The 72,089-nt window shown below is 37.8% G+C and overlaps 1 pseudogene; it reads right to left on the bottom strand.

The window, feature by feature from the left end:
• Positions 1-12,245: 12,245 nt before the first annotated feature.
• Positions 12,246-61,722, bottom strand: LOC149178996 (alkaline/neutral invertase E, chloroplastic pseudogene; annotated as a pseudogene).
• Between the last annotated feature and the right edge of the window lie 10,367 nt (positions 61,723-72,089).

Below are 72,089 nucleotides of genomic sequence, written 5' to 3'. Positions count from 1 at the left end.
AACTATTCAACAAATGGCTCGACCTATGCCAGATGAATCTGGAACTCCTGCAACCTTCTGGGGTGAAGCTTCATTTTCTACCATCACTATTCTCAACCAAGAAAATGTTCGAGTAAACAACACTGAAACTCCACATGAACTTTGGTATGGTAAGACTCCTACTGTAAAATACTTCAACGTTTTTGGAAGCAAATGTTACATCAAAAGGACTGATGAAAAACTTGGTAAGTTTGAACCTAGAGCAGATCAAGGTATTCTTCTTGGCTAGTCTTCCCGAAGTAAAGGATATAAATATTATAATAAAAGACTTGGGAAAATTATTGAAAGTATTGATGTTGTGGTTGATGAAGCATGCAAAAATCCAAAACAGATAAAAACCAAAGATTATGACAATGAAGAAGATGAGGATCATTTTCCCACATCAAATCACACTAATTCTGAAGAAGAAACCAATGAAGCACCAAAAGAAGAGATAACAGTAGAAGAAAAGACTCCATCCAGGTATGTTCAAAAAAATCATCTAGAAACTCAAATTTTAGGGGAAAAAGGGGCAGGTGTGCAGACAAGAAGAACTATTACAGAAGCCTCAAGCTATCTAGCATTACTATCTTCCACCGAACCTCAAAATGTAAATGAAGCATGCAAAGATGAATGTTGGGTCAAGGCCATGAATGAAGAACTTGAGCAAATTGAAAAGAATAATACTTGGGAATTAGTTCCTAGACCTCATGATAAGAATATCATAGGAACTAAATGGATATTCAAAAACAAGCTAAATGAAAATGGAGAAGTTATTAGAAACAAGGCCAGACTTGTTTGTAAAGGATATGCTCAACAAGAAGGTATAGATTTTGAAGAAACTTTTGCACTTGTTGCTAGACTTGAAGCCACAAGGATGTTTCTTGCTCTTTCTAGTTTTCAAAAATTCAAAGTATACCAAATGGATGTAAAATCTATCTTTCTTAGTGGAGACTTAGAAGAAGAAGTATATATTGAACAACCAAAAGGATTCATTCTTGGAAATGATGCAAAACTTGTATGCAGACTCAAAAAGGCTCTCTATGGTCTAAAACAGGCTCCAAGGGCCTGGTATTACCGTCTTGACAAATATCTCCACCAACAGGGTTTTTCAAAGGGGTCAACAGATAGCAATCTATATACAAATATTGACACTGATAAATTGCTAATAATTGTTGTTTATGTTGATGATATCATTTTTGGTAGCAATGAAGAATCCATGAGTTAGAATTTTGCTTCAGTAATGCAGTAAGAATTTGAAATGTCCTTGCTTGGTGAACTTACCTATTTTCTTGGTCTACAAGTTCAACAAATTAAAGATGGTATTTTTCTCTCACAAGACAAATATCTCAAACAGATCTTGAAAAAATACAGCATGGAAGATTCTAAACCAGTATGTACCCCAATGGTAATAGGATGCAATCTCAGCTAAAATGATGAATTAGCAGCAGTACATCAACCAGCTTACAGATCCATGATTGGCAGTCTGCTTTATCTAACAAGTACTCGACCTGACATCATGCATGCAGTAGGAATAGTTGAAAGATTTCAAGCAAATCCAAAGGAATCACACCTTCAGGCAGTCAAAAGGATTTTCAAATATCTTCAAGGAACACAAAAATTTGGTTTATGGTATCCTAGAGATACAGATCTTACACTTCATGCATATACAGATGCAGATTGGGTAGGAAGTGTTGATGATAGAAAAAGCACTAGTGGTGGTGCATTCTATATGGGTTCTAGGTTAGTGTCTTTGTTCAACAAGAAACAAATTTCAATTGCACTATCTACAGCTGAAGCAGAATACGTGGCTGTTGCATCTTGCTGCACACAACTACTTTGGATGATGCAAACCTTGCAATACATTCAGATCACATGTACTCCACCCATCTCCATTCTATGTGATAATACAAGTGCCATCAGTATTTCAAAGAATCCAATCATGCACTCCAAGACCAAGCACATACCCATCAAATATCATTTTCTACGTGAACAAGTGCTTGAACAAAAGGTCAAATTGGAGTATGTTCCCTCCAAAGAATAGGTTGTTGATATATTCACTAAACCACTACCCAGAGAGACATTTGAATATCTTAGACAAAAGCTGGGAGTAGTTGCTACATCATCATACTGTTAAATCCTAATTTTCCAGAGAAAGGTGGTTATACGTGAGTTTCATGAAATGTAGTCACGTACATACACAGGTTTCTATGGGCACAGTCATGTATATGTTGGTTTGAAGAAAAGCAGTGGGCCAAACTCAAGAAAATGGGGTTTTCTATGGTTTTGTCAATTATCTGCTCTGTTTGGTGATGGTTACAATCTGCTAATAACATGTGGAAATATATTGGTCCTCATAAAGTTGTTGATAACTTGATGTATATCTGATTGATGATGATGCTTTGATATCTCTTACTGACATATGCAATAGGTGGAATAGGTTCAGGGAAGAACATGGTATGCTTATAATAAAGCATTGTTGGCATTATGACTAGAAGTCTTTGGTACCTAATGAGTTCTTACTTTATGATGATAGGTTGATACTCACATATGTTGATTATCATGGTTGATGATGTGGGATGTTCCCTAGTGATGATATAATGAAGGTTCTTGTGGAAAGATCATGCAGTTCTTGATAAATATGTCTATGGTGTTTTCACATACATATGATATGATTTTGTGCTACCGCTTGGAGTTGATCTTGATGATATCAAGAGGATGAGTTGATATATGCCGACATACTTTGTCACAGGTTGATGATATTTTGGGAACTAATGATGGACATATACAGGTTGCTAGTCTGGATGTTGTTGACAGATGCTGCTGATGGTGCAGATCATATGATAGTTGTTGATGACTATCATGGTCTTGTTTAAGATATTTGGTCTCTGTTACATATATCATGTATATCATTTAATGTAAAGGTCATGAAAAGACCTAATTTGTAACCCCACTATGCATGGGATGGATGATGTAATGTTTCTTGTTTTTTTCATGTATAAACAATTGGTATATCCCCACTTGGTTGGGTGGATGAGTCAAATTTGGTATATCCCCACTTGGTTGGGAGATGGATGTATGTATGAGTCATTGGTGATGTATGTATAGAGTCATGTTATTCTTTTAGAACATCTTTTTGCAGACTTTGCTTGTGCTCAGGGGGAGCATGGACTCAATCATGGGAGCTCAATCAACACACTTCAACATATCAGAGAATTCAGCATGTACTCAAGGGGAGCATGACCCTTTGCCCTTGATGTCAAAGGGGGAGAGTGACTTGGTGTGGTTGTTGCCATCAAGTCCAAAGGGGGAGATTGTTGGCATTATGATACAGGTATTGTCCTTGATGGAAAATCACTCAGATGAAAGATCATAGTATAGTAGGCAAACAGCAAAGAATTACAGATCAGTCTTCACAGAATGAAGAAAGAGAAGTATACGCAAGTTCACCATCGACCAAGCTACGTATACACGCAGGTTCATTGTATACAAGTCGCATATACATACACATGCACTTTCACAAAAGGAAAAGAGCATATACCTTGGAAAACTAAGTTTCTGGTTTGAGGTATTTGGTCCATGGTATTTTGATCCATGGTATTGGTCCAAGGTATCTGGTCTGAGGTATTGACCCTAGGTATTTGGTCCAAGGTATTGGTCCTAAGTGGTTTTGGTCCATGGTATTGAGAAAGGCCTAAAAACTATAAAAGGAGGAGAAGATCATTAGGCCAAGGTGTGCAAGTATTGAATATCTAATTAATTGTGAGATCTAGTATGCAAGTTATTGGATCTGAACCAAGGATGAACCTTAGCGGATGATGAGGGATTAGATCTAATGATGGATTGAGATCTTAAGGCGTAAAATGAACTATCATTATGTGTTTTTGCTCATGTATATTCTAGATCTGAATACTGACGCATATATTATTCTGTAAATGATATGATCTGGGTATAACTAAAGTCTGAAATAGCTGTAGAACTCTAAATTTATATTTGCAAATGTATATGATGGTTGGCTTTGAGAAAAGCGCGTATACATGCAGGTTCGACAAATGGAAGTAGCGTATACCTTATAAAATGTGTTTTAGTTGCTTCTATTTGTTGTTGTAGAGTTTTGGGTTCTGGCTATTGTATTCTGGTGACAGTATTCTGAATGATTAGATTGATGGGTTTTCAAAGTGATTGATTGATTCAGTTGTGGTTGGTTCAAAAGGTGATAGTTTGATGCATATATATTTAATGATTGAATTACAATTATGATTTTGTTGATAGATCTAGTCTAAAAATTTATGAAACGTGGTCCCTAGAGGAAGAGAGAAGGTCATAGCCTTCTGTAGGTTGGTGCCTACATACTAGCAAACATATTGGCTAGTACAAGAGCTAGGGGGTTGTAGCTCCCTTCCAGTAGTAGCTGGAAAATGAGAGAAGGTTGTAGCCTTCTGCAGGTAGAAGCCTGCATACTAGTATAAGTCTGCACCAGTACAAAATTGTAAACAGAATTTTCTTATTATTAAAAGAAGACAGAGACGACAGCAGCAGGTGGTTTTTACCCACATTGGGTTTCCACCTTATATCTTGGTGTTCATGTGTGATTCTTATGCTTTATTCTGCTTTTACTGCACTGTCTAATTAATATCTGACATACTGGTTAAAGTTCAATACATGATAAATTGGGTAAATCAAAAGTTCTTTGCATATACGTTGGTTGCTTTAATAACAGTCACGTGTACACGTTGGTTCACTTAGCTAAAGTAGTGTATACAAATCTACCTATGGAAATGAAAAAATTGAGTTACTAATATTGATTCACCCCCGCCCTCTCAGTATTATTTCCAACAGAGACATGGTTGGTCTAACAATATACATCTTATTCTGAGCCAGACAAAACCAACCTAAGAAAAGTAGCTTGATAGTAGCAAAGTGTCTAGAAATGTAAATCTACTCATCATAGTGGTGTCTCTAAAAGGGTGAGATGGGTTTCATGATAAGGTTGATGGAAAGGAGAGAGGTAAATCATGGATGTAAGGTTGGTGGGAGAATGAAGGTAGGCAATGTTATGACAACATATAGCAAGACATGTAAGACTGTGAGTGCATAGGTAACCAAAAGGAAACATTAAAAAGAGTGTGGACCCCCCTATAAGGGTGATATATGGCCAAAAATAAATGAAAAAGAGAGGAATGCGACTCAATTTTTATGTGCTATCAGGAACTAAAGAGGATCCCTAAACCTACAAATGAACATAGCATGGGCACTAAAACAACAATTTAGTGTTATTTTAGGGAGCCCATGAAGGGTAGGTTTTAGCACACAAGTTACGACGTGAAAAAATACATGGTTAATGCCACAGACTAATGGTGGTGGACCCTAAATCATAGTGAAATGGTGTGGGAAAGGTCGATAATGTAGTGACAAGATCGATGTGTGTCCTAACCCTATATGCTAGTTTTGATAGTATACCTCAAGTATATAATAAATGTGGTGAATGTTTTCAGTATTTATTTTATGTGTTTATATTGTTTCTGGGTTTTGATGATGTATTATATATAGATATGCATAGAATGACATAGTCTGATAGGTTATGCAGTGTAGTGTCCACTGTTGGACACAAGCCAAGGATTCAAATTGACAGGTATGAACTCATGTGCAAGTTTTGGAAACATATGTCACACCATGATGGGGGCATGCCACATCTAATTGAATTTCCACATTCCTAAAGGTTGATTATTCTAGGGATATCTTAGAAACATAGCATTATCACTGATGAATCAAGTACATAAAGGGTGAATGGTATCACAAGCTAAAATTTCTCCTTGATGAGGAAAATCAAGACAAAAAGAGGGTATAAGACACTCATTGACAAGACAGTTAATAGTGGAGAATACAGTGGAAAGTTTAGTGTTATAAATCCTAAACTTGACTTGGTCCAAGCGTAGTGCTTCATTGGATGACTTAGGAAATGCCCCTTAGTCCAATTCACAAAGAATTTATTGGCAAACTCCATTGTTTCCAGCTTTGGGAGAGTAGAGGCATCATGAGGCATAGTCTCCCATGGCTTATCATGTGAATCCATGACCTCCAATATGGCCTTGTTTGAAGGAAACTCAATATCAAGGGAGTCATGTGAAGTTGATGGAGTGACAACCTGTGTGGGCAGAGTAGCCATATCATATTCCATATTATGATGGATATTTTACTAGTATGATCAGGTGGTGATGGGACCACTAAATAGGTGATCACTTCCACAAGAGGTGGCATTATTCCCCCATGAGATCTATCTTCCATAGGCACTACCTGGGGCTTAAGAAATCCAAGGGATTCACTGGTGAAAAAAAATATCATGTTAATGGTGGAAGCAAAGGGATATAGGTAAGGTGGAGCAAGGGGGAAGGTGCCCATTAATGAAGATTATTTTACTTCCCTACTCCAATGTTTTCAATAGTAGAAGGGGAATATCCTATAAATGGAACTAAATGACTATTGTGGAAATGCAAGTTAGAATTGCAAAATGTTAACTAGTCAATAATGACTATTTTACCCTCATGGGAGAACATCACAATGTGGAAGATGAATGACACAGTAAAAATGATCGCTTAAAACCAGCTTCACTTAAGTAAGAGGTTATATTCTAATAGTGCATTGATGACCAAAACTTTGATTAATATCATTTTTTCCTCAAGCTTGATAGGAAAAGAAAAAAAACCCATTGAGGTTGTAAGGTATGCCCATCAAAGGGCTTTAACATAGACTTAGGTCGTGAAAAAGTCAGTGAACCAAGAGCTTGCCTACACTTCGATGACATGATATGTTAGGTCCCTATAATACTATTTTATCCCCCTTATTGTTATTGTTGTGCCCATGTAACCCCCATATTGTTATTTTTGTGCCCCATAGAAGCCCACTATTGTTATGTTGTGCCCTTACATTATTATTGTTGATGATGATGATGATGGTGGTGGTTAACGTCCACTGAGACCAAATTGGTCTATCGGACCTACAATTTTCTTAATTTTTAATTATCTGGCTCCTCGTCTTTCTTGGCAAGATTGGTGTTGTAGCTTTCTTTTTTTTCTCTATTGTCTTCCAACTTCCTTTATCTTGCATCTCCTTCATCTCTTTTGGTTCTTGGGACATTGGTGTCTTAGCTTTGCGATCTATTGTGTTCGTTCTTTTGAAGATAGTCGGAGAAGAAGTTTGGTCTAGGAGATCTACTTTGTTGTTAAATGAAGATTTATTTTGTGCGGTATTCGAATCCTCATAACTATTGATTTGTTGGGCGGGGCTTTCTCCTTGCTTGTCTTGAGAGTTGTTTCTTTCTTCCCTGATTTCTTGTGATTCAGAGTCTTCTCTAGAATATTCTTCTTTGATGACAGTGTAGTGTTCTTTTTGTGCTCCTTCCCACCATGTAGATCTGTGGTGGTTTTTTCTAGCAAAATTTTTCTCAGAGGCTTTTGGGCAATTTTTGGCTAGATGTCCTGTCTCAAAGCAGGTTCGACATCTGAAGAGGACACTTTCATAATCAAGTTTCTGGTTCCACGCATAGTCTTTACTTGTTAGGTTTATTTCAGCTGGGAATCCAGCGTTGAATTCCATTTCCACACAGATGCGTGCATAGGTGGTTCTCGCATATTCCTCTGTTTCTAGGCACCTGCAGTAAAATTTCACAATTGCATTTCCGATAGCTTTTAGCGAGGAGAGATTCCAGAGATACAAGGGTAGGCTTGGCAATCTCACCCAAACTGGTGCTGAGGTTATCACTGCTATAGAGGGATCGAATGATGGGTTCCATGGTTTCATGAATAGGCCTGATTTTTCCCAAAACCAAGGGTCGGAATCTAGAATACATTGTCTGCTTTCAGGATTTTCAAAATCTACTATAAAGAAACCCCTAGCATAGGGGTAGATATTAATTTCATCAGAAATGACAGGCTTCCATACCTCCGAGATCCAATTGTGGAGCGCTGTCAGCTGCGACCAAAAACCATTGAACCGGCAGATTAGGGCAATTTCGGAAAACTTTAAAGCCTCATCGAGTGAGGCCTGGACCACTTGGATAGTGGGCGATGGGGCTTCACTGACGATATGGGCAGGAGCTTGCCCTCCAGAGGCGGATGAGCCACCAGCTATTTTTGCAAAGCTGGGAGCCATATTTTACTTGCCCGTAGAACCCAGCCGCAGAAAAATAAGGCAGAAGATAAGATTAGATCTAGATCTGGCCGCAGAAGATTAGATCTAGAACCTAGCCACCTAGATCTAGATCTAGCGGCAAAAAATTAGATCTCAAACTTAACTGTGAATGGAAATGGAAATACCTTCAAAAATACAGTGGGACCTACAAAGCATCAGGGAGTGGCCTACGCGTTGGATCAGATCTTGAGGCAAGTAAGATCTAATCAAATTCAATATTAAGTCTCTCCTCTGCCGCAGGTCTCACTGACTTCAGATCTACGGTGTTGTTCTTTCTTAGTCTTTCGAAAGCACGTTCAGTTCTAGCTCCGCAGTCTCGACTACCACAAGGTATTGGTTCTATTTTTGCTTGGCTTGGGTTGTCTTCGATTATAGTTCAAACCTTTCGTCTGCTTTAGTGTGAGGGCTCGGCCTGTTCAGAATTGCTCGATGACTCCCAATTGTTATGTAGGCTATGATTATATTGTGACCCCTTAGACTCATATATATATAGGAGTTCTTGTAATTTGTATCATCCAATAATTTTTCATTTATGTAATGTAATGGAGGTTTCCCCCTCGAAGAGGATAAGTTTTAAGTCATTAATCTATCGTTTTTGTCAGTTGGTTGCATAACATTTGGTATCAGAGCTTTGGATTCAAGGGTTTCACTTCTTCAAATAGGTCATCTTGGAATTTTATCTATAACTGTTTTTCTGTGAGGCTTCAAAAGCTAGCATTTTTACCACGTAGAGTTGAAATCTCGGTGAACTTCGTGTAAAAATTCAAGATCTTTGTTTGCTATATTTTCGAAGATATGATCTGAGGAAGATAGGGTTTTTGTGGGCTCTAGAATTCAATCTCAAACAAGTGACCTAGGGCGAATCATCATAACTTTTGTTTCAAACATTAGATTCAAATTATGTAAAAATTGGATGAAATTGCATGAACTTTAGTTTTTTTTGTATCAATTTCATAGCCGAAGGTTGAAACAGTGACACATGGCATCCCATACAACTTTGATCTTCTGAACCAAACCATAATCAAGTCATCATGGGAGATTTGGCATAACTCTTTCTTGAAGAAACCAATCTCAATCAAACTTATGGGGTTGGAAATATGACTTAGATAGATACCAGAAGATTAAATTTTAGAACTTGGAGATCTAAAATTACAGAGTTACAATGATTTCAAGGTCGAGCTCCCAAAAGAAAGAAAATACTGTATATTGTTTTTTAAATTGTATAACGTTTGTTTGAAAAATCAAATTGAAGTTATTCCAAGTGCATATTTAAGCATAGATATTAGTATTGGGTTCTAGAAATCCTCCTATGAAAAAGAATTATACACCCATTAATAACTCATAAGTCTCTACTATGATGCATGAATAGGAAGAATTGCAGCACAATATATCAAAATTACGGGAGCAAGTGCATAACATTTCGCTCTCACAAAGAGAAACCAAAGATGAACTAAAAGGAAACATGGATGGTTTCAAAGAAGACATGGAAGGTTTTAAGGATGACATGGAAGCTAAGATGGATGGTTTGAAAGTAGACATGGAAGGTTTGAAGGAAGGCTTGACAAAATTGTTGTAAGAAAGGCTTCCCAGTTGTGACAAGGTAATCCATGAAAATCATGATGAGGAAAAAAGGAATATGAATTACAATTTCAAAGACTCCAATGTGGGGTTTAAGAACCACCACATTCCAAAGATAGATATGAGTAAGTTTGATGGCAAGGATTGAGTAAAATGGATACTACATATGGAGAAATATTTTGATCTACAAGATGTGCAACCCTCGTAAAAGGTATGTATTGTATCTTTATCTTTAGAACCCAATCAATTTGTATGTTATAGATGGTTTTTTTCTCGTAAACCACTTGTCACTTGGTCAACTTTTATGGAGGAAATTGTAGCACATTATGAAGATACAAAGAGCAACACCTTCTTTAGCCAATTGATAAATCTCAAACAAAAGGGTTCAATGTCGGAGCACATTGAAGACTTCCAAAAATTGAATATTAGGGTAACCAATATTCTAGAGGAGCATAGGATTGATGTCTTCATAGGGATTTAAAAGATAACATCCAACATGAGGTTTTCCTTTTGGAACCTAATTCATTGGAGATGACATTTAGGGTGGCAAAAAAAATTGAAAGAAAAATTATGGAAACAAGGAAGTCTACCACTCACAACTATAAAGATGGAAGTGTTGTTACTCCTAGTCTTCCACAACCTACAAGGTTGACATCACAACAATTGGAGTAAAAAGGAGAAAACAGGATTTGTTACAGTTGTTATAGAAAATAAACTAAAGGTCTTAAGTGTGCTGAGAAGAAATTATTCTACATAGATTGTGAAGAAAAGGAACAAGAAATGTCAAAAGAGGAGGATATACACCAGGAACCAACCCTAGAGAAAGAAGAAACGAACCTGAATATATCTTATAATTCATTGGAATGAACTATCACTCCTAAAACTCTCAAGATAGAAGGATATATAAAAAAGAAAAAGGTAATACTGTTGGTAGTACACATAATTTTATTCATTGTAAGATAGCCAAGGAATTGAATTTCTTTCTAGAGTGTCAAGTGATGGTTGCAAATGGAGGAACTATAAATTGATTTGAAAACTTCCACAATATCAAACTAACTATGGGAGAATATGTATCAAATAGTCCAATGCTTTCCATTCCAATGGGTGGTGTTGATGTTGTACTAGGAATCCAATTGTTACAATCTTTGGGGATGATAACCTTCAATTTTCAAGAACTTTTATTGAATTTGTTTTGGGAAGGAAAGGAAGTTGAATTAAGGGGTATCAGAGGGAAACTAGGAAAGGTAATAAACTATAATGGCATGAAAAAGCTTCTGAAGAAATTACTATGGGGCATAATTGCACAATTATGCTCTCTAGGGGTTCAAACATCGAAATCATCTATTTCTCTAGATCTCCAAAAAGACTTGGGCAATCATTCCAAGGTGTTCGAGGCTCCCAAATGCCTCCCACCTATTCATGATCATGATCAAGTGATTCACTTGATTCTAGGAACTGTTCCTCCAAACATCAAGCCTTACATATTGTTGGACACCTAATCCTCTATGGGTTGGTGTAGAATGTGAACAGCCATGAGAGTCCAAGAGACCTTGGGATGTGGAACCCAACGGTCACATGAATCTACTATAAATGTATATCATTGTCAAATAATAAATGTACTCTCCCGCTTATCTTTAATATTTTGTTGCTGCCTTATGTGTGTTTGACATGGTATCATAGTGGGAAATATCCTACCCTGCTCATATTTGAGCCACTTGTTTTATGGCCTTTCCATGCATGTCAGTTCTGCCATCAATTCTACATTTCATAAATGTTTTCCCAGCTAAATTCTAACTACAATCTCTGTGGGGTAGTTTCATATTGATTTTGTGGCCATTTCTGTCCTGCCATTCTGAATCTGCTCAGTCGTTTCACTCAGTCATTTCTCTGTAATAATATGCTCAAAAAAATTGGCAACCTTGGTCTACAAATTCAAATGTTTTATATCAGCTTGCATTACCAGACAATTTGAAATTCCTCTTTTAAGAGAGTGGAAGCCCCTCGCATCTAAGCTCTGCAGAAAGTTTTATAAAGTATTGTGTCATTCATTGAATCCAATAGTCCCTTTGAAAGTGTGTGAACCTTTCCTTAGAGATTATGTTAAAGAAGGGCGAAGAAGGGATGTTATACGTATGGTTGTAATGTGCACTGGTCCAACTTGTGCTAGTTCTAAAATTTGTTGAACGCAAGCAAAAATCTGTTGTTAAGATAAAGAGGCTTGATCTTCTGGACATACTTTTGAATAATATCCTTGGTTAGTGATCACCTCAACACACCAATAATTACACCATTTTTACTTGTTCTGCATGTTTGGTTACAATAATTGGTATTAATATGACAACATTGTTGAATGTGTCTCTACTTTCCGAGGAAAAGAATTGAAAGAGATGTGATTGGTATTCATTTCTGTGCAAATATTCCCAAATTACATGTCACTTAGATTTGTGTGACGCATAACTAGGTAAAAAATTCAATGCCTGTTTTATAGAAGCAAACAAACTGGTAATTAGACAATATAACTTTTGGAAGGCTTTTTGCGTGCCCGCTTTCTTTTGGGATTGGCTTCAAGCAGACAATAACAGGCATCGAGTAGTTCCATATCCTCTTCACATGTCAAAATCTTGGCAAATTCAGGATTTCTGAGGAGAATCTTGGACACAAGATACCCAGCAATTGACCATGTTTGATACAGTCGTGCTTGCTTGCCTATGAAGCGTGATTTTTTCGTATCATAATATTCTGGCCACCCATCCCTCAATAGTCATTTCTCAGCAACTGCCACTACTTTCCTTGCTAATTCTGGTCGATTAATTTTTATGCAAGCTACTATAAGCTGCCACAACAAAGTGGGCCAAGATCCTCGATTGTGGTATGACCAGGGCGTATTCTTGGGGTCACTGCCTGTGATGATCTACCATTATTGGGCTTCAAGAGCTGGATAACATATTTTTAAGGGCATGTCTACAACTAAATCATTCCACTTTGCTATGATAAGATCCAATAAAACATCTGACTGTTCTGCAGTGGCAAGATCGCAAACTATAGACCACAAGTTGCCAAGTGAAAAGAAGCAGAAGTCCATATGAGCAGGATATAAATTGCCAATAAAATAGCCTCCCCGGTCAGGCATCTATTCTACCAACCATGTGGAGACTTGATCTGGATAAATTTTGAATTTTTTTACTGCATCATATGATTACTCTTCAGTTTTGTATCGATAAATCTCATTTAATTTTTTCATGTCAACCCAGTAGTATTCTCTGATGTGGAAAGACAAAGCAATCAGCTGGTTATTTAATGCTCATATAAGGTCTAAAGATCCATCTTCTGAATTTAGCATCTCATGCACACACCGCAACGCTGAATAAAATAGTGCTTGTATTTCCAGAGGATGGCCATGGATTCCCATACGATGATCAAGCATGCATGACCCATTGGTTACTAATAATGTGGGGAACATATCAAACCCATCAACAAGACACAACTTCAAAATCATTTTAATTCATGTTTGAACATAAGTCCTCACCTGAAAGTTGGTCCGTTGGTTAATTTAGAACATTGGTAATGAACACTGGCACGTCCGATCCATGTTTGGGGGACTCCTCTGTCGTCGATATCTGCATTTTCTACATGTATATTTCAATGATCTGATAAAAGGGGCCGAAGAAGGTGAAGATTCATCCCTACAGAAGATAATGCCTCAACATGATCAATATGATCAAATCGATATAGATGCTAAAGTCTGGTAGTTAGATTTCTAAAAAAAAGAGCCTCGTGGGAGAAGGCAAGAAACAAAGTTAGAGACACTGCACACATAAATAACATTGTGGAGGAAAGCGAAGGGAGCATTATAGGAGCTTAGCATTGCTGCCTCATGCCTTCGAGCTTGGCCTTACAGTGCATAATATCATAGTTGAGTGCATAATATCATAGTTGATTGCAGTGGAAAATTGTTGGTCCTCAGAGTTGGTGTCATTGGTCGTGCTTCCGAGGTGTGTTGAGAGCGGGATCTATATAAAGTATATGTTGCCTGTGCGTTGATATTTTGCTAGCATGATGTGAACTGTTTACATTGAATTGAAGACAGTATCTATATATATATATATATATATATATATATATATATATATATATATATATATATATATATATATATTATTCGTTGTTTGAGGTTGATATATGTGTTAGAATTGAACCTTGAATTCAATGAATTCATGAACCTTGTTACAAAGTAAATACACAACTATTAAATAACCTATAACTGCGTAGGGTATTGGTGCATTGGCATGAGCATTTTAATGTTGAGCGTTGAGCATTGCATAAGGCAATCCCCTTGGTGTTGTATTATTCAAAATTGAGTGGGGGTGGTTAAAATTCCATAGTGTGGAATTGTTGTATGCTGCTTTGAATACATTGAAGGCTTGCATATTTCATATGTTCAATCATATTCAATTTTGATTTTTAATTGATTATATATCTTTATGACTTGGCTTATTTATATATGGCTTGAGATCAAGAATCTGTATTTGGGAAATTCACTTTATTTTTTCAATGAAAATGGCTAGAATCAATAAAGTATTAGAGTTCTAAAAACTATGATATTGTCTACTACTCATGATACATTAAAAGTTAGCAAAGTTTCTCTCATAGACATTCAGATCTTTCTACAAAATGCACAAGAGAAAATTGACTTTTTGCAGCTTGAATCTCAGCTACAGCAAGCAGAATTACAACAATGGAGTCATCATTCTAAATCTGTTTCTATTCATAACAATGAAACAAACTCCCATAAGCAGCAAGTCAATATTGTTGAAGATGATTCAGATCTAGTTCCCAATAAAGTAGCAAAGTTACATGCAGATGCAAAAGTTCAGTTTGCACTTCCCAAGCCCATCATCAAACCTTGGGAAGAGCTTGTCAGCAACAAGCACAGAACTGGTCTTGGATGTGAAAAGTATGTGTCCTTTCATATTCCAGATTACTCAAAGCCCATCTAGATTCAGAGTGTTGGATTCCTTCATGACAGTTCACCTTTAGCTGTTCAAGACTCTGCCCCTCTTCCACAGCAACAGATTGTGAAATGCCAACACTGTGACTGAGTTGGCCATATGAAAGATCATTGTTTTGATCTTCATCCATGTAATAAATATCATAAAACCACCCATTCTTCAAACATATGCTTCAGAAACAAACCTCCTGCAAGAACAAAGATTCATTTTGGATGGATTGCTTCCTGGAAATGGGCATCAACAGCCAAGAAGATATTCTAGTCATATGTCAGAACTTGTTCTAGAGTATTGAACAGTCTTGCAGTTGATTTTTCTCCATCATCTCACCTTGTATCTAACAGGGGGGAAATGATGGTCATCTACAAGCTTCAAAGCCACATCAAGCAAGCCTAAGCCACAACCTGTCACACCAGATTCAAAGTTTTAGCTAGAGACAAATATGCCCCTCAGCATGCCTTCAGTCGGTGATACCTCTTCAAAGAATTGGGGATACTTCCTCTAGTAGAAGACTTCAATGCCTTTCCAGTTTCAAAAGAGTTCCAGGAATTGCATTAAGCTTTCCAGAGTTGTTGGTCATCCTTAAACCATCATAGGTTGAGACCTCCCTTTTCAAGTTGATGTTCTCTATTTTATGCGGGACCTCCCTTTCATGGTTGAAGGTTTCCCTCTTCAAAACATTAGGAGCATTTCCTCTAGCAGAAGACCTCAGCTTCATTCTAGAATTGGAAGAGTTCCGGGAACTGCACTAAGCGTTCTAGTGTTGGTGGTCATCCTTAAACCATCGCCCTTTATACCAACATTTCAAAGAGCACATTCAGCCTAGGCTACCATGTTTTTTGCACATTTTGTATTACAACTCTCTTCTTGGACTCATACATACCCCTTCAGATTAAGGGGGGGAACATTGGACACCTAATCCTTTATGGGTTGGTGTAGAATGTGAACAGCCATGAGAGTCCAAGAGACCTGGGGATGTGGAACTCAATGATCACACGAATGTACTATAAATGTCTATCATTGTCAAATAATAGATGTACTCTCCTACTTATCTTTAATATTATTTTGCTTCCATGTGTGTGTTTGACACATATATCCTTATGCCCAAAAGAGCGAATTGAACGTATGGTTGTAGAAAAGCTAGAGGCTCGTATAATTCAACCTAGTCAAAGTTCCTTCTCTACTCTAGTAGTATTGGTGCACAAGAAGGATGGATCATGGTGTATGTTTCCAGATTGTAGGGAGCTCAAAAAGCTCACTATTAAAGGTAAATTTCCCATTCTTGTCATTGATGAAATATTGGATGAATTAAATGAAGCAGTTTACTTCACCAAGTTGGATCTTCATTCAAGATATCATCAAATTAGAATAAAGTCTAAAAACATTCCAAAAACAACATTCAAAACCTATGAGGGTCATTATGAAATTTTGGTCATGCCTTTTGGCCTTACTAATGCACCTTCCACATTTCAAGGTTTGATGCATTCCATTTTCAAACCCTTCCTTAGAAAATTTGTGTTAGTATTTTTTGACAATATACTAATCTACAACAAGTCTTGGAAGGATCATGTTCAACATGTTGACAAGGTGCTCAAACTATTGGAGGAGAAATAATTAAATGAAAAAATCATCAAATGTTTGTTTGGAGTTACACATGAGGTTGAATATTTGGGTCATATTGTATCTCATGAGGGTGTTAAGGTAGACCATAACAAAATTAAAGCCATTAAGGAATGGAAAATCCCCAAAACCATAAAGCATCTTCGAGGATTTCTTAGGTTGACAGGGTATTATTGCAAGTTTGTTAATAATTATAGGAGAATAGAAGCATCTCTAACAATATTATTGAAGAAAGATGCATTTTCTTGGACTCCATAAGCAATGAATACCTTTGAACATCTTAAAGAGGAAGTGTGCCAAGTACCAATCTTAGCTACACCAGACTTCACAAAAACGTTTATTATGGAATGTGATACTTCAGGGAATGGAATTGTTACGGTTTTAATGTAAGAAGGAAGACCCATTGCTTTTTAAAGTCATCCAATCAAAGGAAAGTATTTACACAAACCTATTTATGAGAAGGAAATGTCGGAAATACTACATGCACTAAACCAATGGCGACCTTACCTAATGGAAATACACTTCAAGGTAAAAAAAAATCATGAAGTCTTAAATACTTTTCGGAGAAAATATTATATTCAGAAGAGTAGCAAAAATGGATGACAAAGATGTTTAGTTATGACTTTGAAATCATCTACAAAAAATGGAAGAAAAATGTTGTTGCAGATGCACTCGCAAGAAAGGATGAGGGTGTGGAAGCATTGCTTTGTGCCATTTCTATTATCCAACTTGAGTGGATAACTAAAGCAAGGGAGGAATGGAAGAATGATAATGAAGTGTGGTCACTCATTCAAAAGCTGCAGCAAGATCCCAGTACATCTAATACATTTAGATGGAAAAATGATTCATTATGGTACAAAGATCGCTTCTATATTTGTAAGAATTCCCAACTCAAACAAAATATTCTTTTGGAATTGCACACTTCTCCCTTAGGAGGGAACTTAGGATTTTTAAAAACTTACAATAGGGTCAAGAACGAATTTTTTTGGGATGGCCTTAAATATGATATTCAGAAGTATGTGGCAAAATTTTTGGTTTTCCAACAAAATAAAGTTGAGAGAATTAAGAAATCAGGTATTTCACAACCTATATCTATTTCAAGTCAGTGTTGGGAGGAGGTAACAATGGATTTTATCACAGGTTTACCCAAGTATAAAGGAAAGAGTGTCATCATGGTGGTCATTGATAAAATTACCAAGTATGCATACTTTTGAGCATTATCTCATTCTTTTAAAGCCATTACAGTTGTTACTACACTTACGGAAACAATTCAAAAGATTCATGGAAATCCAAAGATCATAGTAAGTGATAGAGATCCCATTTTCACTAGAAATTTTTGGACGGAATTATTTTCTTGTCTTGGTACTCAATTAGTTCATAGATCATCATATTTTCCTCAATATGATGGGAAACTGAGATAGTGAACAAATGTTTGGAAGGATATCTTCGTTGCTTTGTATCTGATAAACAAACACAACTGATCAACTGGTTACCTCTAGTTGAATGATGGTATAACAATTCCTTCCATACTGCAGCAAAAATGACCCCATTTATGGCACTTTATGGATATATCCATCATCCATCACATCATATTTAAGAGAAAAGTCTAAGGTTCAAGTAGTGAAAGATCACATCGAGCATCAACAATAGGTTCTCCAACTCTTAAAGGATAACCTCACTCTGGCGCAGAATCGAATGAAACAACATACAGATCAACATCGGAGTGAAATAAGTTTTGATGTATGTGACTGGGTATTTTTATGGCTAAAACCATACAAAAAAGTGTCTTTCAAGTAAGCTAAGAAGGATAATAAATTATCACCCAAGTACTACGGTCCTTACAAGGTGTTGCAAAAGATTGATACTATGGCATACAAACTGGAGCTTCCTGCATCTTTCCGAGTACACACAATTTTCCATGTTTCATGCTTTAAAAAGGTTATCAATGACAAGCTTCCAGTTCAAACAGTGTTTCTAGAACTTGACGAAGAAGGAAAAATCATATTTGAACCTTAAGCCCACTATTGTTTTTTTTGTGTGTAACACCCTCCTCCCACATCTTCCCAAGCAACCAACCAACCGGGGTAAACATGTGATGAGATTCTACTATGATTAGATTCAACCTCCTATGTGACCTTAAGGAAGTGGAATCGACAGAAACACAACATACATACCTTCCCAACCACTCAAGTAGCTAACCCCTGGGTCACACTAAGGTTTTAGACCACTTGAACCCTGGACGCTCCCATGATATAGACCTAACAGCATCCAAGAGGCTCTAGATCCTCTCATGCCAATGTCCAAGTACTATTTTTCCCAATCTTGTGCCAGCGTCCCCGAGATTTGAGCCACTTTTTCAGGCCTAGAGCCCAGGTCACTGCCCATAATTTAATAACACCTTCAGAATAGAGAGATAACAAGGAAACAATTATGCAATGTAAATAATTGAACAAGCCCTTAACCGGACCCCTACCAGCCATGACAAGAATTTCGTCAAACATGTCACAAATATGTAATCTACAAGTGTAAACAATAGATTTAAGCATAGGGGTCTCATACTTATCTGAGAATCGCTATGAAGAATTGTTCCCTTATATCATTTGTTGCATTATCATCTATTAGGTCATAGATAAATTGTTCATCAATTTACAAGTAAAAACATGATGAGATCCATACATATCCATTGTCATAAAACATAGACATAACCAGCATAATAGTAATAGAGATACCAAGGAAATTAGAACCATATGATCCACATATAAACCAATATAATATTCATATAAATACAAGGATAAATAACCTCATATTGATGATGAAAAATCCAAACCAGAGATGGGACTACCATGTTCTACCCGACCATAGAGTGGTTGAGTGAAACCTCTCTCCAGCAATTCACCCCCGTGCCATATTCCAAGCATGAATGTGGGATCTCATAGAAGACATCAATCCAAAACCATCTAGGGCTTCCAGCAGCCATCCACCTCAACCCATCAAACAGTGGTTCCACCTAATGGTCGAACATCAGAAAACCATCATTAGATTGGTCTCTACCCAAGCCTTCCAGGGCTCTAGAGTGTTTGTTCCATCCAAGGCTTCCAGGACTAGTAACTCAACCCACAGCTTATTTCGAGCTTACAGAGTGTTTTTCCAACCAAGGCTTCCAGAACTAGTAACTCCTCCCACCAAGGGCTTCCAGAGCATTTTTCCAACCAAGGATTCCAGGACTAGTAAATCAACCCAAGTTGTTACGGGGCTTCCAGAGAATTTGTCCAACAGGGCTTCCAAGAACTAGTAAATCAACCCAAGCTAAAGGAAACATTAGAACAAACCAAAACTAAATAAGGAAATAAATCGATAATTACCATGGCTATCTAGGAAATGGAAAAGCTAGGAAAAGTCGTTATCAATCCAGGCAATCCTCCATGTCAGTGACAGCTCATGACCAATAAACCACGTGGATATGCCATGCATGCCAAAACTAGTGAGGAAAACATCCATGCAACATGGTACCTACAAGAAAAACCCGTTGTAGCTGTTGATTCCAATGTCCTCTTGCACTTCCCTGCTCTTCCTTTTCCTTCTTGCTCCAAAAATCCAAGTATGCCACAACCTCCAAGAGTACCCAAAGAAAACTCTAAGTGTCCAAGAGTGAGAGAGAGATAGAATAATGAAAGAGCTCCAAAACTAAAAAAAATTACAAACTGATCCTCGCAAGCCTTTTTATCAATTAAGCATCTATTTTCTTCATTTTCCATTATTTTCCTTCAATTTCCTCCTCACATGAAACCTATGACCTTTCACCTCCCTTTTCTCTTAATTTCCATTATTTTCATAAATAAATGTGCCAAAAATTCTTTTTTTCCTTTCCAAAACCTTAGCCATTTCCTTTGCCAATTTCCTTAGCCATATTAACCGAAATGAACACCCAGATTAGGATGTCTTGCCTGATATTCAACTTGGAATAAGTGTCCCATCAACTGTGGTTATTATTTTTCCTTTATTAACTTTTATTATATGGAATTTTCACCAGGTTTATTACATTGTACCCCATAGAAGCCCACTATTGTTATGTTGTGCACTTACATTATTATTTTTATGTAGGCTCTGATTATATTGTGACCCCTTAAACTCCTATATATCCAAAGGAGGCCTTGTCATTTGTATCATCCAAGAATTTTTTATTTACATAATGTAAAGGAAGTTTCCCCCTCGAAGAGGATAATTTTAAAGTCGTTATCTATCTTTTCTGTGAGATGGTTGCATAACATGATATAGGTAGATGCCCCTTGTCCAAGATTGTTTAATGGATGTGTCATCCAAAATAATGGACCATTATCTGGAAGGTCATATTGTGTGGAAGAAGGGGTTTCCATGAGGATGGATCCAAGGTGATGAGATTTGAATATGAGGGATCTACTCCACCAATCGCAATAAAAATTTCATTATGTTATGTGGGGAAAAAGTTTTAAAACTTAAAGTACATACATAATAGCAAGTGCTTGGGCTACATCCTTGATAATGTTGTGGTTGTGAGCAGCCTTGCATTAGGATTATGCATATTCTTGTGAAGGATGCAACAAAATTTTCAATTATGGTTTATCAAAGTGAAGAAAACCATATGGTGGAGGAGGGTTCATATGTTCCAATGTGGAAGTACCACTCTCATGATTATCATAGTTATGCACTCTAGTCATGACATGGATTAGTTATTCTACCATAAATATATCTTGTGTGGATGTCTAAGCATTATTAGAATAAATACCCCCACTACCCCCTTACTAACGAGGTGGAGGATTCACAACCATATGTTATTGCTAGGATGAAAATGGATTCGTCAAGACAGTAGATTAATGGGAATTTTTTTTGCTCTGGGAAGCAATAATGGATTTCATCCATTCGAAGACACTCATGAGTAAGACAATCCTCACCACAATTCTTGCAACAAAAATTATACTTTTTATTTTTCTCTTTCATGCTACCCCAGTGGTCTCTTGGGTTTGAGGTGCTCCCTATTCAAAATTCAAATTTTTATTAGACTTTATTTTCGTCTTTTTACCTCTTGATTGTTGACGTTTCTTTGCATGTGTGGAATGGATAGAGTTCACCTCAGAGGATTGAACAAGAGAACTATGAGTTTTAGGGTTATGTTTAACAGCTAAAGAACTAAAATAGATGTTCATTTGGTACATATGAGTGGCTAGTTAGCCTTTGTTTCTTAAGAATACATACACCACCACACCATTTGTGTTGGTTTCAGGATTTTTATTTGATACATTAGTTGATGAACAAGGATCATTAGGGATTATTTCTTATAGAGTACCCGCTTGAGAATAGATCAAGTCCAATTGATGTGCATGCATTATGGCTTGTTCCTTAGTTTGATGTCCTAGCTTAGCAAAAATTTCAAAAATCTTAGGAAAGAGGGACTTGGTAAACCACTCACACAAAAACTCATCAAGAAACTTGGTTTCAAAATAGGCTTCATCTCCTTCTCCACTCATGTATATGATAAAAAGTGTGGGTGGATATGTCCTGATGGAAGTTCATGAGTATATCAGTTATAACTTCATACCTAATATGAAGTCAGTAATGGTAAACAAAGCCCCAGGCTAAAGACATAAAGTTATCATAAGTGATGATTTCTAGATCAATGTACCATTTAGCAGCACTACTGGTAAGAATCCACTAGAAAAGATGCATCCTAAAGCTAGCATCCATGAAAGAGTTGGATGAGCACCATAAGTGGTAAATGGTATTATGAATTGTAGAGTCTTCACTAAGTTTACCATTAAACTTGGGTATGTTAGATGGTAGTTTAGGTGGGATCGGTGGCCATGTATGATTGTGCTTGATGGGATTATTCATTCACTTTGAAAGGTTAGGAAGCATAAGAGTTCCTTATAAGGGTGGGTTGAACGATGCATAGGGATGGTTAAGTTCTCCCTATGGCCTAGCTGGAGGAGTTTCTCCACCCATAGCATGGGTTCCAATATTGGTTTGACTCAAGGAAGTGGGTTGACTAAAGGGGATAACTCTAGCACCCATGTAGACATAATGAAGGTTATTTCCCCTAAGGGGATGCCCATAGGAACAAAAGGATTCATTTCAAGGTTGTTGACCTCTAGAACTAATATGTGCACCAAGAGGAGATGCTCTTCAACCAAAAGTTTGACCAAAAGGGTTGGTGCCCCAAGGATTAAATGTTGTATTAGGGATAGTTCCCCCAACCCCTTAGACACTCCAAAGAAACATAATGTCCCCCTAAAAAGTAGATCTCGCTAATGATTTACTACCCCAAGAAAATTGAAACCCATCGAAAATGTATGTTCCCCCATCTGAGCTAGGGAACGACATGGACTTAGTGTGATTATTACAACCAAATGGAAATCCAACATTGGGTATGAATGGACTTCTTGCATATATACTAGGACCAATAGTGGGCCCTGTAGATGCAAATGTGAAAATGGATTTTAAATTATTGCCATGTGATTTGGGTATGCTACTCATACTCGAACTAGAGCCTTGGTCAAAGGCGAATAGAGGGGACATGGTCGATGATGTGGAGGAACCCACGGTGGATGTACTAAATGGAGGGAAAAGGGATCCTAGAATACTCTACTAGAAAGAGAAGCCAGTCTCATCAAAGGTAGTGTGGATAAGGAATGTGATCATGGAAGAGGGTATAGAAGTAAACTCACGGAGACTATTAGTTATAATAGGTGACACACTATTTTTTTTCCATAGAATTGGTACTAAGCATGATGGGGTCTAGGTAAGGACTATGTAAGTGAAAATATCCAGATAAGTCTACATCCCCACCTAAGGTTATGGGTGACGAGATGTGATTGATAGGCGAATGAGGATTAGGTGGAAGTCTTATGTCAACCACTCTGTTAACTAGAGATTCGGCCCCTTGAGAATCACCCAAATTTTTCCCTAAAATAGGTGTGTCTATGGTAGTGGAAGGGTTAAGTCTATATTTATGGGAAAGTATACCATCCTCATAGGGATAAATTCCCTCAAGTTGGTGAGAACGACCCAAACTAAAATCAGCTAAGGTGGTAGTAAAATATGTATACAATAGCACAAAATAAATATTCTAAGGCTACTAGACATGGCCAAACATCATATACCTATCAAATATAAATAGAAAGAACACAAACCAAGATATGAAATGGATATTCCCATAATTGGAGCTTGGTTAATCAAGTCTCAAGTCAGTTTTGAAGATATGGTTGCGAAAATTGTGTTGACCTCCTGCTTAATTTCTTAATTCCCGACGTAAGTAACCTAATTTATGCATGGGTTCCCTCCATGGGATCTAAGTGAGTACTGACCAATGTCTACCCCAGATACAACAAAGAAATCCCCCCTACTGTCACTCATGTAAGGTACCTAAGCTTATGGCCGTTATGGTTACGACGTATAGTTACCCGACGTGGCTGGAACAATCGTCTATTGGATCCAAATGCAAATGCGGGGTATCTAACTTGAAACCTACCTTAATGGGACCCCACAATTATGTCTAGATCATGCAACCAAGACCAAGTTAAGTAGGGTATATCACTCCAATGGCCCCAATGTATCCTCACAATTGACCTCTATGTTAGAAGGGCTTCCCAAGTGACATGTAACTAACCCTAGCTCAAGATTCTATTGTTTGTTTTGGCGACCTTGGAGAGTTTACCTCACCAACCTATTCCAAGACCCTAAACCAAGCTATCATTGGTAGGTTACTAGAGAAAATAAAATATGTCAAATTGATTTTATTAAAGACTGATTTTAAAGTATGTTATTTAATTTCAAGGGTAAATGGTGTGAAACTTTTGATGCTGTTATAACTTGTGTCCAAAGAAAGTTGTGCAAAAAAATCTTATGCAATATTTTTTTTGATGCAACCTATTTATGGGAAGGTTAGATATTTTCAAATGAAATATGAAGAAAATCCTTACAACCCTTTGTTTTAGTACTCTAACATGAAACTTAGATCAAAATCAATAATGTAAGAAAATAGCAAAAGAAACGCAAAGGAAATAGTAATAAACACACATTCAAAACAAAAACCATAATTGCAAGAAAGCATGCATTCAACTAAAGTATTCAATGATTAACTCACACTCACAAGTAGGAATAAATTTTAAGGGTTACAGGACAATTGTGGTATAGGGATATCTAATCATTAATGTCTCTGTCGAGAATCAAATGCAAGAAGATTTAAAATCCTAACAAGGAAAAGAAATCCACCTATATGAGGTATATTTGAGAGTTTTTGATATAAAATATGGTAAAGGAAAGTAGATCTGAAGATAAATCACCACTAGGAAAAAATGGATGCAAGAAAATTGTAGAAATTCTAGGAAAATAACTGTCAAAATCGTTGGTTGAAGGCTTCAACACTATGTCACAAAGGTAACGGAGAATTGAAAGGGCCAAATTTTTTTGTCATAAAGTAAAATAGAGCATTGTTATAGGTAACAACACTATGTTAATTATGCAAAGGAGAAATTAAATGGTCTTAACCCATAAATGAAGTTTTCAAGAAAAAAGGCTTCAGAAACCATTCGTCCCATGACTCCTAATCACTATCCAAAGCTAAGAAAAGTAAACAAAGGTTAATAAATTATCAAATAAATACTGCAAAAAAGGACTCATTGGGAGCTCCCTAGTGGAGTCGCTAGTTCTATTTACAGATATTTCACCTACAACGATAGGGTACTTTACAACCACAAGCCTGCATAAGCCTTGTCATAGATAGTAGTGTTCCCAATCTATCTATCCCACTCTCATGCACACACAAATAAAGAAAATAAACATAAGAGGGGTTATGTTTCACCTTCGATTTAGAGATAGATATCTGGTGTAGCTAGCTAGAGAAGTTCTCAGAGATACTTGCTCCTAATTTCCCCACATTAGGTCCCTCCACATAGATAACAATCTACCAAATCCATTTTCCCGTAGCACATGTTAACATTAGCATGAAAAACCAATAAAAAATACATTAAGCAATAACAAGAATTGAGTTTTTGGGGCAAAGAATCAATTGTTTGGATTATACCATTGCATTACATTTGTTTCTACATGTTCTCAATCCATACTCTCCCTCTCACCACAACTCATTATCAAGGATCATAATGTCTATGGATTATCACAAGGATTCCCACAATTCTTTATTCTAGCAGAACTTCATTACAATGAACTTTCCTCCTTTTGTTCCATGGATGGCATTTCTTTTATAGATAGCTTGGAGGAGTGATCACATTGAACCTAGACACTTTGTTGACCATGTTTGATATGGTCCTTTCATCCTTATCCTACAAGAGTGATCCAGTTTTACCATATTTTCTCTTATCCAATCATACTACTACATTGGTTCCCTTTCACAGTGTAACAAGAGAGTTGTTGAGCCCTTCAATTTACCCAGTCAAGTCATATGGAGCATTGTTAAGCCTAAAAACATTGTCAACTAGTGCTTAGGGGTCATTTAAGGTGAAAATAATGATTTTTCTTGAATCTTACATGGACTGATTTATGTATCTCAGCTTCTAAGGTGTTTTTCTTCCCTAATGAACCCAATGTAGTGACATTTTTGAGCTATAACACTAATCTAACTACTAATGGAGCAAAAATGGAAAGTGAATTAATTATATTGACCTAACTACCCGAGTAGGAAATTGGAAGTCTTCATCACACATCTAGGGGAGAATGTCGATCACAAACCTCCCATGACTCTAGGTTTGGAAGTTATATAGTGGTAAATGCCTCCAAATATCCTCAAAGAACTAGCGTCAGCACCCTAACATGGACAACACTACAACGTTGATTCCAAATACTTGTCATCAAATTATTTTATTAGGAATTCAGGTTACCTACAATTTTCACCTTACCCAATGTCATAATCGTGCATATAAATTAATATAGAATGTAATAGAACAATGTACATCATACCATTACTTGTTCAATGTCTTAACATCAACCACTTTCTAGCATGGATCTTTGACTATTACATAGACTCCTTCTAGCTCGTAAGTTACTTCTCATCCAAGAATACAACATATATATATCTATATATATATATAGATATCCTAATCATCATATATCAGACCTAATATCTATGTACCAAATTTTTTCAATTAACATCGGCATACTAGAAGTAAATCATACAAGAGATAGTTTAATAAATAAAAAATAGTTCATGGAGTTTCTTACATAAATAAGCCCATCTTTACAATTTGAAATGAAAAAATATACCACAATGTTCATTGATAATATACCATGAAAATACAAATAGGGCATTAGTATAAGTAGATATCTAGGTCAAAATGTGGCACCACATGTGGTCAAAAAGTGAGGGTTATTCTCAATGTAAGGTCTTTGCATCCTCCCAGGTAGTAGACTCTAGGTTATATTTGTCCCACTGGAACTTAACCTAGTCCACCAAGAAATTCCTAAGCTATTGAACCCTACAGTCCAATATGTGTAACAACTTGACCATAATGGTTCCATGTTTGATATTGTTGGATGTTGAGCCTGATTATCTTCCAAATTCAAAGGTCTTATTTCAGCCGCGTTTTGGATCCCAATCCACAATGGGGGCTGTGGGGAGGATTCCCCCCCGCCCCCCCACTATTGCCACTTTGGGAGTATAAGCGAGGGCGACTTCATGTTTGGACACCCCCCCCCCAAGCGGCGGTTTGGGGATGCAACCCAAAGGTGAAAATAGATGAAAATTTTCCTTGTAAAATATTGCAATTTCATAGTCAATATGGGTCGTTCATTGGATGAATGATCTGACAGTAAAAGTTATGTTTAATTTAGGGGTTTCTACCCTTGAATGAAACCCCTCAGTTTATATGAAGGGATTGTATTGTGGATGTGTATTATTATTCTAAGCGAGAAAGAGAGAGGAGATTGTGTGAGAGCGAAGAGGAAATTACGTCAGATCTGTTGTAGGTTTTATCTCTTCATTTTTTTGGATAATATATAAGGAAGGATCGTTGTTTCTCTGTGGATGTAGCCCAGATTGGATGAACCATGTATATCTGTGTCTCTCTTGTTCTATGCATTTCCGTATTTGTGTTTTCCTCAATATTTTGTGTATTTCATTGCTCCATTAATTAATTTCTAATGAATATCTACATTTATCTCCAATTCAATTTGTGAGATTCACCAAAAACATAATTTCGTGGAATAGCTACATGAAAAACAACATGATTTTTATGAATTTGGGTCATAAGTACAAGATGATATGAAATTGGTCCAATTTTATTTTTGATCCTAAAAGGTCCTATAAATTGAGCTGACAAATTCGTCCCTTTCCTGAACTAAATGGTTCTCTTATTGGATTAGATATAGATAAAAACTTGGTCTTCCACTTCATGACTTTGATTACTTCTATATGCATTGAGGTAACTCTTTTGTTTATCATACTCTTTCTTTAACATTTTTCAAATATGAATCACTTGTTCCTCCATTTCTTGTACCAATTAAGCCCTACTATTACTTTGTCCTCTAGCCTTTCATAACACATAGGTGTCTTGCATGACCTCCCATACAAAGCTTGATAAGGAGGCATTCTGATTCAAATGTGGTAACTATTATTGTAGGAAAAATCTACTAATGGCAGGTATTTCTCCTATTGATTCTAGTTATCCATAACTGTTGGCATTATGACACAGGTTTGGCATAGGTTTGGCTCGATGACATAATTTTTGTCCTTGATGGTAACTCACTCAAATAGAAGATCACAAGTTTAGGCTCTCAAAATAGTAGAAAATGAGATACCCGCAGGTTCCTGTTGACAAAGCTGCGGACATACGCAGGTGCGCCGAACAAAAGCTGTGGACATGTACGCAGGTTCTCCAAACAAAAAGTGCGGACGTAAAGTACACGCACTTTCATGTAGAGAAAAGCGCGCACGTGGGAAATCTTATGGTTGGTCCATGGTATTTAGTCCGACATTTTTTATCCTATGGTTTTGGTCCGTGGTGTTTGCATCTAAAGTATTGAACCCAGGTTTTGGGTCCCTAGTATTGGATCTCTATGGTTTTGGACCATGGTTTGAGTAAGGCCTAGACTATAAAAAGGAAAGGAGATCATTTGGCTAGGGAAACTAATGTGTTGAATATCTTGAGATGAGCAAGATCTGAAATACTGGTGATCGGTTGGTGAGTTATAGCTGGACCTGAATCAAGGAGAAACCTGAGCATTACAAGATGGATCTACTGATGGGTCAAGATCTCTTTTGCGCATGATTAGATCTATAAATCTGATAATCTGGGGTATAAGTGAAGTCTGATAAATTATCTATATCCGCAGGCGCGACACAGTGCAGGCGCGGATGCCCGCAGGCTCGACACAGCGTAGGCGTGGATACCCACAGGTTTGACAGAGCGCAGGCGCGGATACCCGCAGGCTTGACACAGTGCAGGCATGGATACCCGCAGGCTCAACATAGCGTAGGTGCAGATACCCGCAGGTTTGACACAACGGAGGTGCGGATACCCGCAGGTCAAAGAACTGAATACTATGGATGTACGCAGGTTTCTATTGGTGAAGTTGCAGACCTTTTCTTGAAATATGTTTTAGCTGCTTTTGTCTATTACTACAGTGTTCAGGGTTCTGAATTGGTGTCTGGTTACTGGTACTGTGTTCTGAGAAGTTATTGATTCAGTATTTGTACAAGGAAGTTGGTTGATTGCAGATCTATTTGATGTTTGATTGATATTCATGGATCCAGTTTGAAAATTTATGAAACGTGGTCCCTGGAAGAAAAGAGAAGTCTTCTGTAGGTCAGCACCTACGTACTAGTACCTCAGCTAGTACAAGAGCTAAGGGGGTTGTAGCTCCCTTCCAAAAGAGTCTGGAGAATGAGAGAAGGTTGTAGCCTTCTGCAGGTTGAAGCCTGCGTGCTAGTATAAGACTGCACCAGTACAGAATCATTGTAAAAGGAAGTTTCTAATTGAAAGAAGATAGAGACATATTGCAGCAGGTGGTTTTCACCCACATTGGGTTTCCACCTTATATCTTGTGTTATTTTGTGTGACTGTCTGCTCTACTTTTATGTTCCTGCTTACTGTTATATGGTTCTGACACACAGATTAATGATCAACATCTGAAGAATAAATTAAATTATAAGTTTGGAAGGTATACACAAGTTTCATTAGTCAGATCTGCTAATCTTTATATAAGTGGAAAAAGAATTTGATAATACTGATTCACCCCCCCTCTCAGTATTATTTTCAACAATTGGTATCAGAGCAGGTCCTTCAGGAAAAGCTTGATCACTTGAAGGAAGATCTATCATCATGAGCAACTACGAAAAAGAAGCATCTATCAGGCCACCGATTTTTGATGGGAGCAACTTCGTCTATTGGAAGGTAAGAATCACTGCTTATCTTCAATCTCTTGGTACAGAAGTTTGGGATATTGTGGAAACTGGATACACATTTCCATCAGCAACTCCTACAGATGCAGCTGGTAAGAAGTAGTATGAAACAAATGCAAAAGCTATCAATACTCTATTAGGAAGTCTATCTCAATCAGAATTGGTCAAGGTTATGCAGCTCAAAAGCGCGAAAGAAATATGGGACAAGATCATTCTGAGCTATGAAGGAGATGAACAGGTAAAATGAGAAAAATTACAAACTCTTAGAATTCAATATGAAAGTCTCAGAATGCATAATGATGAAAGTGTGGCTAGCTATTTCCTATGTATAGATGAGATCGTAAATTGTATGAAAAACTTGGGTGAAGAAATAAAAGAAGTTGTTTTGGTTGAAAAATTTCTAAGATCTTTGTCTCCTAAGTTTGATTCAAAAATTTCTGCCATAGAAGAAAAGTAGAATCTACAGAGCCTTACCATGTCACAGCTGCATGGAATTCTAACTACTTACGAGATGAGAAAAGGAGGACCATCAGATAGGAGAGAAGCTGCATTCAAGGCTTCAGGAAAAGGAGATTACTATGAGGCAGGACATATGTCAGAAGAAGAGGAAGAATCAAATTTTTTCAAGAACCTTCAACAGGGAACTGGAAGATTCAGAGGTAAGCTGCCTTTCAAATGCTTTGCTTGTGGAAGAGTCGGTCATTATGCTAAAAAATGTCCTCATAAGGATAAACTAGACAAAGGTAAGGAACCTGTTAGATGGAACAGAAAACAGAATGTAAATAAGAAGAGCTATTACATGCAAGAAGACAGTGATGGATTTTCAAATAGTGATGAAGATGAACAAGGTAATGATGATAGACTTTTGATGGATTTTGAAGATGATGATTTCTTGGATGCTATAAATGAAGAAGGTCTATATGAAGAAATTTCTAAACTTAAAGTTTGTTTAGAGGAAAAGAATATGATTATAGATACTCTAACATTCCAACTTGCTGAAAAAGATAAACACAATGAAGAGTTAGAATGTGAAAGTGTGGGACTTAGAAAATAAATTGAGAAAACAAAAGCTCTTAATCTCAGATTTGCTAAAGGATCTGACACTCTAGATGAGGTTATCAAAGTGTAGCATTCTCCTCTAATCAACACTGGTCTCGGATATTCTGAAGAAGCATCTCAAGCTCAGAAGCAAGCATAGAAGCCATCCACCTCCAAAAGTTATCTTGATGTAGCAAGGAGAAGCGAACAAGTTGACAATCGACAGCAAAAGCATAATGCAAATCACCAGGTAAATCAGGGACAATTTTCTTCAAGAATGATCAAAGATTATCAAGTAAATCGGGGGAAATCTACGTCAAGGATGAACAGAAGCCTCAACCGACCATAGGTAAATCATTCTCAATTTGGCTCAAGAATGGATGGAAACTACAATCATATGGTTGGTAGATTTGATAATCGTAGGAATTTCTTCAATGACCAATGTTTCTCTTGTCATAACTTTGGTCATAAAGCTGCTCAATGTGTTGCCTACAAGACCATCATGACTAGGGAAGCTAAAAACAAAGGAGTATAACAGGAATCATGAAAAGAACCTACAATAACTTCTCTGCTCTTGAAAATGAAATAAAATGTTCTATCTATAACAACTTCGGTCATGAAGATTCTGAATGCAAAAGCAGGTTTCGGCAAACAACTCAGAAGGAGAAGGCTTCATTGAGTTCCAAAACATGGAAAAAGAAATGAACGCAACCGGAAAGATGCGGGATAGCCTTATATGTGGAAGGACAAGAAAATCATTGGTACATCGACAGTGGATGCTCGAAACATATGACAGGTAATAAAGAAAAACTTCAATCATATAGTGCCTTAGAAAAGGAAAAGAAGGTCTCATTTGGAAATGACACCCCTGCATTCATAAAAGGTAAAGGCTTTGTTCATTTGAAGGAAAGGTCAAGGCTGGAAATGTTATGTATGTTGATGGCTTAAAGCATAATCTATTGAGTGTCAGTCAGATGTGTGATCAAGGAACTGAGGTAATATTTCGATCAAATGGATGTATTATTCGTGAGCTTGATATAGGAAAAATAGTGATCAGAGGCATAAGAACTCCAAATAACTTATACGTACTCAAGGGAGAACAACAACAATGCTATTTAAGCAAGAATGATGAACACTGGCTATGGCATAGAAAACTGGGGCATCTTAGCTTCTCTCAGATGAGGAAAGCTTGCAAATATCAGGCATTTTGTGATCTTCCTGACATCAGAATTCCAGACAATACAATAGCAAATCATGTCAATTTGGTAAGAAAACCAGAACTAATTTCCCTAATAAGGAAGGATCAGCTAGCAGGCCACTTGAACTTGTCCACACCAATATATGTGGTCCAACCAGGAAGAGGTCACCTCGAGGAGAAGAGTATTTCATATTGTTCATTGACGACTTTTCAAGGATGTGTTGGATAGGACTCATGAAGTATAAAGATGAAGCTTTCGAAAAGTTCAAGTCATTCAAAGCTTTGGTTGAAAATGAATCAGATCGCAAAATCAAATGCCTCAGATCTGATCGAGGAGGGGAATTTACCTCAAATAAAAAAATTTATTTTTGCGAAGAACATGGAATGCGAAGGGAATTCTCTACTGCAAGGACTCCTCAGCAAAATGGAGTACTGGAGAGTATGAACAGAACGGTTCAACAAATGGCTCGTGCTATGCTTGATGAGTCTGGAACTCTCGCAACCTTCTAGAGAGAAGCCGCATTTGTTGCTGTTACTATTCTCAACAAGACAAATGGTTGGGTAAACAGTACTCAGACTCCTCATGAACTTTGGTACGGTAAAACTCCCACGGTAAAATACTTCAAAATTTTTGGAAGCAAATGCTACATTAAAAAAACTAATGAAAATCTTGGCAAGTTTGAACCTAGAGCAGATGAAGGCATTTTACTTGGCTACTCTCCCCACAGCAAAGCTTACAAATGTTACAATAAAAGACTTGGTAAAATTGTTGAAAGTATTGATGTAGTGGTTGATGAAGAAGGAAACACTCCTAGGCAAGTAAAATCTGAAGATCTCAAAGATGGCGAAGACTATCCGTCAACATCAAATCAGATTCATGATGAAGAAGAAACCCATGAAGCACCAGAAGAACAGATAAGGATAGAAGAAAAGACTCCATCTAGATACGTTCAGAAGAATCATCTAGAATCTCAAATTTTGGGGCAGAAAGAGGCAGGTGTACAAACAAGAAGAACCATTTTAGAAGATTCAAGCTATCTAGCATTGCTCTCCTCCACTGAACCACTGAATGTAAGAGAGGCCTACAAAGATGAATGCTGGGTCAAGGCCATGGAGGAAGAACTCGAGAAGATTGAAAAGAATAACACTTGGGAATTGGTTCCTAGACCAAAAGATAAGAATGTCATAGGGACAAAATGGATTTTCAAAAATAAGTTGAATGAAAATGGGGATGTGGTTAGAAACAAGGCAAGACTTGTTTGTAAAGGATACACGCAACAAGAAGGCATAGAATTTGAAGAAACGTTTGCTCCAGTTGCCAGACTTGAGGCTATAAGAATGTTCCTTGCTCTCTCTAGCTTTCAGAAGTTCAAAGTATTTCAGATGGACGTAAAATCTGCCTTTCTGAATGGAGACTTAAATGAAGAAGTATATATTGAACAACCAGATGGGTTTATTCTTGGAAATGATCCAAAACTTGTATGCAGACTCAAAAAGGCTCTCTATGGCCTTAAACAGGCTCCAAGGGCATGGTATTATTGGTTGGATAAGTACCTCCATCAACAAGGTTTTATAAAAGGATCAACTGATAACAATCTATATATAAAAATTGACAATGATAAGTTGTTGACACTTGTTGTGTATGTTGATGATATTATCTTTGGTAGCAATGAAGAAAACATGAGTCAAAATTTTGCCTTGGTGATGCAGAAAGAGTTTGAAATGTCCATGTTTGGTGAGCCACATATTTTCTTGGTTTACATTTCCAAAAAACAAATACGGCATTTTTCTATCACAAACCAAATATCTCAAGCAGATCTTGAAGAAATATGGGATGGAGGATTCGAAACCAGTATGTACCCCTATGGTGACAGGATGCAGCCTCAGCGCAAATGATGAATCAGCAGTTGTACATCAACCAACCTATAGATCCATGATTGGTAGTCTGCTCTATCTAACAGGTACCCGACCAGACATTATGCATGTAGTGGGAATAGTTGGAAGGTTTTAGGCAAATCCAAAGGAAACTCACCTTCAGGCAGTTAAGAGAATTTTCAAGTATCTTCAAGGAACTCAAAACTATGGCTTATGGTATCCTAGAGGTACAGATCTCACACTTCATGCATACACTAATGCGGATTGGGTAGGAAGCGTGGATGACAGGAAAAGCACTAGTGGTGGTGCATTCTTCATGGGTCCCAGATTAGTATCTTGGTTCAGCAAGAAACAAAGCTCTATTGCATTATCTACGGCTGAAGCAGAATATGTAGATGCTGCATCTTGCTACACACAACTCCTTTGGATGATGCAAACATTGCAAGATCTTCAAATCACTTGTACTCCACCTATCTCCATTTTTTGTGATAATACAAGTGCAATCAGTATTTGAAAGAATGTTGTCATGCATTCAAAGACTAAGCACATACCAATCAAGTATCATTTTCTCTGAGAAAAAGTGCTTGAACAAAAGGTCAAATTGGAATATGTTCCCTCTGTTATCACTCAGGTTGTCCTTAAGCTCTGGAAAAGGATACGACCGAGGTAACCACAGACCAACTTTGGACTACAGGTTCTAGCCAACTTGCAATCATAGAGGGCTCTCTCTTTATGATTTAGCTTTGTTGAACAGGATTTTAGGCTAGGTTTTGAGTTCAGAGGGTTTTTGTTTTGTTTTTGGTGGGAAAATTGATGTTTTCAGACAGAGAGGCAAGGCATAGTCTGGAAGTTTCAAACCATTGGGCGTGGAGTCGAGGAGGAGAACTGCTGGTGCATTTCTTCGGTCACAAGAGAGGGAAAGTGGAGCAAGACAACTGAGCATGAAACAATATTTCAGGTTTAAATGATGGAAAGAATGCTAAGTAATGAGAGGCAGTTAAGAATCTCTCAGTTAGCTTAACAGAGGAGGTAACAGAGCGCTACCTAGGGGCAATAAGAATCCCTAGATAATTGGCAAACACAGGTGAATTGGGGTAAACATGAGCCAGGAGGAATTCATATTCATAACCAATTCAATCAGAGGAAAACATAAAGAAATAGCAGAAATTGAGCATAGAGAGTATTTAAACTAATTCTAGGCTATTCATTCTTTCTGCTATTTAGATAGTGGGAAACAATAAAACAGAGGTAAGATGCACTTATTGCTTCAGGCTGCAGCACAAGAATTCCATCTTCATATCTCCAAAAACATTCATTTACAACAGACAGTTTGCTCTCCAAGCTTTCAGCAATCTTTGATTATAGAAAAAACTCAGGTATACAATGCGAGTCTCTGGTGAAAATTCTCAATCAACCAACCCTTGAAACAATGTAGAGGGCGGTATATATAGGGCAAAACTATCTACAGAGTTCCTTTATTACATCTTGACCTAATCAGGTCATAAAGAATAATTAATTGACCTAACTCTAGCAGAAATAAATGCATGAAATAACTCGGGCTGCGCTGAGGGCGGCCGTATCAAAACTGGATAAATTTTGTAGTCCTTGGCGGCTTGGTGCAGTGTTTTCTGCAATAAATGTGTATGGGTTTCTGCCTCTTTGTTGTCTGTCTGCATTTAAAGCTTTAACTATGATTTGAGGGCAAGGATGGGCTTGCACCTCTTGATTTGACTTTTTGGGGGGGCTCATCAATGTTCAGGTGCTTTGAGCCCCTAAAAAATCTTCGGCTGATACTCTTTGGTTTTTCTTATTCCTCTGATACTCTTTGGCAATAAACCGACGCTGTTCTGACGTGCTGTGTGTTAAATCATCATTTAATGGCCGTTGTTCGGCCTCTATTTTCTTCAAAACTATTTTTTGCTCCTCTCGGCAAGCTTCGCGAAGAAAAATGGTTCATTCGGTGCCTTTCGGGCTTCCTGGGGGCTGCAGAATGAAAACATTCCCTGAATATTCCCCATTCAAACCTAAAAAATCTAGCGCAAATCGCTCATCAAAAACTGCCTCAGAAACTGATTCCGGGGCTCCGAATTGCGATTTTTGCTCCTTCGCGCCAAAAAGTGCTGATGACGTCAGCATGATGTCAGCGGATGTGACTTCGTACGGCGGGTGACATCAGCATGATGACGTCATCATGTACGGACGGTGACGTGGCATGTACAGTGGCAGGGTACGGTGGCAGGTAACTTGGCAGGTGGCCACGCAGGCAGACGACGTGTCGCGGTGACTGGGTAGGGGGGTGACGCAGGCAGGTGACGTCACAAGGGAAACGGCGGTAAGCTGTTTTGGGTGCACTGCCTCAGCGCCTGGGCGGTATTGGGGGGAGGGGCTCTGCCACACCCCAGAGCCTGACGTGTGGCAGGAGTACGGCAGGTAATACCACCCATCTCCCGGACGCTAAAGCTCGGGCAGTTGGCGCGTGAAAAGGCCCGCCCACCGTAGATCTGGGACAGGCTAGATCTAACGGCTGGCGGGGCGGACAAAGAGACGGAGGGTTAGGGCGGGGGAATATACAGGGAATATCCCGATTTTAATAATGCGCGCAGGGGGTTAAGACTTAGGGAAAGGGGTTTTATGGGTTTAAAGTGAGCGCGGTTAATGTATTTACAGTCGGGGCTTAGGGATAAGGGGTAAAGCGTGGTTTTTTGCGCGCGGGTTTAAAGATTTATGCCCGAAACTTAGGATAAGGGGGCAAAAAGTGGGTTTTTGAGGGTTTTAGGGCTAGGGAAGAGGTTATTAATCTGGCCAGGTGTCAGATTAATCCCTGCTTGGACACGGATGGGCTAAAAGCAGCCCCAGATGGACTGTTCTTTCCCTGACTTAGAAAGAATAAGGTTATATTGCCAAGGAGGGGATATTTATATAGGGGAATTTTATATACAAAGTTTTAATAAGGGAAAGGGGAAAACTGATAGGGAGTTATATAATACTGTTAGTAGTTAATATGAAGGTGATGAGCAGGCGCTAAGGTCAGGGACCTTAGGCTAATTTTGGGGAAAAGAGTTTTCAAAAAAAATAAAATCCTTGAGTGAAGCAAATCTTTACCAAGGTAACTAATATGGATGATGATGAAACTAATAGAAATCAAGCAGATCTTGACCTCTTTGGGAAGTTAGTAAGTGACTTGGGGAATTAGAAGAAGGGGGAGTTAGTTATGTCCACCTTTGAGCTCCTTTGCATGAAAACTGTCTGCACTGTGATCTGTAAAGATAAAGCACTTTGTAACACAAAATTGATCATAAATTATCATTCTGCAACCACACAGCTACCTACCCAGCCTACTCTCCTAACATTTTTTCTTCTTTTGAATTGGGTGCACTTAGACTTGCAAACCCAGATTTACAATTTTTCTTTTGAATTTTTCCTATCTAAATCTACACTTATTTCTGCCAGGGCCCAGATTAAACAGTTGGGTCCCTTTGATTCTCTACCTATCTACAGATCTGCCAAGATTAAACTGTTTGGACAGATATCATTCTCTATATTCTAAAACAGGAAATTGAAACCTAGGGAGACCAAGATTAAACTGTTTGGACCTCCCTTAAATGAAAACTCTTCAAAACTGGAACAACTCATCAAAAATTGGAATCAGCAGTGGCATTTGGACTAGCACACTTCATGGCTTTCTTCTGTGATCTCTTCTGGAAATATAGAACACTACAGCTTGCAAAGTATGACATATTTGGCATGTAAAAATGTCAATCATGAAAAATGATACCATGTTGCAACAGGAGGCTAACAGTGGCTCCACTTGGGGATGGCTTTTCCTTGTGGAAAGCCAAGAACAGTAGGTCAGATTGCCTTGATCTTCTGTGGTTCTTGTAGACTGGAAACATTTGTTCTGGCTGCTAAAAATATAAACTTGGAACTATGACCAACCTCCTCCTCAACTGAATTACTGTGAACTGTACAGCATCGCCTGCTTTCTTCTGCGTGCTTGATAATTATGTACAACATTGTTTGAGCATCAGGCCTCTGAAAATAATGGGCCAAAACTAATGTATCTCCTCTGACTCTGGCCTTGAACAGTTACTGACCAATTTCTTCTTCCTTGTCAACATTCTTTTGGCTGAAGATTACAATCAGCAACAGCTTGCCTTTACCATGATATATTGTGATGTGTCTGTGCTATTCTTCACTGTTGTGCTGAAATTAGTGCAGAGACAGGGCTTTTAAAACTGGAATACTTGCATCGGCCGGATCTTCACAGATTTACTACTCCTTCTTAAACAGTCGGCTTGCTTATAAAAATGAAAACAAAATGCTGATATATACAAATAAGACTATACAAAGATATATACAAAACTGCATTATGTCCCTTTAAAAGGGGTCGTGGTAATGCTTCAGCATACGGCCATTGACAGGGCCTTCTTCAGCAGAACGATCCTCTACAGATCTGAGAAAATAAGTGTTATTACCCTGAATAGCAAAAATAACCAATGGACCTCTCCATAGAAAATCAAACTTGGTATGTTTGCCCTTGTCTTCTCTTCTTGAGTCCCATCTTAGAACTTTGTCACCAACATTGAAATCTTCAGCTTTAGCTCTCTTATCAAACATCTTTTTGAGCTTTTCTTGCACAATTTGAGCTCTGTCATAAACTTGTTCTCTGGTTTGCTGCAGATGGATGGTCTGATTGATTCTTCTTTGAATGTCATTCGGTTCAGCCTGAATCTCTTGTAACAGCTTGATAGTAGGAATGCCCAGGGATGAAGGAAATCTAGCTTCCATGCCATACACTAGCTCATAAGGGCTCATCCCAATTGATCTTTTGCTTGAAAGTCTGTCTGCCCATAGGGCATTTACCAGCTTTTTGTGCCAGTTTTTCTTGTTTTCTTCCAGCACTTTCTTTATGATGTTGATGAGGCTTTTGTTAGATGATTCAACCAAGCCATTACCTTGAGGGTAATAGGCTGTGGAGTGGCCCAAGGTAATATGAAATTTGTGGCAGAAATTGATCATTTTTTTGGACTTAAAGGCAGCGGCATTATCAGTGATGATTTTCTCAGGGCAGCCAAATCTGGAAAGGATATTGCACTCAAGGAATTGGATAATGATGGTGTCATTGGCTTGTCTATAGGGAATGGCTTCAACCCACTTAGTGAAATAGTCGGTGGCTGTTAGGATCCATTTGTGTTGGCCTGAGGAAGAGGGATGGATTTCTCCAATGAAGTCAAGACCCCATTGTTGAAAAGGTTTTTCTGTGGAGATGGGTTTGAGGGGCAGGGGCAACAGCTTTCTCTTGCCTTCAAAAATTTTGCATTTGTGACATGACATGGCAAACTTCTTTACATCTGCAAAAAGAGAGGGCCAATAGAAACCAGCCCTTAAAATTTTATCAGTAGTGGACTTCCAATATAGATGTCCTCCACAGTCACCTGCATGGAATTCTTTCATGACATTGTTAGTTTCATTCATGGTTAAACAATTAAGCAATATACCTTCATGGTTTCTCCAAAATAATGCACCATCTATAACACAAAACTTTAAAGCCTTCATTTTCAAAAATCTTTTCTTGGTCCTGGACAATCCTGGGGGAGCACACAGGTTTAACAATACAAAGCATATATCAGTGTACCATGGGGATTGTAAAAAGATTTCACTGATCTGTGGAGTCGCCATCTCCGGTTCATTGTCCAGCTGGTTAATCTCTAAGGCTTGAAAATTTGTTTCGGACATTAGTTTAGCTAAACCTTGTCCCTTTATCAGCTTGGTTGGTTTTATTTCTATGTCATATTCAAAGATGTTTACAATCCACTTGCCTCTTTTGCCTTCTAATCCTTCTTGAGTCAATATGTCTTTTACAGCAGCATGTGGGACATAGGCAATCACGTGTGGATATAGTATGTACACTCTGAAATCCTTTATGGCCTTAACCAGTGCGTAGGCCTATTTTTCCATTATTGGGTATTTCAAAGGGGCGTCTCTTAAGGCTCGGCTGAAAAAAGAGATTGGTTTTTCAGCTCCCTGTTCATCCTTTTGCAAAAGGACAGCAGCTATAGTGTGATCAGATGCAAATGAAAATATGATAAAATCTTTGTCAAACTGTGGGCTAGTTAGGACAGGGGTTTGTGTTAAGGATGATTTGATACTCTCAAATGCTTGCTTGGTTTCAAGAGACCATTTTACCTTGGCATCCTTCTTTAACATGTTGCTTAACAACCTTATCAGCTCAGCTAGATTTGGAATGAATCTTCTCAAGAAGTTGATTTTCCCAAGGAATGCTTGTAGCTCTTTAATGTTTCTTGGAAATGGGATTTGGAGGATGGCTTGTATTCTTTTAGGATCAATTCTGATCCCATCCTTTGATATGATGTGGCCAAGTAATTTGCCTTCTTCAAGGCCAAACAGAGACTTCTTGGGGTTCAAGGAAATGCCATATTTCCTACATGTCATGAAAATTTTCCTGAGATGCTTGAGGTGTTCTTCATCAGATTTGGAAAATGGGGTTAAGTCATCAAGGTAGACAACCAGGAAGTCATGTATTTCTTTGGCAAAAGTAATATCCATTGCACGTTGAAAGGTAGCACCAACCTTTTTAAGACCGAATGGCATCTTTACATACTTGAATGTTCCCCGGGGTGTAGTAAAAGCAGTTTTGTCTTGATCGTCTTGGTGAACAAGTATTTGGTTGAAACCTGAAAAACCATCTAGCAAGGAGATTCTAGATGACCCCACTACTCTCTGTAAAATGTGGTCCATTTTAGGCAAAGGGTAATGGTCTTTTAGGGAGACTTGATTTAAATTTCTGAGATCTACACAAGTCTAATTTCACCTGTCTTTTTTCTCGTAGGGACAAGATTGGATACCCATTCAGAAAATCTAATGGGTGCTATTATGCCTGCTTCAAACATCCTCTTTACTTCCTTCTCAATCGGGGGAAGAAGCATGGGGTTAATTCTTCTAAGTTTCTGCTTGAAGGGTTTCTGGTTTGGTTTTAAAGGAATGGTGTGTTGGATCATGGAGGTGTCATAGGATTTCAGATCCTCATAGCTCCAAGAAAATACATCTTGGAACTCTTTGAATAAGTCAATATACTTGGGCTTTTGATTGGGTGGTAAATTTTTGGACAGTTTGATCATTTTTGGCTTTTCTACTGTCCCGATGTTATGTTCCTCTATCTCAGTGTTTATGGGCTGCAATTTTGGCTTTCTGGGCATGTCATTAGCATCAAACATATCTTATAATGGGGTTAGGCCAGCAGGTAGAAAGTTATCCTTTAAGTCAATGATGTCTGCCTCTGTTTTGGCTATATCTTCCAAGTGTATTTGCTTCAGTTGTTGTATGTTTTCTTTGTCAAAAATAGTTGGTTTCAGGATTTGCTTGACTGTTGCAGTTGTTATATCTTGCTGATTTTCAGTTGTTTGGTGTTCTGTATCTGTCATAGCATCCATGTCAATGTTGATACTTGAAAACTCATGCTCAAGGGTGAGGAAATTATTAATCTGGGCATCATTTTCGAATACTTGCCAGTATTTAACGTTATTTGGGACTGCGGGCCTATGTTTTATTTCAGCTGTGAAGTGATGGTTTGGGTCAAAAGGAAGCTTGCATGTACTAGCAAAAGTAGCTAGGCTATGTGCATGAATGTTGTGATTTCTAGAAATATTGTCAAGCTTGAATTCAGTGAATGCCTGGAGTATATTAGTAGCAGCGGTCCTATAGGCTCTCATTCTGTTATCGTTGGTTACAAAATTGCCTTTTATCTATTGTATGATTAAATCAGAGTCTCCTAAAATAGACACTTTTGCAGCTCCTAAAGCTTTGAGGAGTTTAAGGCCTAAAAGCAGAGCCTCATACTCTGCCATGTTATTTGTGCATTTGAAGTTCAGTCTGTAGGCACGACCTTCTGCATGGTTGTTATCTGTATTGTGAATCCATACACCTGGCCTTGCTCCTAACTTGTTGACAGAGCCATCAAACTCTAAATACCATGTGATTTCTTGCTTGTGGTCAGTATCAAGAGATTGAGCTGTTTTAGGATTGGGCAGATTTAAAATATCTGTTTGGGGAACTTCTTTTAGTAGGTTGGTTGCATCAACTGCTGTGACAGTTTCATGGGTATGTGCAACCGAGTCTTCGTTGATGTGTGCTTGTTGCTCTAGAGCGAAGGGCTCATTATCAATTGAAACATTTGTATCATCATTAAATAAAATAAATGAATCCATATCAGAGTGAATTGAGTAAATGGGAAAATTTTCAGGCTGGCTCTCACTACTTACCACATATTTCATGAGCGTTTCTCTATATAGTCTCTTTGGTTGCCCAAAGACTGAAATGGTGGCATAGGAAAGGTCTAATTGAAGGGATCCTTGGAGCTTTGCTCCCCATAATCTTGACAGGAGCATACCGTACTTTGGTGGAATGTCAGCAACCACTACATCCATGAGGATGGTCTTGTTTGGGTATTGAACTAAGGAGACACACAAGTCTTTGATGAGGCCTAGACATTTCACTTGACTTGAGTCAAATGAGTACAAATCTTTGTAAGGTCTTGTAACATCAAGATTCAATTTTTCCATAACTGCTTTGGGCATAAGATTGTGCGATGCCCCAGAGTCAAACATAGCGTTGTGCAAAACTTTGTCATGTATATGCAAACTGACATAAAAGGGTGGGACAGGTCCATGTGTTGATTTTCCGTTAAATTCTGGGCCAAATAGCAGCTATGGGGTGTCGTCTAAAACATTTACATCATCCTTAACCTCTGGCATTTGAAGTGATCTTTGAATTTGCTGCCTATATACATCGTGTTTGGCCAATTCTGAGAGGGGAATGGATATTTTTAACTTAGCTATTTCTATCTCTAAGTTAAATGGCTTTTCCAGTGGAGTTTTGGTGTTGATAATGGCAGTTTTTTCTGTTTCATTTGAATTGTCTGCATTTTGCTCTTGTTTATCAGCGTTGTGGGAAGTTTTTGCTTGCGGTTTTTCAACTTCGGGAAAGTTTTTTGGAACCCTGTTCGAGCTTTCTTTCGAGGAAGAAGGTGGCAAAGGCTGATGTTTGGAAGGCTATATTTCTGTTATGTCTTCTACAGTCACTTGATGCGGGTTTGGAACAGGTATATTAGCTGGTTCTCTTATGACAGCCTTGCCTTTAGTCTTGCTGGGTTGTTTGCCTTCCTTTGTTTTACTAGGTTCGGAAATGTCAATGGTCCTAGTTCTCAGCTTATATTGTTTGTGTACTTCATACATAGCAGTATCATAACCTTTTTTAAAATCAAAAGACTCGCCAGACCTAGTCTGAAACTGATTGTAATCGGGTTCATTTTGGTCTTCTTGGGACAGGACAGTTTGGTGCTCACCCTTTAGATCCATTAAGTTCATGTGAGTGTCCTCTATGGGTTCACTAGAAGTAGATCCTTCAACATAATTATCTTGGAAAGGGGGTCTTATATCATGGTCTTGGTTAGGCCTACCAGCATTTGTGTTCTGCTTTTTCCTAAAATTTGGGTTCCTTATGGTATTAGATTGTTGTCCTTCCCATGATGCTTTTCTCTCAACATTTTCTACTCTTTCTCCCAACCTTTGCAGGCCACTGATGATAGCATCAAGCTTTTGATCAAAAGCTGAGGGTTCTTCCTTAAAGGTGGTTCTTCTTTCCATTCTAGCTCTGTTTCTTTTGGCAATTAAATTGGCTTCTACGCTGACAGCAACATTTTGCATGTCCGCAAGGGTTTGAGGAGCTCTTTCTTTTAACTGGTATGCCATATCCGGGTCGAATCCATCGGGAAATTTGTACAAAGATAGATCAGGTGGAGGCCTTAAGTTCTGTGGTATTGTGTTGTAAACATTGTTGAATCTTGCACAGTACTCCAAAACAGTCTCTTGAGGACTTTGTTTGATCGTATCATATTCAGCTAGTATGTGCAAGAGGTCTTTCTTTTTCTCCCACCTGTTGGTAAAGGATTGGTAAAGCTCATCTGGGGTGGTTATGGAATTTGCAGCAAGTGATCTGAACCAAGTTCTTACATCACCTGTTAAACTCTGAACAAAAATTCTCATTCTTACACTATCATCATCTATCTCGTAGTTTTCAAAATAGTCTTGCATCTTTTTGGTGTGTTGAAGGTCTGTGAAAGGACCGGTACTGTCAAAATATGTGATTTTAGATTGGTACTCTTGATGTAAATCCCTAGCATTAGCAGGTAATTGCAGGGGTGCATATCTATTAGCCATATTGGCGGGTATGAGTGGAACAACTGGAGTAACGGGGATCACAAGAGTAACTGGAACGCTGGAAACAACAGTAGTGTTAGTATGTGCAATGAATGAAGGTGTGGAAGGAGTACTACGGGATGTAGATGATGAACTAAGGGAAATAGGGGTTGAACGGAACAAAACCTTGACAGGAGTCGGAATACTGCTAGGGTAAGCTGTTTCAGGGCTCAAATCAGCAAAATCTTCCTGTCTTTCTTGCTTCCTAAGGATTTTCGAGATTATGTTAGGGTTTTCAAAAACAGCTGGAGGGTTGGGGTCTGGATTTGACCTTGTATATCGTGGATTTTTCTTGGGATCCAGCTTCCGAATTGTTTTCTTTTTAGGTATTTTTCCTGGGAATGTTTTTGTAATCAACAAGGGACTAATTAAAATATGGGACAGCTTGTTTGAAACTTAAAACTAGCATGAAGATTGACTGAAGCAACATTTATTTACTCTTGTTAATGCAAAGCAAAAAACAGTCTCAAAGGCTTCCTGGCTGACATTCAGGCTTCATCTATAGTTTTAAGAGATAAACAGCAATTGGAAAGTTTGATTTATGGTCTCAGCAGAGCTTTCTTACTTTCTTCGTGAAACTATCTGAGGAAGTTCCCAGTGGAGTCGCCATTATGTTATCACTTAGGTTGTCCTTAAGCTCTGGAAAAGGATACGGCCGAGGTAACCACAGACCAACTTTGGACTGCAGGTTCTAGCCAACCTGCAATCAGAGAGGGCTCTCTTTTTATGATTTAGCTTTGTTGAAAAGGATTTTAGGCTAGGTTTTGAGTTCAGAGGGTTTTTGTTTTGTTTTTGGTGGGAAAATTGATGTTTTCAGACAGAGAGGCAAGGCATAGTTTGGAAGTTTCAAACCATTGGGCGTGGAGTCGAGGAGGAGAACTGCTGGTGCATTTCTGTGGTCACAAGAGAGGGAAAGTGGAGCAAGACAGCTGAGCATTAAACAATATTTCAGTTTAAATGATGGAAAGAATGCTAAGTAATGAGAGGCAGTTAAGAATCTCTCAGTCAGCTTAACAGAGGAGGTAACAGAGCGCTACCTAGGGGCAGTAAAGAATCCCTAGATAATTGGCAAACACAGGTGAATTGGGGTAAACATGAGCCAGGAGGAATTCATATTCATAACCAATTCAATCAGAGGAAAACATAAAGAAATAGCAGAAATTGAGCATAGAGAGTATTTAAACTAATTCTAGGCTATTCATTCTTTCTGCTATTTAGATAGTGGGAAACAATAAAACAGAGGTAAGATGCACTTATTGCTTCAGGCTGCAGCACAAGAATTCCATCTTCATATCTCCAAAAACATTCATTTACAACAAACAGTTTTCTCTCCAAGCTTTCAGCAATCTTTGATTATAGAAAAAACTCAGGTATACAATGCGAGTCTCTGGTGAAAATTCTCAATCAACCAACCCTTGAAACAATGTAGAGGGTGGTATATATAGGGAAAAACTATCTACAGAGTTCCTTTATTACATCTTGACCTAATCAGGTCATAAAGAATAATTAATTGACCTAACTCTAGCAGAAATAAATGCATGAAATAACTCGGGTTGCGCTGAGGGCGGCCGTATCAAAACTGGATAAATTTTGTAGTCCTTGGCGGCTTGGTGCAGTGTTTTCTGCAATAAATGTGTATGGGTTTCTGCCTCTTTGTTGTCTGTCTGCATTTAAAGCTTTAACTATGATTTGAGGGCAAGGATGGGCTTACGCCTCTTGATTTGACTTTCTGGGGGGGCTCATCAATGTTCAGGTGCTTTGAGCCCCTAAAAAATCTTCGGCTGATACTCTTTGGCTTTTCTTATTCCTCTGATACTCTTTGGCAATAAACCGATGTTGTTCTGACGTGCTGTGTGTTAAATCATCATTTAATGGCCACTGTTCGGCCTCTGTTTTCTTCAAAACTGTTTTCTGCTCCTCTCGCCAAGCTTTGCGAAGAAAAACGGTTCATTCGGTGCCTTTCGGGCTTCCTGGGGGTTGCAGAATGAAAAGATTCCCTGAAGATTCCCCATTCAGACCTAAAAAATCTAGCGATGAGACGCAAATCGCTCATCAAAAACTGCCTCAGAAACTGATTCCGAGGCTCCGAAGTGCGATTTTTGCTCCTTCGCGCCAAAAAGTGTTGATGATGTCAGCATGACGTCAGCAGATGTGACTTCGTATGGCGTTTGACGTCAGCATGATGACGTGGTGGGATGACGTCATCATGTACGGACGGTGACGTGGCATGTACAGTGGCAGGGTACGGTGGCAGGAGGCCACGTGGCAGGTGACTCGACAGGTGGCCACGCAAGCGGACGACGTGTCATGGTGACTGGGCAGGGGGTGACGCAGGCAGGTGATGTCATAAGGGAAACGGCGGTAAGCGGTTTTGGGCGCACCGCCTCAGCGCCTGGGCGGTATTGGGGGGAGGGGCTCCGCCACACCCCAGAGCCTGATGCGTGGCGGGAGTACGGCGGGTAATACCGCCCATATCCCGGACGCTAAAGCTCGGGCAGTTGGCACGCGAAAAGGCCCGCCCACTGTAGATCTGGGACGGGCCAGATCTAATGGCTGGCGGGGCAGACAATGTGACGGAGGGTTAGGGTGGGGGAATATACAGGGAATATCCCGATTTTAATAATGTGCGCGGGGGGTTAAGACTTAGGGAAAGGGGTTTTATGGGTTTAAAGTGAGCGCGGTTAATGTATTTACAGTCGGGGCTTAGGGATAAGGGGTAAAGCGTGGTTTTTTGCGCGCGGGTTTAAAGATTTATGCCCGAAACTTAGGATAAGGGGGAAAAAAGTGGGTTTTTGAGGGTTTTAGGGCTAGGGAAGAGGTTATTAATCTGGCCAGGTGTCAGATTAATCCCTGCTTGGACACGGATGGGCTAAAAGCAGCCCCAGATGGACTGTTCTTTCCCTGACTTAGAAAGAATATGGCTATATTGCCAGGGAGGGGATATTTACATAGGGGAATTTTATATACAAAGTTTTAATAGGGGAAAGGGGAAAACTGATAGGGAGTTATATAATACTGTTAGTAGTTAATATGAAGGTGATGAGCAGGTGCTAAGGTTAGGGACCTTAGGGTAATTTTGGGGAAAAGAGTTTTGAAAAAAAATAAAATCCTTGAGTGAAGCAGATCTTTACCAAGGTAACTGATATGGATGATGATGAAACTAAGAGGAATCAAGCAGATCTTGACCTCTTTGGGAAGTTAGTAAGTGACTTGGGGAATTAGAAGAAGGGGGAGTTAGTTATGTCCACCTTTGAGCTCCTTTGCATGAAAACTGCCTGCACTGTGATCTATAAAGATAAAGCACTTTGTAACACAAAATTGATCATAAATTATCATTCTGCAACCACACAGCTACCTACCCAGCCTACTCTCCTAACATTTTTTATTCTTTTGAATTGGGTGCACTTAGACTTGCAAACCCAGATTTACAATTTTTCTTTTGAATTTTTCCTATCTAAATCTACACTTATTTCTGCCAGGGCCCAGATTAAACAGTTGGGTCCCTTTGATTCTCTACCTATCTACAGATCTGCCAAGATTAAACTGTTTGGACAGATATCATTCTCTATATTCTAAAACAGGAAATTGAAACCTAGGGAGACCAAGATTAAACTGTTTGGACCTCCCTTAAATGAAAACTCTTCAAAACTGGAACAACTCATCAAAAATTGGAATCAGCAGTGGCATTTGGACTAGCACACTTCATGGCTTTCTTTTGTGATCTCTTCTGGAAATATGGAACAATGCAGCTTGCAAAGTATGACATATTTGGCATGTAAAAATGTCAATCATGAAAAATGATACCCTATTGCAACAGGAGGCTAACACCCTCTAAGGAACAAGTCGTTGATATTCTCACCAAACCACTGCCCACGGAGACCTTTGAATACCTCAGACAAAAGCTGGGGGTAATTGATGCATCATCTTGCTATTGAATCTTGTCTGTTTCAGAGATTTTTGGTTGTACGCAAGTTTCATATGGGGTATACGCGTACATACGCTGGTTTATGTGGATACAGTCGACTTGAAGAAAATCAAGGATGAGAAGAGTCTGATATGGGTCTGTCAAAGACAATCTGGCACAGGTTCAAGGGGAGCATATATTCTTCTAATAATGCATTGTTGGCATTATCATAGAAGATCTTGGTTCAATTCTTCAGCTATTTTGATTTTAGGAGGAGCAAGTGCAGAAGAAGAACATGAGTACTAATTTGAATAATGATTGACAGATTCTGCTGATATTTTGTCTCTATATTTATTTTATCAAGGTCATGTAACGGCCTATCTTGGTGCCACACTATGCTTGGGATGGATAATGTAATATGCTTATTATATCATGTATCCCCACTTGGCTTGGAGTCGTATGTATGAGTCTTAAGTGATAGGAAGGTCAGTTATGATGTATAAAGTCATATTTCTTTTGTAGAACATCTTCTTGCAGATCTTGCCTATATGTCAGGGGGAGCTTGGGTAGCACAGCAGAGCAGAGATTTCAGCATGTACTCAGCGGGAGCATAACCCTTTTCCCTTGATTTCAAAGGGGGGGAAAAGACTTTGAGTGACTTTGGGTTTCCATCAAGTCCAAAGGGGGATATTGTTGGCATTATGACACAGGTTTGGCTCGATGAAATAAGTGTTTTCCTTGATGGCAACCCACTCAAATAGAAAATCACAAGTTCTGGCTCTCAAAATAGTAGAAAATGAGATACCCGCAGGTTCCTATTGACAAAGTCGCGGACATACACAGGTGCGCCGAACAAAAGCTGTAGACATGTACATAGGTTCTCCAAACAAAAAGTGCGGACGTAAAGTACACGCACTTTCATGCAAATAAAAGCGCGCACGTGGGAAATCTTATGGTTGGTTCGTGGTATTTAGTCCAACATTTTTGATCCTATGGTTTTGGTCTGTGGTGTTTGCATCTAAAGTATTGAACCCAGGTTTTGGGTTCCTAGTATTGGATCTCTATGGTTTTGGACCATGGTTTGAGTAAGGCCTAGACTATAAAAAGGAAAGGAGATCATTTGGCTGGGGCAACTAATGTGTTGAATATCTTGAGATGAGAAAGATCTGAAATACTGGTGATCGGTTGGTGAGTTATAGCTGGACCTGAATCAAGGAGAAACCTAAGCATTACAAGACAGATCTACTGATGGGTCGAGATCTCTTTGGCGCATGATCAGATCTGTAAATCTGATAATCTAGGGTATAAGTGAAGTCTGATAAATTATCTATACCCGTAGGTGTGACACAGCGCAGGCGCGGATACCGTAGGCTCGACACAGCGTAGGCGCGGATACCCGCAGGTTTGACAGAGCACAGGCGTGGATACTCGCAGGCTCGACACAGTGCAGGTGCGGATACCCGCAGGCTCGACACATCACTGGTGCGAATACCCACAGGTTCGACACAACGGAGGTGCGGATACCCACAGGTCAAAGAACTGAATACTGCGGACATACATAGGTTTCTATTGGTGAAGTTGCGGACTTTTTCTTGAAATATGTTTTAGCTGCTTTTGTCTATTACTGCAGTGTTCAGGGTTCTGAATTAGTGTTTGGTTACTGGTACTGTGTTCTAAGAAGTTATTGATTCATTATTTGTACAAGGAAGTTGGTTGATTGCAGATCTATTTGATGTTTGATTTATATTCATGGATCTAGTTTGAAAATTTATGAAACGTGGTCCCTGGAAGAAAAAAGAAGTCTTCTGTAGGTCAGCACCTACGTACTAGTACCTCAGCTAGTACAAGAGCTAAGGGGGTTGTAGCTCCCTTCCAGAAGAGTCTAGAGAACGAGAGAAGGTTGTAGCCTTCTGCAGGTTGAAGCCTGCGTGCTGGTATAAGACTGCACCAGTACAAAATCATTGTAAAAGGAAGTTTCTAATTGAAAGAAGATAGAGACATATTGCAATAGGTGGTTTTCACCCACATTGGGTTTCCACCTTATATCTTATGTTCTTTTGTGTGACTGTCTGGTCTACTTTTCTATTCCTGCTTACTGTTATATGGTTATGATACACAGATTAATGACCAACATCTAAAGAATAAATTAAATTATAAGTCTGGAAGGTATACACAAGTTTCATTAGTCAGATCTGCTAATCTTTATATAAGTGGAAAAAGAATTTGATAATACTGATTCACCCCCCCTCTTAGTATTATTTTCAACAATAACATGCATTCTAAGCATGTATTCCATAACCTAAGGTACTCTTTTAGGTTTCTCATCTATTTCTAGATGGTATGTGATGCTTAGGTTTAGCTAAGTCCCTAATGTTGAATACAAACTTGTCAAAAACCTAGATGTAAGTTGAGAGTCTCTATATAAAATCATCTTCATGGGTAATTTATGTAGCCAAATAATTTCTCTTATTAACACTCATGCCACATTGGTGACATCATAAGTGTCTCTAATTCGGATGAAATGGGCACTTTTGGTCAACTTACCAATTATGACCAAAATGGTGTTGTGCCTTTGTGATGTGAGTGACAAACCTACAAACAAATCCATAGAGATGACCTTCCATTTAGACATAGGGATGTCAAGCATTTATAGGAGTCTTATTGGGTGGTGATGGTCGGCCTTCACTTAGTGGCATTCAATACATCCAGCAACAAATTGGACTATGTCATGCTTGATGTATGCCCAAAGGAAACTATTATCTTATTAGCATACATATTCTTCACATCAAGATGTGCATAGTAGAGTTCTCTATGTGACTCCTCAAGGATGGTTCTTTGTATATTCCCTTTCTCAAGGATGTACATTCTTCCTTGAAATATCAATATCCCATCTTGATCAAGGGTATAACCCTAAAAAATTGGTTTTATTTCCTTCCCATTCTAGAGAATTTATGTAACCTTTATATACCACTCCAAATAGTTTTTCTATCACACCTCCCTCAAATTGACCCTCAAGGGTACTGGGAGAAGATTTTTGGTCTTATACTTAGTACATCAACCACCACATTCTCCTTTCCCTTGATGTGAAAAATCAAAAAATCGTACTCACTCATGATATTCACATCCCTTTGAGTGAAAAGATGCTTCAAGCTCTCATGATCAGTCTTATCTCAAAACTTCTCCCAATGAGGTAATTCCTCGAAATTTTTAAACCTAGAATTACTGCTACTAATTCTAATTCATGAGTAGCATACAAATCTTCATGTTTCTTCAAATTCTTAGATGCATAAGTTATTACTCAACCTTCTTGCATAACACAACTCATAATACTTTCCTTGAAGTATCTGTGCAAACTATGAAGTCCTTCTCCAAGTTAGTAATCTCATTAGCTCAACAAATGTAGTGTTTCATTCATTTTTCCATTCATAAATAAATCCCTTGTGCTACAAGGAGGTGATGGGTTTCACAAACTTTGAAAACCCTCCCATGAATCTTCAATAATGGCCTACTAACCCCATTAAGTTATGTACCTCATGAGAATTTTTCAACACTGACCAATCAATTATGGCCTTCAACTTTTCCAAGCCCACCAAAATCCCATCCCCTGAAATGATGTGGCCAAAACAATGAATCTCCTTCTAAAAGAAAGAGAATTTCAAGAATTTACCATACAACTTATTTTCCATTTAGCAGTTCAAAAAAATCCTTAAGTATTCTTCATGCTCCTTTTCATTCTTCGAATAAATGAGAATATCTTTTAGAAATACATGCATGAAGTGGCTGAAATAATTTTGGAATATGTCATTCATGAGGCTCGTGAACATTTCAAATGCATTGGTTAAGCCAAATGACACTGCTACGAACTCATGGTTCCAAAACCAAGTTTGAAGGGTGTTTTTTGCAGTGTCACCTTCCTTAATCATTATCTGGTGATATATGGATTGCATATCAATTTTCATGAAAACCATTTCTCTTGTTTTTTAATCAAATATATAATTTATTCTAGGTATTAGGTATCTATTCTTTGCTTTGGCTCGATTCAAGTCCCTATAATCTATGCACAATCTTAAGGAACTATCTTTCTTGATAAAAATCATTAACACACCCCAAGCTGAACTATCAGGTCTAATAAGTACCAAATATAACAACTTCTTTACTCCATTTGAATCTTGAAAAATTATGTAGCCATCATCCTATAGCATGTCTTGTATATTGGCTCCACGCAAATTTTTGATTCAATTGTGAAATAAATATCCCTCTTAAGAGGTAACCCTAGTAATTCTTTGGGAAAAACATCCTCAAATTCTGATAGAACTAGATGCTAGTCTAGGGATATTCCCTTCCTATTATTATGGTCTCAGCCACATACAATTTACAACCCTACCTAAGGAAATGTTTTACCTTCATCTTTAAGATGAATTGTAACATCCACTGGCTTATTTTCTATGCAAATAAAAATAATACCAAGGTCATCAAACACGTATTCCAATCTAAGTGTTGGGAAAAACATAGCGATGGGTATAAATGGTGATTAATTTATGGCTATGGAAATTGGAAAAGGCATTGGCAAAGGAAAAGAGACAATAATTTGCATTTTGTTTATGAAATAAAGGAAAATAGGAGAAAAGGGAGATGAAGAGTCATAGATTTGCATGTGAGGAAAATTTAAGGAAAAATGAAGGAAAATGAAGAAAATATAGGCCTCAATGATAAAAAGGCATTTGAGGATCAGTTCACAACCTTTTTCAGTTGATATTTTGTTGGCTAGCTCTTGACAATATTTGTGTGGAGCTCTCTTCTATTCTCTCATTCTCTCATACTCTTCCACCCTTAGAGAAATCTCGGAGCATTATTTGAGAATTCTTGGATCACTTTGGAATACATTGGATTTGGATAAATAAGTAAAAGGAAAGAAGGAAAGCGCGAGGGAATAGGTGGATCAACGACTACAACTAGATTGCTTTGCAGGGTAACAGGTTGCATGCATGTTTTTCTTGCTAATTTATTGATGCATGGTATATGCATGTGATTATATGGTTATATGTCGTCATTGGCATGGAGGATTTCCTACATTGACAATGGTTTTAGCCTTGCCTTTCCATTTCCTAGATAGTCATGGCATTGTGGGTTTTTCCACTTGATTTTTTTTTGTTGGTGCTCATAATTCCTTATGTTTGTGGGTTGGAACAAACACTCTGGAATCCCTAGAACAACTTGGGGAGTTACTATTCCTAGAGCCTAGGTTGCTACAAACGCTTTGTATCCCTTGGTGGGTTGAGTTACTAGTCCCTCGAGCCAGGACGGACAAATTCATTGAGCCCTAGAAGGCTGTGGGTTGAATAACTAGTTCCTAGAGCCCTAAACAACTTAGGTAGAGACAAATTTGGTTGGTGTTAGTTATGTCTAACCATGAGGTGGAATCAATGGTTGGGCATTGATTTGGTATTTCCTCTAGAATCCCTGGTTTGGTTTTTATTGGTTTATCCCATGATATCCCACATTCATGCTTGGAATATGGTGCGGGGGTGATTGGTAGAAAGAGAGATTTGGTTCAGCCTAATATATGGTTGTGTGGTATGTGGAATCCTTAACTTGGTTGGTAATTTCATATGTTAATAAGAGTTATTCTTCTATTTGATTCATGTATATTTGTAGAAATTATGTTGGTGATATTATGGCTAAGTTTCCATGGTTTATATGTTGGTTATTTTATAGTTATATGTTGTTCATATGATGTGTATCGTCTATGGCTCATGGAATGAATGGTTTAGTTATTGACCATTTGATGAATGTATGAACTAATAAGTGTTTTTGTAGCTATATGGAGAGGTAATAAGGCCTTCTTAGTAATTCTCAGATGAATTCGAGACTTTTATGATCAGATATTCATTCATGACTTGTATCTTACATGTTTTCCATGTGTTTAACAAAATGTTTGTTATTTTCTTGATAGTTTAGTTCAAGTTCTTCATTCAAGTTTGTAGGTTTAGAATTTTTGACATGCCCTTGATTCTAATAAGTTCCAAGAAGTTGTAGGCATTGGTCTAGAGGTTGACCTGGAATCTAGGCTTGGATCTAAGGACCGCACCCTCTGAACTAGAAAATTTGGTCACAATCACACCCAGGAAGGCTTGTGCATGTGGTTGGGGGCCTATAACGACATTGAGGCCTTGTCTTGCATGTGGTTAGGGGTTAAAGTGTGTGAAATGTAACCCTAGATTAGGGTTTCATCACTTGGGGTGGTTCTTTGGCCCTTGAGTGTCCTATAGTCTTGAGGGATGAGGTGAGTTATCAGCTTGTCATCAGTTGTTAGCTCCACTTTCATATCCAAAGCTTGGAGATTGGGTTATGTCATGGTAACTCTTCGTCTCATTTTTACTCTGACGAGTAAGTGGGTAAATGTGGGAGGCGAGGTTACAGGGTTGTATCAGAGCTTCCAAGTTCAAAAACTTAGAATAATTGAGCAAAATGTGTTTGTCATGCATGAATGTTCGTTTTCTATGTGTTTGTTATGCATGCACTATGGTGGTCATTTTTGTGGTTTTGTGTCGTCACATAGAGGTTGATAATGTTGGTATGTTGATATGATTGATATTTTTATAGATTTTTTTTCATATCCAACCAGTAAGCCTCCTAATGGGATCAATCAACATCCTATTCCCCCTTGTCATCATCTTGCACAAAGACTTAAGCATGCTTCTTTCATTCCCCAAAGTTTTTGCCTGAAATTGCATCATCTGAGCTAGTTTTAGGACCAGCACTCCCTCGCCTCTTGTTGGAAAATGTTCACATACAGGTTTCTCCACTGTGGCCTACATTGATCACCTATAGGTTGCTCCCATTTGCACCTACATTGGCTCTAGCAAATTTGGGAAAAAGAGAGAATTGCTAGAAGCTTCCTTTTCCAGAAGCTTCCAAAATTTGTTACAACCATTCACCTCAGATAAAATATTCAGATCCTATCCTACCCTACTTTGGAGTTTCCATCCCTTATCCTTTTATCCCATCCTCCCATCAAAGGTGGATCTAAAACCTTAGATTGGTAATTGGATAAGAACTTCCAGCTTACCCCACTCCTGTATTTATTTATAACCTTCCATATGTAAGGGGTTGGATTTTGGAGAGTGATTTTAACCTTATGGTGTTGTGGGAGAGAACTCATTTCATGAATTTAGGGTGATTGGAGGTGCACATTGTGACAAGGAAAGGACAAGTTAGCCTTGGAGGAGCTCTTCTACAAGATCAACACCTATTTATGGTTGTAAACACCTTCCATTTATATTAATGCAAAGAATTATATGTTTTCCTATATGTGATGTTCTTATGCCACGTTTATCTATTGAATATAGTGTTTAGATGATACTGCTAGATCTCGTAGTTTCTTAACTTGTGTTATCTGATTGTGCAAGTTCTAATTTTGGCAATCAAAGTTGGAATTGGAGCATTCAAGCTAAAGAAGAAGAGAATCCCACGATGGATTCCAAGTAGGCTTCATTCCATCATCTATTTACTTTAAGGAAAATGTTGGGTTCCTTGTTTCTTTGTTGTTCTAGGTTAGCCACCAAACCTAGCAGAGATACATTTGTCTGCAATCGTAAATCCTATATGAAAAATTGGAAACTCCACTGGGGAATGATGTATTCCCTTGGTGGTTCCTTTTTCCATGGTGTTTTATTACCTATTTGATAGACATTTGTGGCTTCACCCAACCAATAACAGACCTATGAAGTGATTTCATTGAGTCTCTTTTGCAATTTTTGTGTTGGAATCCTCTATCCCCAGACCAATTCTCCCTCAGTGCCTCTGATAAATCGTTGCACCTCACCTGGGCCTGCTTTGTACCAGCATTGAAAAGCACTGGTGCCTTTTCTACATTAGTGTTGGCCCCTATTTTTGCACAAAACTTTCCCTTTCTTTTAGTGTCTCTTTGATCAGCCTACTTCCAGTTGACCTTCCTTGAGTCTTGAGTGTCTTGTGGTCTCTCTAAAGCCTCCATTTGGTTCGTATTTGTGTTTGATTTCCTTCGGTAAGAATTTGTTTTGTTTTTTATTTTTTCTTATCATTTGGTCGCTTGTAAGCTAATTTTTTTTGTCGTTGACCACTTGGATGAATTGTTGTTTAAGTCCTCATTCTCAAAATTGAACTTGAATCAGTGATTAAACATTTGCATCTTATTTTTCCTCGTTTTGAAAATTAAGAGTGTCGAAAAAAAAAATCTTTGCATTTGCATCTAGGGTTTTGTGTGTGAAATTGGAATTCCCTAGTGTTAAATTGCATGTTTTTTCTTTCATTTTTGCTAGAAAAGAAATGCAATTGTGTATGAGTGTTGATCGTCTTTGAGTGTCATCTCTTTTGATTTTTTGAAATTTTCACCCAATTTTAGTTTGAGTCCTTTGTTCATGAAATCTCATATTACATTTGATTTCATTGGAATCCTCTTGTGTTTATTTTGAAGAATTCTCTTGCATAAATCATATTTTCATAATTAGAATTCTCATTTTTAGAGTAGGAAAGGAAATTGTGTATAGATTACATTTTCATAGTTTTCAGGAGAATCATGCATAGATTACATTACATGGTTTGGCATATTTTAATCCTTTGAATTGAATTGGAATAGTGAAATTGAAATATCTAGTTAAGAAGCTCTTTTTTGTTGCATATTTGATTGTTGCATCATTGTTTGCACCTCTTCCCTACACTAGATAGCTTTCATCGAAATTGAAAAGAGTTATTTTTCTCATATTAGTTGCATAATAGGTGTGTTCAAGTGACATTGAGTTTTGAGTGTTGAAACTGAAATCTAATTCAAGATCAACTTTAAAATTCATCTCAATTAACCTAAGGATCATTTGAAACTTAACAACACACACAGATCTTTAAGCTAGAGACGTGTTCCAACATCTTTAAATGTAGGATTTGTCATTCTCTATTAGCATTACATTCCAAGGGTGATATCCCATTCCACATATGTAAGTGTATCGAATCATTCTCCACGTACCCTCGGTTATATCGGATGGCATTCCATGCATGATAAGTATATGGGAACTCTCATCATACATTTAGGCATTTGAAAGCACTACTACAAATTTCACTTCCATGTATCGTCGAGTATATTTTGGAATTCCACCATAGGTTTCTATCCTCTCCATAGGTAACCGAGTCAGCCACCATGTATACTATGATACACCAAACACAACATTGGGGATATTGCCTGCACATACATTAATTCCTTGGTTCGCTAAGGTTTATATTTCAATTTACAGTTACTTAGTAATCCTTTATGCCTAGATTACCCTCTTTTTTATTTATTTTTGTTGTTAATTTCTAAAATCAATTAATTGACCATGGAATAACATCCTCTTCATGGAAAAAATCCTTAGTAGATCTTAGGTTGAGACTAATGACAATAGTTCCCGAGTCTACCAATCAATGAAACCCCTCTAACGGGAATCCTATTCCTCTTCCTTCTTTTGGAAATATTTGTGTTCCTTATATGGAAATCTTTTCCCTTCCTGAATTTACCATTGGTTTTCAAGTTTTGTTTTTTTTTAACCCTATGGTTCCGAATGTCCAAATTTCTTCTCAACCAGGGTCTCCTCCACCTAAACAATATCAACCTCAAGTTGATCCTAAAATTGACCCTTTTCTATTTGATATTCTTCCTCTTCACCTGGTTAAAGACTCAATGTTAGTAACCAGGTAGTTAATAAGAAGAAGAAAAGGATGAAGAAGAAGAAGAAAAATAAGCAGAGGGGCAAACAAGCAACCATTTCTATGGATGCAACTAGTATGGACAAATATTCCAATCAGCCCCATAAAGTTAAATTCCCTTGCATGTTATGTAAGGGTGACCACATTCTTAGATATTTTCCTAGTATTCCTAAGGTATTAGAAGTGTGGTCCATAGGCTCACATCAGTCTTTGTCGTCAACTTCTGGAGATCATGTTGGTGACAAACCCTCAACTAGTGATAGTAAGATCCATGGGAAAAAGGGTAAATTCAAATTTCCCTATATGTTATGTGAAGGAAATCATCCTATTCACCTTTGTACTTATATAGATGAAGCCTAAAAAGTGTTATAAAACCTTATAGCTTCTCAGCCATGACTTCCAGTTGGTTTCCGGAAGCTTTCTCCCAATCCTCCACTAGTTGATGAAGTGATTGATTAGAATCTAAATCCAATAAATCTCTCTCTCTCTGAACGTGAATCCCATGAGTCTGTTCCCGACCAACCATTGGTTGAGAAAAATATTGACTTGATTCCACCTTCAGTTGATCATACCTTTCTCGTAGAGAGTGAAGTTCATACTACTCGGGTTCTTCTCGTTTCTTCATGTTCCAATGAACTGGGGATATTTCTCCCATTCCCATGGTATAGGTGGGAATCCTCCCATTCTCATTGCACTGGAGAGTATTTCTCCCATTCCTATAACACAAGGGGGTAGTTCTCCTATTCCCACGACACCCCCTCCAAGTATTATGGTCACTTCCTTTTATTGGATTTGACTGACACAATATCATCTTCCTCCTTACATGCCCTTCTAGATCATAGTATAGGATTATAATTTGTATGTACCTGGAAATAATATAGACAAAGGTGCATCTATTAGTATCATGTCTTCAACTACTTGGTAAGCTTTAGGTTCTCCGTAGCTTGTGCCCGTTACCCAGAATCTATTGGCTTTTAATAGAGGAACCAGTCAACCATTATGGATCCTTCCTAAGCTTCCTATTACTTTGGGAGTAAAGGTCATCTATATCGATGTGATGGTAGTCCAAGGCTCTTTGGATTTTAATTTACTCCTTGGGAATGACTATGTTTATTTCATGGGAGATCTTGTCTCTTCACTCTTTCGTGTGATGTGTTCCCCACACAATGGTAGAATCGTGACTATTGACTAGCTTTCGTTCATTGGTCCTATTTTGACTCCCAATCAACCAACTTCCTTAAATGGTCCTTATATGTGAGTGGTATCTCCCCTGCCATAGGTTAATTATGTGGCAACCTATTCCATGCCCTCATCTATTAATGATCTAGTTTGTGATGTAGTGCATCAAGTACTGGGGGAATTGGAGCCCAATCTTTCCATTGGATCCCTTGATATGTATCACTTACAGAGCGTTGTTCTCCCATTTGATGAGAACCTCATGGAAGCCATGGTCTCTCGGAGGCCATGATCAATATCCGAGTAGAGTTCTTTTTCTTGTGTCAAGCTTGTTGAAAAATGAAACCATGTCCTCGGAACAAAGTTCCTTTTCTTGTGTCAAGCTCATTAAAAAAAGAAACAAGCTCTTATGGGGATAGTGATTTTACTATGTCAACCTCATTAAAAAATTAAATATTTTCCTATGAGCATATTTCTTTTCATGTTTCAATCTCTTTAAAAAATGAAACAAATCACCTTTCTATTTGAGTCTTTGATTAGATCTCGTAAATTCCTAGTCAAGTCTTTCACTTGATCTCATAAATGAACCTTCATTCCATCCACCTATTAGTACCCAATAGTCTACTTAGGTGCATGAAATGAAGCTTGGGGGGCATGTACCTAGAATTGATTCATTATGTTGGAGGCACACAAACTTATTTCCAGCATAATTTCCCATGTTTCAAGCTTGTGTAAAAATGAAACCAATTTCAAGCATAGTTTCCCATGTTTCAAGCTTCTGTAAAAATGAAACCATTCCCATTTTATCCCTCGTGATTGCCATTTTTATCAGCCTATTTTTTCCAGATGAGCCTTGGTTTTTTCATTCCATTGTCACCATCTTCTTGGCCAACAAAACACTTTCACTTCGTTTTTACCATTTCTTGAGGAATCATTGTGATGAGTGGGCTTATTAGCCATCCTCTTGACCTTTGCATGTTTTGAGCAGTTCCATCATGACTGGAACTAATTGCTACCCTTTATACCACTCGTTCCTCCAAGAGGAGTCCTCTTTCAGCTCTTTTCAAACTCCCAAAATATGAAAATATTGTCGAGCACTTGTCTTTTCGAACTCATAAAAGTAAATGAAAATATGTCTACTCAGTATAATTTAAACCCTTTTTCCGAATTGAGATAGAATATTTACAAAAAAGGAATACCTTAGTCAAACATGGCTAAGAGGTTCTCTTGAGTATTTTTTTCTACCTTTTCAGACTTGAGAGACTATCTACGAAAAGGGACATCTAGAGTTTTCTTTTTCGCCTCTTTTTCAAACTCTCTAAACATGAAAAAGATGTCGAGTTTTACCTTCATTGGACTCATTAAAACATCAAATAACCATGAACTTTTCAAACATGACAAGGGAAAATGACTCATTCTCATGGTTTTTTAAATATACTCAAAGGGATTCATCCGAAGGATGAACTTACAGATCAAGCATATGTTATCCTCCTCAAGCTTTTTGAAAACTAAATAGGTATTGACCAGTATGGTTGGGGAAATTGGGAAAATAGGGTATTCCATTTTCTAATGGCAACACGACACTCTTACACTTCATCTTTGTGGCTATTGGGTTGGGTAATTTTCTTGTATTTTGGTTATCATGCCATTTTCAGGGCCTCCATTTCAGTTTTGGTTCAATGCTACCAACTCCATTCAGTGTCACTAGTGTGTTCAAGAGAATTCATTTAGTTGATATCTGTTGCAATACTCTTAAGGATTCATTCCATGTTTTCCTTTCCTGATCCAGTTCTGTATCTGCATCATTCTGTCTCAATCATTGGATACTCGTTTCGTGTCGTTGATGAGGGATACATCAAGGCCCTACTGTGATAGGTCGCTTCCTATCGACATCAACACTTTATCTAGGAAGTTGACTTAGAAACATTCCTTGGTACCTTGGTGCTTGCATACATCAATTGCAAGTTTCCTCACTCTCGGAGATAGGTTTACATCAATGGCCTTCGACCGAAAGACTTTTTGTGGTGTTCGACACTAATTATTCACACCATACAGATTGTACTGTAATACCTTGAGCGTCATTAACATCATCGGTATTTTGTCTCGTATATGTTAACAGCTTACATCATCAGTTAGTAATCATATGGTGTCTACCATGTTTGACCTGAGCTCATTGACTCACATGGTTAGACTCGTACGTTGGTTGGTAGTGTGAAGGAGATATAAGGCCCTAGATCTAGTTTCATCCATCCGGGCTACGATTTTAGGAGTTATATAGAGATCACAATGTATGATGGCCATGATCACACAAACAGTCATCCAGTCATGGATCCACTATTTTTCATCTGCAGACATGTCTTTTGATCATTATACATGTTATGTGAGCTTATGTGCTAAGAAATGGTATGCCTCCCTCAGCGACAAATATGTTATGGTGAAAATGTATTGTAACATATGAAGCTCACTAGTTGTTCTTGATCCCAAGTTGTCATAAGGTAAATCAATTCAGTCATCAGTCATCATTTCTAAATTTGTGCTTTAGGGGGAAATCTGTTATACACCATTTTTTCAAATCAGACCAATAGGCCTCCTAATGGGATCAATCAGCATCCTATTACCCCTTGTAATCATCTTGCACAAAGCCCCAAGCATACCTCTTTTATTCCCCATAGTTTCTGCCTCATCTGAGCTAGTTTTAGGACCAATGTTCCATCACCTCTTGTTATAAACAATTCACCTATAGTTTGCTCCATTATGGCCTATGTTAATCACCTATAGGTTACTCCCGTTTGCACCTACGGAAAAAGAGAGAAATTGAGGAAGCTTCCTCTTCCAGAAGCTTCCAGAATTTGTTACAACCATTTAGCTCAGATAAAACATTTAGATCTTATCCTACCCCACTTTGGAATTTCCATCCCTTATCCTTTGATCCCATCCTCCCATCAAAGGTGGATCTAAAACCTTAGATTGGTAATTGGATAAGAACTCCCAACTTACCCCACTCCTCTATATATTTAGAGCCTTCCATATGAAAGGGTTAGCTTTTGGAGAAATGATTTTACCCTTATGCCGCTATGGTGAGAGGCTTAATTTCATGCATTTAGGGTGATTGGAGGTGTACATTATGACAAGGAAAGAACAAGTGAGCCTTGGAGGATATCTTCTATAAGATCAACACCTATTTATGGTTGTAAACTCCTTTCATTTATATTAATGCAAAAAATTCTTTGTTTTCCTATATGTGATGTTGTTATTTCATATATTTCAATACCATGCTGATCTATTGAATAGAACATTTAGATGATACTGCATATATCTCACAGTTTCTTGGCTTGTGTTATCTGACTGTGCAGGTTCTAATTTTGGCAATCAGAGTTGGAATTGGAGCATTCAAGCTAAAGAAGGATAAAATCCCATGACGGATTCCAACTAGGCTTAATTCCAACATCTGTTTACTTTAAGGAAAGCATCAGGTTCCCTGTTTCTCTGTTTTTCTGGGTTAGCCACCAAACCTAGGGGAGATAATTTTTTCTACAATCGTAAATCCTATATAAAAAATATGTTGATTTTATTATATATATATATATATATATATATATATATATATATAATATATATATATATAATATATATATATCTATATACATATATATATGATGCTAATATTGATTGAATTTGTAGATGAGATAGCCTCCCTTGAAATTCACTAGGGTATGTTGATTATGTTTATATTTGGTTTATTTGACATGGTATGTTTGTAGGAAGAAGATCAGAGATTGCAAGCAAGCTAGTGTATTATAGTTCATGTGACTCTCCTTATAGATCAAATGAGAAACAAAAAGATGAGTACTCTCTTGACATAATATATACCTTGATAATTTTAAAGGCTGAAATTAGAAGTTGTAAGGCAGGTAATGACAGAATCATTTAATCACAGGAAATACTTTCTAGAGGTTGGGAAAAGAAAGCAGAGGTCAATGTAGTGAGCCTTCAAAGTTTATCAAATTTGTAGAGACATGACCAACCACGGGGATTAGTTATGGATAGGAGGAAAGGAAAAATGGGGCATATGGTAGAAGGTCTCATGGTGGGAACAGGTTGGACAGGGATGATACTATCATAGGTGGTAGATGGATGGATACACCCAACAGGAGAGGTAGTGGTTATGGATTATATTCTAGCTCTACTTTGGATAGGTATCATGGTCATCATTGTTATCATCCTTACAGGAGGAGTGAGAAGCAGTCTTTCCAGATGACTTCAAGAAAGCCAAACCTCCTACCTTTGATGAAGAGTTGAAGAAAACGGAAAATGCAGAAGCATGGCTACTTTGGATGAAGAAGTTATTTGAGATATGTGACTATATAGAGAATATGAAAGCCACGATAGGAATTTTTAATCCCAAAGGGAAGACAGACATATGGTGGGATGATGTGAAGCATGTCAGAGGCATCAAAGCAGAGGAGTTGAGTTGGCATGAGTTTAAAAGAATCTTCTAAAAGAAGTACTTGTCAGAGAGATACTATGATGGTAAGGCTAAGGAGTTCTATGAGTTGAAGAAGGGATCTATGACAAATGAAACGTATACAACTAATTTTTTTGAGTTGTTGAGGTGTGTACCATATATTAAGGATGAGAAGAAAAAGGTTCAAATATTTGTTAGTGGATTTCCATTAGCATTTAAGGATCAGATTGAGTATGATGAGACTCAGACATTGGAGGAAGTAATTGGGAAGTTGAAGCATTGTTATGAGAACTATACGCTTAATTTAAAACATAAGCAGCGTTGGAAAGGTAAGCCAAGACTAAGGGAAATTGGGATAAGAAGCAAGAAAGACCATAGGATTCCAGTAACATGGAGAATACAACAACATACAAGAAATTCAATGCAGATGATAGATGACAAGGATTTCAATCTGAGGAACAGAGCAAGGGTGATGGAAGGAAGCCTTTGCAGTGTTGGACTTGTAGCAAGGATAATCACAAGAGATATTGTCCACAAAATTAGGGTGGTAGACCTCAGATTTACAGTTCTTAGGAGGCACAAATAGTTGGGGATGTTGGACAGAGTATTCCTTGGATTTATGCAGCATTGGATAATAGGCAGGTTGATCATCAAGCATCTATTATCGATATGGAAGGTAAGATTTGTGATCAAGTTGTTTCTATTTTGATTGACCCTGGATCTAACTATAGTTATATCAGTCCTGACCTAGTGGATAAGTGTTGCTTGAATAAAGAAGTGCATGCAGAGTCTTGGTTGGTGTAGTTGGCTACAGGTACTAAGAAAAGAGTTCATCATTGGGTAAGATCTTGTGCATTTGAGCTAAATGATATGTCTACATCAACACATCTAAATGTACTTCCATTGGTATCATAGTATGTTGTTGGGTATGGATTGACTGTACATTCACATGACTAATGGGGATTGATATGATAAGGCTATTGAGTTCCTCAATGATGGTGAAGAAAGGAGAATGTTGTAGGGTAAGAAGAAGCCTACAACAATGAGAATGGTTGCAGCTATGCAGGAAAAACATAGTAGTAGGAAAGGGTGTGTGTTATTTTCAGTTCATATTTATAGTGATAAAGTTAAGGATGTTAAGGATACATAAGTCTTGAAGAGGTGTTTGATTTTGCAAGAGTTTCAGGATGTATTCCCAACAGAGATTTCAGAGTTACTACCTTATTGGGAAGTGGACTTTTCTATTGAGTTAATGTCGGGGGCAACACCAACATCTAAGGCACTGTATAGGATGAGCACTCTAGAGTTGGTCGAATTAAAGTTGTAGCTCAAAGAAATTCTTGACAAGGGAATGCTTGACAAGGGATACATTAGGCCAAGTGTGTCACCTTGGGCTGCATCGATGTTGTTTGTAAAGAATAAGGATGGTATTCTCAGGTTATGCATTGACTATAGGCAGTCGAACAAGGTGATGATAAAGAATTTTACCCATTTCCACGAATTGATGACTTGCTTGATTAGTTGAAGGGATAAATAATGTTCTTGAAGATTGATTTTATATCAGGATATCAACAGGTACTCATCAAAGAACAGGACATTTATAAGACTACTTTCTGGACTAGGTATAGGAATTATGAGTTTTTGTGGTTCCTTTTGCTTTGACTAATTCTCTAGCTACTTTCATGTGTTTGATGAATAGTGTGTTGCATCCTTATCTAGACAAGGTTTTGATAGTAATCATTGATGATATATTGATATATTTTATTAATGAGGAAGAGAATGAATAAAATTTAGCATTAGTGTTAAGAATTCTAAGAGATCATCAGTTGTATGCCAAGCTTAGCAAGTGTAGTTTCTTTCAAACATAATTTCATTACTTGGGACATGTTATTTCCGAGGAAAGCACCAAATTAGACCCGTAAAATATCAGATCTATCATGGAATGGGAAATTCCTAGAAATGTGGATGAGGTCAAATCATTCATGGGGTTAGCAGGTTATTATAGGAGCTTCATCAAGAAGTTATTATGGTTTGTCTGTCCTATTACATATTTGTAGTGAAAACGAAAGAAATTTGAATGGACAAAGGAGTGTACATCTAGTTTTGAGCAGTTGAAGTAGTTGCTTATAAACTCTCTAGTTCTAAAGGTTACATATCTAGATAAAGAGTTCATAGTGTGTACAGATGCTTGTAAGAGAGGACTTGTTGGAGTCCTAATGCAAGAAGGACATGTAGTATGCTATGAGTCAAGGAATTTGAATGAGCATGAGCAGAACTATACTCATGATATCGAGTTAGTATTTATCATCCATGCCTTGAAGATGTGGAGACATTATCTTCTTAGCAAGAGGTTTGTGTTGATAAGTGATCACAGTGGGCTGAGGTACTTGTTTGACCAACCTAATTTGAATGTCAGGCAAGCTAGGTGGTTAGATACGCTCAGTGAATTCGACTTATAGATTAGGTACATTAAGGGAAAGCATAACATGGTTGAAGATTCTCTTAGTAGAAGAGTGTAGGTAAATCGCATTGCAACTATGACTTCATATGGGACAGACTTGCAGGCAAGACAACATGATGAAAGGTACCAACAGCTTAAGAATAGGTTAAAAAAATAGATCATATATGAAAAAGATGTGGATTATCATCTCATGGTAGATGGTTTGGTGAGATTTAGGGGTAGGATCTATGTGCTAGGAAACAATGAGCTCGAGAAGCTTATCTTAAGGGAATTTCATGTTAAGGCATATTCAAGTCACTTGGGATATCAGAAGACATTGACAACAGTTACAAAATTCTACCATTGGTCAAACTTAAAGAAAGAGGTGTTTGAGTTCATTGTGAGATGTTTAGACTGTTAGCAAGTAAAAGCATAATGTAAGCATCCAGGTGGTTTATTGTAGCTGATTCTGATTCCAGAGTGGAAATGGGAGGTCATTTTCATGGACTTCCTTACATGCTTTCCAAGGACATCTAGACAACATGATTCCATCATGGTTTTGGTTGAAAGGTTGACCAACGTAACTCACTTCATTCTAGTGAAGTATACTAATTCATCTAGTGACATAGCTCAGATTATCATCATGGAGATAGTGAGATTGCATGGTGTTCCTAAGAATATTGTATCCGATAGAGATGCCAAGTTCACTTCTAGGTTTTGGAAAGAGTTGTTTGCAATATTGGGGAAAGAGTTGGCTTTTAGTATACCTTATCATCCATAGATAGATGGAGAGATAGAGAGGGTTAACAAGATTCTTGAGGACATGTTAATAATGTATGTCATGCATCAATAGAGAGTGGGAAAAGTATCTTCCACTAGTGGAGTTTGCGTACAATAATGGGTATCAAGAACATTTGAATATGATTCCATTCATAGAAAATTTTAGGGGCGAATGTTCGCCCTTTGGCGAAATTAAGGGGTTTTAAATTTTTAGTGGGCGAATATTTTGTATCATAGTACATTTTTACAAATCACCTCAAATAGCCCACCTTATTTTAAGGGAGAGGGTAAAAAAGGTAAATTTAACCCTTGAAATTAGGAGTTACAACCTTCCATTTGCCCATTTTCAAGAATAGATTTTATTTAAGTGAAACCATTCGCCCATTTTCAAGAATAGGTTTTATTTAAGTGAATCCTATGGGCCAAATACCGTATTTGTAAAAGAGGTATGGTAAATTAATAAAAATATAAATAAATGAGAGGTATGGTAAATAGATAAAACATTTTTTATATTTACTCCATAAGTCACCTTATATACATGCAAGGGTGTAAACAAATAAAAATATAAGTAAAGTGGAGGTATGGTAAATAAATAAAACGTCTTTTTATACTTACTCAAAAGGTATGGTAAATAAATAAAAATATAAATAAACTAGACGTATGGTAAATAAATAAAAACTCTTTTTATATTTAGTTGGTAACCCTCATTCTATTTATGAAGGCTCAAGAAAGAGGTTTTATTTAAATGAATCCTATCGGCCAAATACCATATTTGTAAAAGAGGTATGGTAAATTAATAAAAATATAAATAAACCAGAGTTATGGTAAACAAATAAAACATTTTTTATATTTACTCCATAAGTCACCTTATATTTACAAACACTCAAATATTTAGGTGAAACCTATGGGCAAAATACTATGGGACAAATACCATGGACTAGATTGTTATTAATACCATGCAAAAAACATTATTAACCCTAATATTAGTATTAATAAAAATAAAAATGGCACATGGTATTGACCCATGGTATTCACCAAAATGGCACTTGGTATTGAACCATGGTATTCACCAAAATGGCACATGGTATTGACCCATGGTATTCACCTGGAATGTAGCCTATTTAAATGGGGGAATTAAATCAGCATAGATCCATCTTTACTCTGGATCTACTAACCCCGAGAGGTATCAAATATCGTGATATTCAAACTAGCATAGACTGAAAAAATATTTGATCCCTCTGGGGGGTGGATCAAGAGTAAAAATGGATGTTGTAATTTAATGTATGTTAAACATTTTAGCTTGGTTAAAATAAAAAATAAAATAAAATTCAACTATTAATTTTATTAATTTTTATAAATTACTAATAGTAACTTTTAAGCTCCACGTTTATAATAACCCATGGTATTGACCCATGGTAATATCAATATCTTACAAGATTTTATAATTCAGTAAAATATTCGCCATGCCTGGTGAGAGATTCGCCAAAAAATTATATATACATATTATATTATTGATAAAATCGCCTTCCATTTTTCCTATATACCATGGAGATTCACCCATTTATTATATATATAAATTTAGGGGGGGTTCTTAAAATTTTCCCTAATTCCATTTGAGGCGCTTTATGGGCGTAGTTGTAATACCCCTATCAGCTGGAGTGATCCAACGAATAGGGTTCTAATTGGATAAGATATGTTGGTAGAGATGGAACAGGAAGTGCATATTATTAAGAGGGATTTGAAGGTAGCATAGGATAGGAAAAAGAGTTATGCAGATCAACACATGGTATTTAAGGAGTTTTAGGTTGGGAAGCATGTGTACTTGTGCATCAAGCCCAAGAAGAGCTCATTGAGGATTGAATCATGTACCAAGTTGGAGCCTCAGTATTGCGGGCCTTTCGAGATCCTTGAGAGTATTGATCCAATGGAATACATACTTGCACTTTCGCCGACAGTGAAATTCCATGATGTTTTCCATGTTTCATTGCTCAAGGGATATGTGAAATATGTTGATCATGTGATTGATTAGTCTATATTGTAGGTGAAACCAGAGGAATAATTCTATCCATAACCACAAAGCATATTTTTGTGGAAACAACTCATGCTCTAGAATAGAGCAAGTGAACATGTTAAAGTCCAGTGGAAGCAATTTGGGCCCAAAGAAACTACATGGGAGATGGTTGATCAAATGCATCCTATCTATCCTTCTCTATCCACCAGTTGAGCAGATGTATTCTGGTCTATGTTTGATGTTGTGTTGGTTATATGTATATGCATATGCATGTTGCAAACACTGCATTGAGCTATGTTATAAATCTCCAATAAGCTGTATGTTGTTCATGTACGATGGTCATGGTCTCGATAGTATGATATGATGTAAATGTTGCATCGATTTCTGTTATAAAGCTCCATGGGAAGCATCTATTTTGTTCATTTATAAGTGTTATTGAACACTGAGAACAATGTTCCCTCAAGGGGGAGGGGTTTGTAACAACCCCTGGTTAATTTTATTGCAAATAAAAATAAGACCAAGGTCATGGGACACATATTCGAAGATAAATGTTGGGAAAAACATAGTGATGAGTATCACTGGTGATTAATTCATGGCTATGGAAATTGGGAAAGGCATTGGAAAAGGCAAAGTGGCAATAATTGGCATTCTATTTATGAAATAAAGGAAAATAGGAGAAAACAGAGATGAAGGGTCACAAATTTTCATGTGAGAAAAATGGAAGGAAAATGAATAAAATAGAGGCATCAATGATAAAAAAGGCCTCTAAAGATCAATTCACACATTTTGTCAGTTGATATTTTGTTGATTAGCTTTTGATAGTTTTTGGGTGGAGCTCTCTTCTATTCTCTCATAATCTTGCACACTTAGAGAAATCTTGGAGCATTCTTGGAGCACTTTGGAATACATTGGATTTGGAGAAAGAAGGCAAAGGAAAGTAGGAAAGTGCAAGGGAACAAGTGGATCAACAACTACAGTTGGATTTCTTTGCAAAATATGTGTTGCATGTGTGTTTTCCTTGATAATTTATCGATGCATGGTGTATGCATGTGATTATTTGGTTATGTGTTATCATTGGCATGGAGGATTGCCTAGATTGATAGTGGATTTAGCCTTACCTTTTCATTTCCTAGATAGAAATGGTGTTGTGGGTTTTTCCACTTGATTTTTTCCTGGTTGGTGCTCATAATTCCTTATGGTTGTGGGTTAGAGCAAACGCTCTACAAGCCTTGGAACAACTTGGGTTGAGTTACTAGTCCTGCAGCCTAAGTTAGGAAAAACAATTTGGATCCCTTGGTGGCTTGAGTTACAAGTCCTTGGGTTCGAATTGGAAAAATTCTCTAGAGTCCTGGAAGGGTGTGAGTTGAGATACTAATTCCTAGAGACCTAGAAATCGGGTCGAGACCGATCTAGTTCGTGTTAGTGATGTCTAACCATGGGGTGGAATCATTGGTTGGGAGTTTAGGTGGTTTGGACTCTTGAATTTCTAGTTTGTTTTGTCTTGGTTTATTCCATGAGATCCCACATTCTTACTTGGAATATGGCATGAGAGTGATTGGCTAAAAGAGATAATTGATACAGTGCAATCTATGATCAGGTGGTACGTGGAAGTCCATGTCTTGGTTGGTAATTTCATATGTTAATAAGAGCTATTATTCTATTGTGATTCATGTATATATGTAGAAATTATGTTGTTGATATTATGGCTAAGTTTGCATGGTTTATATGCAGGTTATTTTCTAGTTATATGTTGTTCATATGATGTGCATCTTGTATGGCTCATGTCACGAATTGTTTAGCTATTGATCAGTTGATGAATGTATGGCCTAATAAGTGTTGTTTTAGCTATGTGGAAATGAAATAGGGCCTTCTCGGTGATTCTTAGATGAATATCATACTTTTATGATCAGATATGCATTCATGACCTATAGCTTACATGTTTGCCATGTCTTTGATGAAATGTTTTTTATGTTCTAGGCAGTATAGGTCAAGTTCTGGTTTCAAGTTTGTATGTTTAGAATTTTTTTCACGCCAATATTGATATTGAGAAGTTTCAAGATTTTTTGGGCGGTGGTCTGGTGGTAGACTTTGAATCTAGGCTCAGATCTCGGGATTGCACCCTCTGAACTAGACAATTTGGGTCACAACCACACCCCAGGCAGGCTTATGCATGCGTTTGGAGGCCTATCACCGAATGGAGGCCTTGTCATGAATGCGGTTGAGGGTTAAAGTATGTGAAATTCATCCCCAGCTCAGGTTTTGGTCACTTGGGGTGGTTCTTTGGCCCCTAAGAGTCCTGTAGTGTTAAGGAATGAGATGAGTTTCTAGTTGGTCATGATTTGTTGACCCCACTTTCATAATTGAAGCTTGGAGGTTGGGTCATTTCATAGTAACTCTTCGTCTCATGTTTATCCTTGCAGGCTAGTGAAACCAGGTAAATGTGGGAGTGGTTGTTACATGAATTGTAGGGACACTTCCCTCTTGATACCATAGATCTCAATTGATCTACCTTCATCATTTAAACATATGATTTTTTTTTAAACAGTCCACCAGAGCTCGATGAGCTTCTAGCAAGTCCATGTTAATGATGATATCATATGTTCCCAAAGTGTTGACATATTCCTTCAAATTAGTTGTATACACTCTTAGGTTTATGAAGCATTGATCAACACTAAATCCTACTACTTGTTTTACTCCATAAACCAACTCGACTTGTTTAAATCCATCATACTCATAAGGTATCAACCCACATTTTTCTAATGCAAATGGTAAAATAAAACTATATATAGCACCTAAATCAATCAAAATTTTAATTTTTACATGATTTATTGCACCTAATGTTTCCACCATAGTGTTCATCTTGATGGTTATCAACCAGTGCATAGATTTGGAGTGGTTTCCTACTCTTCCCATTGGTTCTTTTCCATCTCTATGAGTGTTACCAAGTTGTGACTTAGGACATTCATGCTAATAATAAGGTTCTGCACATCCCCAACAAGAGATGCAATGTGGAATATGGATAGGGATCTATCGATCCCTATATAATGAACTCCCTCCCCTAGAACCTCTACCTCTACTTATAGATCCACATGTCTATCATAGACTTTCATAAGTCCTTGAGTTGTTGGCGAAGCTATAGTGGTAGTCATTGAAATGCTTCCTTCCATTGTTCGGGGTAAAACCCTATTTCCATATGGATACAACCTAGAACTTCCTCCCTTGGATATGGTCTAAGGGGCCTTCTCCGCAAGCCTTTTCCATTATGGAGAGACAACTTTAGTTTCCCCTTGTAATTCAAAGTGCTTCTCTACATAGAAAGTCTTTTCAATAGCTTCTATAATTGAGGATTCTTTCCACATCTATACCATTTCCATGGTCTTATGGTTAAAACCATAAACAAATTGATATGCCTAGCACTACTTAA

The sequence above is a fragment of the Pinus tabuliformis genome, chromosome 4_1 (genome assembly GCF_031772625.1).
Source record: "Pinus tabuliformis cultivar Carrire ecotype Pingquan chromosome 4_1, CPIR1, whole genome shotgun sequence".
Lineage (NCBI taxonomy): Eukaryota > Viridiplantae > Streptophyta > Pinopsida > Pinales > Pinaceae > Pinus > Pinus tabuliformis.
Note: the sequence above shows the minus strand (reverse complement) of the source record. Positions and strands in the feature narration are given on the sequence as shown.